Source organism: Enhydra lutris, unplaced genomic scaffold, assembly GCF_002288905.1.
Source record: "Enhydra lutris kenyoni isolate GAN:26980312 unplaced genomic scaffold, ASM228890v2 scaffoldscaffold77, whole genome shotgun sequence".
NCBI classification, from domain to species: Eukaryota; Metazoa; Chordata; class Mammalia; order Carnivora; family Mustelidae; genus Enhydra; species Enhydra lutris.
Genome location: NW_019154161.1, coordinates 1,439,897 through 1,510,606, shown reverse-complemented (window position 1 = coordinate 1,510,606; position 70,710 = coordinate 1,439,897). Strand labels below are relative to the sequence as shown.

The 70,710-nt window shown below is 46.1% G+C and overlaps 4 protein-coding genes across 4 annotated transcripts; all 4 read left to right on the top strand.

The window, feature by feature from the left end:
• Positions 1-4,709: 4,709 nt before the first annotated feature.
• On the top strand, positions 4,710-11,738 carry LOC111160636 (myeloid cell surface antigen CD33-like). Its single transcript, XM_022523863.1, is given in 8 exon segments — positions 4,710-4,779; positions 4,845-5,234; positions 5,438-5,479; positions 5,482-5,715; positions 5,945-5,992; positions 6,940-7,036; positions 7,270-7,351; positions 10,985-11,738. Coding segments are annotated over 8 exon segments (1,101 nt in total). The 5' UTR covers positions 4,710-4,736; the 3' UTR covers positions 11,150-11,738.
• An 8,184-nt stretch (positions 11,739-19,922) lies between these two features.
• On the top strand, positions 19,923-27,572 carry LOC111160634 (sialic acid-binding Ig-like lectin 13). Its single transcript, XM_022523861.1, has 9 exons — positions 19,923-19,974; positions 20,040-20,420; positions 20,608-20,886; positions 21,074-21,121; positions 24,334-24,591; positions 24,673-24,957; positions 25,273-25,372; positions 25,712-25,793; positions 27,357-27,572. The coding sequence occupies exons 1-9, from the start codon at positions 19,923-19,925 to the stop codon at positions 27,570-27,572; spliced, it is 1,701 nt and encodes a 566-aa protein (XP_022379569.1).
• A 20,108-nt stretch (positions 27,573-47,680) lies between these two features.
• Positions 47,681-57,906, top strand: LOC111160576 (SIGLEC family like 1). The gene is made up of 5 exons (XM_022523771.1): positions 47,681-47,705; positions 48,940-49,221; positions 49,344-49,449; positions 50,565-50,721; positions 57,841-57,906. The coding sequence occupies exons 1-5, from the start codon at positions 47,681-47,683 to the stop codon at positions 57,904-57,906; spliced, it is 636 nt and encodes a 211-aa protein (XP_022379479.1).
• Positions 57,907-61,093: 3,187 nt separating this feature from the next.
• On the top strand, positions 61,094-68,511 carry LOC111160556 (SIGLEC family-like protein 1). The gene is made up of 5 exons (XM_022523745.1): positions 61,094-61,133; positions 61,482-61,763; positions 61,918-62,020; positions 67,355-67,493; positions 68,428-68,511. The coding sequence occupies exons 1-5, from the start codon at positions 61,094-61,096 to the stop codon at positions 68,509-68,511; spliced, it is 648 nt and encodes a 215-aa protein (XP_022379453.1).
• Positions 68,512-70,710: the final 2,199 nt, after the last annotated feature.

Below are 70,710 nucleotides of genomic sequence, written 5' to 3'. Positions count from 1 at the left end.
AACCCCAGAATCCCAAATCAGGGTTGCTGCACAGAAATCAAGAGTGGTTGAGCTCCATGTTTTCCAGAGGCTCAAGGAGAGAATCCTTCTTCTGCTTCTTGGGGGGTGATGGTGGCTGCCAGTATGCCTTAACCTGGGGAGTCACTGCTCCACTCTGGGTCTCTGTGGTCATGTTCCCTCATGCTGCTCTGTGTGCAGAAAGTCACCCTCTGTTTCCCCTTTAGAAGGACACTCTGATAGAGTTAGGACCCAACCCAGATAATCTACAATGATCTCCACAGTCCAGATCCCTAACTTCATCCCATCTGCCAAGACCTTATTTCCTGTAAGGTAACATCTAGTTTCCACGGATTAAGACCTGGGTATGTTTGGGGTCATTATTTAGCCCACTGCATGGCCCAAAGGATTTTCCCCACCCCCAAATGTCCCCATACAGCCCCCTGACCTTCTTTACTCTGTTCTTCCATGTCCTGAGGCCCTGGTGGGCCACCTCAGGCATAACAGAGGACTTGGGGAAGAGGGACCTGCTGTTCTGTAAAAGCCACCATTGCCGGAGCTAAAAGAAAAGCGACAGAGAGAAAGTACCTACAAATACATATTTGATGAGAAAGTAGTATCTAAATATTTCAAAGATTCTCAAGACAAAGCAATAAGTCAGCAAACAAAACACGATTGAATAAAAAATCGTGTCTCAACAATGAAAAAACAAACCACTGTAACTACAAATTGCAAGGATTTGAATAGATATTTCTCCAAAAGTATCCAACAGACCACTAAGCACATGACAAGATGCTCAACATCTAATATCAGCAAAATGCAGACACAGGCACACAATGAGAAACCTCTTCACACTCATTCTGATGACTGTTATGAGAAAACAAAAGAAACAAAAGGCAGGAAATCACAAGTGTTGGCCTGGATGCAGAGAAGGTGGAACTCCTGCTTTTGCTCTTGAGGCTGTAAATGGTGCATTTGCTGTGCCATCAGTACGGCGGTTCCTCAAAAAATTAAACATGGGATTAGCATAGGATCCAGTAATTTCCCATCTGGGTACATCCCCAAAGGATCCAAGGCAGGCACCTGAATAGCTATTTCTACATCTGTGTTCATGGCAACATCATTCATAAGTGCTAAAAGGTGGAAGCAACCCAAGGGTCTACCAAGAGAGGAACAGATAGGCAAAGGCTGGTATGTCCATACAGTGCTGTATTATGCAGTCTTGGAAAGAAGGAAAGTTTGGCACATTCCTCAGCATGGATTGAGCACGTTATTCTAAGTGCAATAAGCCAGTCACAAAAGGACAAATCCTGGAGGATTCCACTTACATCACGTATCTAGAGTAGGCAAATTCATAGACACTGAAGAGAGAATGATGGTTGCCAGGGTCAGGGGATGGTGGGGACATGGGCAATCGAGGGCTATTAATTTAATAGGCACAAATAGTCAGATTGGGATGATGAAAAAAGTTGTGGAGATGGTTACTGGTGATGGTGGAACAACAATGGGAATGGGCTTAAGGCCACTGACCTGGACTGTTAAAACGGTTAGAGAGTAAAGCTTTTGTTCTGCATGTTTTACTCTAGTCAAAACAGAGCAGCCAAAGATTGAACCAGCCAGCCACCTCACCAAAGAAGGACAATGGATGGCAAACGAACACATGAAAACGTGCCCGTTCCCACTTGTCCTTAGGAAATCCCAGAGTAAAACCAGGATGAGATACCAGTGCACACCTCTTAGAATGGCTAAGAAAAAAAAAATCCAAACACAAATACAAGAAAAATCCTGGTAATGTCAAACACTGAAGACACTGTGGAGCAACCAGAACTCACCACACTCTGCTGGTGGGATCACCAAATGCTACAGCCACTGTGGAGAAGAGTTTGGCGGTTTTGTCCCAGTTTAACCTACATGTCTTATGGGACCGAGTAACTTGATGCCTAGACATTTGCCCCAAAGAAATAAAAGCACGTTCCCACAGAAACCTGCAAGTGAATATGGACAGTTCCATTACTCATAGTCATCCAAACCTAGAAACAACCCCAATGGTCTCCTCAGGGTAGTGTATGCAACATGAGGGCACACAGAAACAGTGACATACCAGCAGCAAGTACAGGAACAAATTATGGGCATACACACCCAGCAACCTGCGGAACCCTCTAATGCAGCATGCCAAGTGAATGAAGCCAGACTTTGAAGGCTACTTTTGGTATGATTCTGTTTCTGTGACATTCAGTAAACAACAGAACTACAGGGATGGAGAAGAGACCAGCATTTCTGCAAAGATTAAGGTTGGAGGGAGGATCTTTCCACCAAGGGACAGGAGGAAAGAACATTTTGGGGAATAGCACTCTGCAGTCTCTTCACCGTGGTTATGGTCACATAATCCCATACACCCATCAAACTTCACAGAATGGAAGGAGATAACAAGTGAATATCACTATGTCTAAATTAGAATAAATTAATAACTTAAGAGCACACTGAGAAAACACTACCTTCTGCTAAAATTGCTAAAATTTAAAAGGCTGTCAACATCAAGTGTTAAGAAGAGTGTTGAGCCACTGGAATTCTGGAACATGGTGGAAAGGATTGGTAAAGGTTCAATCCGTTTGGGAGAGTAGTTTAGCAATTTCTCTTAGTGTGAAACGTGCAGTTACTCTTTGACCCAACAATTACACTTTTGGGAAGGGGTCTTCTTTCTTCTTTAGCATTTCGTATGTCTGTTTTTTAATCTAAGTATGGTTGACATGATCTTATGTGAGTTTCACAATTATACTACTTGTATATACTCAAGAGAATGAAAATATGTCCATAAGAAGTTTCACTTTCATATAGTCAAAACTTGAAAATCTCAACTGTCTATCAATAGGTGAATAAATAAGAGGTTATAGTACACTCATATCATGGCATAATACTTAGTAATCATGTGTTATGAACCCAAGCACAACTTGGGTCCATTTCAAAAGCAGTATGCTGAGTGAGAGAATACAGAACACACAAATGAGTACATTTCTAGGAAATTCTCAAATAGGTCAAATTAATTCACCGTGACAGAGACTAGATCAGTGTTTACCTGGGGCTGAGGTTCCAGAAACCCATGTGGGGTGGTATTTTTGTTCTCTGTCTCCATTGTGGAGGTATACATTTGTCATAAGTCCTAGAGAGGCACACTTTAGGAGGGTACATTTTATCTTACAGAAAGTACAGAGTTCATTGAAGAAACATCATAAGAACTCACAGAACCTTCCAGTCCATGAAAATGGTACACCTCCCTTAACTGTAAATTCGTCATTTTGGGTTTTCTGTTATGTGCCACAATGGTGCATTTCGAATAACCTAGAATAAAGTGTGATTTCACTTGTTGGAGACTCAATTCCTCATTTATCAGATGAGAGGCAAAAGAGCTCCATGTTAGTAATGTTTAAGGAACATACTTTAGATACCACTGCGTTTGCAACATTTTACAACTGTATGATGCAATTATATATCATATTATATTGTGTAGATAGACATCAATGATTTGCCAGATGCGTACTCCACAGAGATGGAAAATCACGTGGGCAGAACCTGCGATTTTAATTGTATCTGTATATTTGTTCCACTTATGTTTTCTGCAGTAATGTTATATGTGTTTTGAGCCACATTTCACCTTGAGAAGCTGATTTTTTACATCACAGGAAGTGATGAGGAACTAGAAAAACTGCTTCAGTCCATGCACCACTGTAGAGACAGCATTCATGGAAAATATTTTTCCCATGGCTCATGAACACTTTTCTCCCTTCACATTTACATGAAGATCCCACATAGTTCTCATTTTGGAGATGCCATTGAAACTTCATGAATCAGCATAGTAGGAGGGAAAGAAAAAAGGACCCATCCCTGTATATTTAGAAAATATCCAGTAAGTCAGCAGACACATTTATTTGTTTGTTTGTTTGTTTATATTATGTGATGTTAGTCACCATACAGGACATCGTTAGTTTTTGAGGTAGTGTTCCATGGTTCAAGCAGACACATTTAAAAAGACCAGGTGTCTGCAGCTGTGAACCTCACAGGGACAAAGAGAAAATCCAGAGTGTCTACGGAGGAAGTGGCTCCCTGGGGGGGGGACCACGTCATGGGATGGACCAGGCTGGGTCCAGCTGTCTCGTCTCCAGTTCCCCCAACACAGATGTTCACTAAGCTCATGGAGAATGAATGAATGAATGTATGAATGGCCGCTGCCTTCTCTTCATCCAGGATCCCGTCTCTTCTGCCCCAGAGGCTCACACAGACCTACAGAATCCTCCACCTTGCAGGACAGAACACCTGAGGGTCTAGATGAGGCTGTGACCCTCCAGGTCTAGCCTGGAGTTGACTAGCTCCCCAGTGTAGACGGTGCTGCTCAGACAAGCCCCTCAGGTGGAAGAGACCTCAGGAGACTCACTGTGTCCCAGGCCTCACATGTCCTCGGAGGTCCTGGTCCAGGCTCTGGTGCCAGAGGGAAGTGCCGAGATGAGGGGCAGGACACGGGTCTGCTCCTGCTCTCTCCTTCCCGAGTGGATCTCCTTGGTGTCCAGCCAAGGGTGTGGCCGGCTCTGCGTAGAGAGCGGGGAGAGCTCTGGAGCTGCGCTTCCTCTTCTGTGAACCACGAGGCCCTGTGCTCCTCCCCAGCTTCCCGTGGGCCCCCCTCAGCCTCCCTCCCACTGTCTTCCTCTTCTCCTTCACCCACCAGAGGCGACACACCCTCCATCTCACAGATGCTGCTGCCGCTGCTGCTGCTTCTACCCCTGCTGTGGACAGGTGAGTGGACCGAGGGGAGGGGGCCAGGTGGGCCGGGGCTGCTGCTGACCCTCCATTCTCCACAGGGTCCCTGGCTCAGGGCTCAGAACTCTGGCTGCAAGTGCAGGAGACGGTGAAGGTGCAGGAGGGCCTGTGCGTCTCTGTGCCCTGCCGCTTCTCCTTCCACCCCTCCCCACCCTACTGGACCTCATTTACCCCTGTTCATGGCTACTGGTTCCGTGAAGGGCCCAGTGCACACCAACATGCTCCAGTGGCCACAAACAACCCACATTATAAAGTGCAGGAGGAGACCCAGGGCCGATTCCACCTCCTCGGGGATCCCCGGGCCTACAACTGCTCCCTGGACATCAGAAGTGCACAGAGAAGGGACTCGGGGACATACGTCTTCAGGGTGGAGAGAGGGTCTTCTATGAGCTACATTTACACACAGAACCAGCTCTCTGTGCAAGTGACAGGTAAGGAGGAGACCCCAGGAGAGGCCACAGCGGAAGGACGGGGGTCCTGGGTCAGAGCTGGGATGGGACCTCCCTTCCTGGGAGGGGTTAGAGGTAACACATGTCAAGGTTCAGAAGCAGGAGCTGGACCAAAGCCCGAGGCTTCTCTCAGAGTCTCACTCAGACCCTCCTCCTGATTCCCGTGTCTCCCCATCTCCTCACAGCTCTGAACCACACACCTGACATCCTCATCCCGGGGAACCTGGAGTCGGACACCCCAGGAACCTGACCTGCTCTGTGCCCTGGGCCTGTGAGAGGAGCACGCCGCCCATCTTCTCCTGGACATCAGCTGCCCTCACCTCCCTGGGCCCCAGGACTCACCTCTCCTCGGTGCTCACCCTCACCCCACGGTCTCAGGACCACGGCACCAACCTCACTTGTCAAGTGTACTTCCCTGCAGCTGGTGTGATGGTGGAAAAGACAGTCCAGCTCAATGTCACCTGTGAGTGTGGGGCAAGGATGCCCAATTCCCTGAAGGGGTGAGGGGCAGGAAGGTCAGTTTGGGGAGCCTCTAGTTTTACTGGAAGGTCTGTCTGAGTGTGGGACCTAGAAGGACTCAAGCCCTGTCCCTCCTGTGTTTCTGTGGTTTCTGGGGGTGAGGAGAAGATACCTACATGTATCTCACACGCCCCCACCTCACTGAAGAGGGAAATGCCCTCTTCCCATCCCAGGTGCCGCACAGAACCCAACAACTGGTGTCTGCCTGGGACACAGCCCAGGTAGGAAGGACCCTCCCGTCCATGAGGCATTGAGTGTCCAGGGTCTCTGTCAGGTTAAGTCAGAGTGGGACTTGAGACTCATCAGGTGGGAGTGTATGGAGGGCTGTGGTTAGAAATGAGAAGCCCCCTCAGCCCTCTCTCTCATACCCTCTCACTCCAGTCTTGCTAGGTGACCTGCAGTTTTCTCCCCACACCCTGAATATGCTTTTTATCTTCCTCTGGACTCTGAAGGACTAAAGCATTTTCAGTAACTTTATTTTTAGAAAGGAAATTTTAGGTTCTTGGCAAAATTGAGTTGAAGGTAGAGAGATTTCCCCTAAAGACCTGCTTTTACATGCATAGCGTCTTCACTGTCAACCCCCGCCAGAGGGTACTTTTGTTACAATAAAACCTACATGGGCATGCATTTATCACTAACAGTCCATAGTTGACATCAGGGTTCACTCCTGGTGTTGTACTTTCTATGGATTGGATAATTTTTAATGACATCTAGTCACTATAATATCCATCTAGTGCCATGCAGAGTAGTTTTACTGCCTGACTGTCATTCCTCAGCCCTCTGAGCCCAGTCTTACCCCACCAGTATGGTAATGGCATCTGCCCCCCTCCCCGAACAGTGAGCCCCATTAGGACTCTTTCGGTGCCCACCAGATGGCTGATAGGTGATGCCCAGAGATACATCCCTCACTCTGGGTGTCGGGCTCCCAGGAGGCATAGCCAGGAAGGACGAGGAGACCCGAAGGTCTGAGAACTCCTCTGCCTCCCCCTGCTTCTGGAAGCACGAAGACCACCTTTGACCCTGAGTGATAGGGCCAGTGGAGCCACCCTCCCTGGAAGGAAGGAGGGACTTTCTGCATCCCACAGAGCTCTGTGCATATGTCTCTCTCTCTCTCTGGAGTGCCCATGCTCATCAAGATTGGAGTCATCCCAAGTGTCTCTGTCTACAGGGAAACTGGGGATCTGGTCAGGAGTGATTCTAGGTGCCGTTTCGGGAGCTGGTATCACCATGCTGCTTGCTCTCTGCCTCTGCCTTATCTTCTTTGGGTGAGCTGGGTGGGTATGGGGGAGGGGGGAGAGTGGGACTTGCAGGGGTTGTGAGGTCCTGGAACAAAGGCAACGGGTGCCAGGTACGAGTGTGTTCCCAGCTCTGGTCCCAGCCGTCTAGGAACACGGGGATCTTGTTACAAAGCCTTGATATGAAGGCTCCTGGGCTCGCCCCACCCTCCACCTGCCTCAGAAGAGTGACCCCATATCAGAGACCCTGGTGTCTCCATCAGAGTGAAGAGCTGCAGGAAGACAGCGTCCCGGAGAGCAGTGGGCATGGACGGCAGCCCCCCGGTTGTACAGCCAGCTCCCCTGGTGAGTGACGTGGGCATCCTGGCGTGCAGACTCTCTTCCCCATCTCCTGGGGTGGCCCACAGCCATGCTCCATTTAGCATGCCCAGAAATGAGCTCATCACCTTCCTGCTTGTTTGAAAATGTAGGTTTTATCCTTCAGGCATCTGAGGCCAACAGATCAGGAGCTGACTACCCCTGAAAAGGCACTCTGTTACTCACAGTTCCCAGGAGGAGAGGCACACCCCTCCACACAGGACCACATGGGGCAGGGCTAGGGTGGGTCAGGAGGCAGAGGGGGCAAAGGGAGTCATGGGAGGGCCTTTATTGTGGTTTCCACAGGAGAGGTATGGTGAGACGGGTAAGCAGATTCAGGATTGGCTAGTTTGAGTCATTTCAGCAGATTCTGGGGTGTTGGGTGTCCCTAGTTGTTTGGTGCCTGGCCTAGGGGTGATTAGGCTGAGGAACAGGGGCCCAGAATGTCAACTTTGGATGGATTGGTTTACCGTGAAAGGCAGGCTTGCCGGCAGTCCTTCCCCATCTCTAGAGATTGACTAGTTCTGGTAGGGACAGTTCCTCTAAGGTCAGCAAGGCCCCAGATGCTAAAGCCTCAGAAACACGTTGTGAATGCACTCCTAAATATATTTTTCCTGCTGGCTGTCCACCTCCCTGATGGCACTTGTGTCCTTGACACCCCGCCAGAGACCCAACCCTATGCTGCCCCAGCCTTGCTCTCCCTGCACCAAGAATGCAGCAGAGCACATCTGTGCTCTTCTCATTAGAGTAATGCAACCATTCCCTTTGGGCTGAGCTACCCTCTTAGTACTTACCCTGCTGCAGCCCTCCCATCTCTCCTCCGTGAAGATCCTTGTCCCACAGGCCCAGGTCTGAAAAGCACGGCTCCTCCACCCTGCTGAAAGTCGGGTGCCCAAACAACAGGGTCTGGCATTTGGGGCAGGAAACCCAGAGTCACCAGAGTGACCACCAATGCTTTAACCCCCGACACTGGCCTTCATCACTGGTCTGCTCACTCACTTCAAGCGGAGTGAGCTCTTTGCATCTCAGAATCATTGCTGGGCTGTGAGCTCCTTCTCGTGTGTCTCTGTCATCCTGCCCTAGTCCTGCTGCTCATCTCCGAGCTCTGACTGACATTTATTCATTTAAAACTCTGGCTAAGGGGGCGCCTGTGTGGCTCAGTCAGTTAAACATCAGACTCTTGATCTTGGCTCGGGTCTTGATCTCAGGATCATGAGTTCAAGCCCCATGCTGGGCTCCACGCTGGGTGTGGAGGGAAAGCAGACCGCGTCAGTTTGCTAGGGCTCCCATAACAAGATACCATAGATGGAATGGATTAAACTACAGAAACATTTTCAGAAACAGTTGTGAAGGCTGGAAGTCTGAGATGAAGGTACCTGCAGGGTGTCTTCTTCTGAAAACTCTCCCCTTGGCTTACAGGTGGTCTGCTTCCTCTCTGTATCCTCACCTGGCCTCTTCTCTGTGTACACACATCTCCACTGTCTGTTCTTCTTATAAGGACATAAGTCATTTTGGGTCCTACCCTAATGTCCTTGTTAAAACTTAATTACCTCTTTAAAGATCTCATCTCCAAATATAGTCACATGAGGTGTTAGAGCTTCAACTTACAAATTCAACATATGGACACAGTTCAGTCCATAAGATGGACTTAGTCCTGCATAACAATGATGAATCAGGATTTGCTAACGGAGTGAAAGAGTGTATGTGGAATATAAGCAAAGATAGTTCACTGCCTCTACTTAATGGGTGTGATAGATGCCAGTGATAACTCTACAGATGTCATAGATGTTATGGATGTCCATACACGTTCATAGATCCCAAAGAGGACTCCAGTGTGATTACCCTGAGTAGTATAAGTAAGTGGGAGAGACAGAGATACAAGGTGGAGATGACAAGAAAACCACTGAGAAAAAAGAAATGACCAGGAGAGTGTAGGGTTGGGTCCTGACAGCCAAAGGGAGATGAAGCTTCAGGGAGAAGAGAATGCTTATTTGTTTCAAATGCTAGTAAGTCCAGCAAGATAGGTTCTCAAAAATGAAACTTAAATTTAGCAAATGGTGTCACAGCTGATCTTGTCAAAAGCAGATTTGGTTTCCTGGGAGAGGAAGTTTACTTGACTGGTTTGAGTTCAAGAGAAAATGGGAAGATGGGAAGTGGAAATACTCTTGAAAAATATTACCATAAATCTAGAGAGAAACTAGTCTGTAGCAGAAAATGGTCATACTTTAAAATCCCCTGGAACTTTCTGTGTGATAGGAGCATCTTTTGTACTAACAAGGTGACTCTGGGTGAGCTCCTGTTTGGACTGGTCACCAGAAAAACCACCCCATGGTTAGAGGCTTGGAATTTTCATCCCTGCCCCTCCCCCATTCTCCAGAGAGGGGAGAGAGGCTGGAAATGGAATTAGAGTTTACATGATGAAGTTTACATGTTTACATGATGAAGTCTCCATACAAATCCATACAAATCCAAGCCTCCATACAAATGGGGTTCAAGGAACTCCCAAGTTGGTGAACACATGGAGATGACAAGAATGTATTTGGAGAGGGTGTGGAAGCCTCCACTCTCTACCCACACCTCACCCTGGGCATCTTTTCATTTGGTTGTTCATCCGTGTTGTATCTTTTATCACATTCTTTTATAATAAGCTGGTAAACAGTAAGTAAACTGCTTTCATGGGTTCTGTGAGCCACTCTAGAAAATTAATGGAACCTGAGGTGGGGCGCGTGACAATTGCTAATTTATAACCAGTTGGTCAGAGCTGTCAGGTGACAGACACAGGTGACAACCTGGACTTCTAAGCAGGTGAAGTGGGGGTGGGGGATCCTTGTAAGTCTCAGCCTTTAATCTCTGGATTTGGTGTTATCTCTGGGTAGAGAGCATCAGAATTGAGTTGAACTGTAGGCCACCCAGCTGGTGTTGGAGAATTGTTTGGCATGGTGAAAACCCCACACATCCGGTGTCAGAGGTGTTGTGAATGTTGTAGCAGTGTGAAAATGAAGAAGACACACCCAGAAGAAAAGTGAGCTTTTCGTAAACACATTCCCATGTATCCTGTGCCAGAGAGACTGGGGTTGAGTTCATGATCAACAGATGTGTAACCTCTCTGAGAACTGGTTTCTCTTTCTGTAAAATAATAGTCTTCCACACAGGTCTGAGTGACTGTTTAGTAAAATTTGAAAACAACCAATAGTGTTAGATTTGTCACATAAGAAATGTTCGATAATAACAAATAGCATGGAGGACAAGGGGAGTTAGAAAGGAGAAGGGAGTTGGGGGAAATTGGAAGGGGAGGTGAACCATGAGAGACTATGGACTCTGAAAAACAATCTGAGGGGTTTGAAGTGGCGGGGGGTGGGAGGTTGGGGGAACCAGGTGGTGGGTATTAGAGAGGGCTCGGATTGCATGGAGCACTGGGTATGGTGCAAAAACAATGAATACTGTTATGCTGAAAACAAAAAAAAAAAGAATTAAAAAAAAGAAATGTTCGATAAAAGATTGGAAGAAAAAACAATGTCCAGTCAGAATCAAATTCACTTCATGGACCCTCTCTGCCTTCTCCTCACCTGACCTCAGACCCCCCCACACCTTCCTCTGACCCCTTCTTTGTTCTCTAAACAGGATTACCAGGAGGAGTCCAAGTCAGACCTCCCTGCTGACCCCACAAGCACTGCAGGAGTGCCCCCCACCTCAGAAATGGAGCAGGACCTGCATTATGCCTCCGTCAGCTTTCACAGAATGGAGAAGGGCACCTATGCAGAATACTCAGAGATTAGGACCCAATGAGGAACCATCTGGCGCATCAGTCTTGGAGAGAGCATCCATACCCTCCAGGAAGGGGGACCAAAGGCTGATTCTTGGAGAGTTAACAACCCCATAGGCGATGGGTTTACAAACTCCTGAATGTGAGTTTCCTGCTATATTGAAACTAAGGCTTTACAACCAGAGAGGCCTGGGGTGGAATCCATGCTTTCATTTATCAACAGTATGACATCAGGCAAACCATTTTACCCCTCCATGACTCGATTTCCTGCTTTGCAAAATGGATGTAAGAAGTCCCACCTCACAGTGTTGCCACGAGGAGTATATAAAAGTGCATATAGAAAAAACCCAGTAGAGGCCCTGATGCACTGTGAGAATTTGGTGCCCACTAGTTCCTTCCCCCTGGAACAGAAAGGGGTTGGTGACATTTCACCTAGAGACTGAGTGTGTTCTGTCTGGGACACCATATCAGCAATGTGTCAGTCTCACTTTCAAAACCCTCCCATGTTGTAATCATTTTGTAATATATACATATAGCAAATCATTACATTGTATAATTTAACTCACATAATGTTATGTGTCAACTATATCTCAATAAAGCTGGAAAAAATAAACTGTAGATCCAGATGTATTATTTAATGATAAATATTATTGAATATTTATCAGAAAAATAAAACCTTCCCCATGGGTCCCTTTCCTGACTTGGCCTCCAGCATCACCCCTCTCCCTTCCTGAATCTTCCCTTTCCATCCCGCCTGCCTCCTACTAGTCTTGTTAGAAGCAAAATCACATATTAACATTTAGAGAATTTCCTAAAACTCAGGGCTGACCACAGTCAAAATACCTCTCCATCTCCTCAGCCCCAATGACTAATTTAAAGCTTAGTTTAATTTAATTTAAGCTTTAGAAGCTTAATTTAAAGCTTCTAATTTGACGTTCCAGGTCAAGGGTCAGAATTTTTTTTTTTAGAGGGCCAGATAGCAAATATTTTAGGGTTTGTAAGCTGTAAGGACCCTAGGAACTATTCAACTCTGTGTTTGTAGTGCAAATGTAGCCATAGCCTTTCCACAAATGAACTAATGTGGTTGTGTTCCAACAAAATTTTATTTGCGAAAGCAGACAACCCACGGTGTATAGTTTTCTAACCTCTATTCCAGGCTGTTTTCAAATTTACCCAGTCTACTTCTGCATCTCCATATCCCGACCCATCAATCCCTCACGCCGTTCTCTAAGCGCTCCCATGTTTGTGAATTCCTCACCATCTTTGTGCATCCACATCCTTTTTCCAGGAAGACCCGTCACCAGATCCTCATCTGTCTGGCACCCTCGTATCCTTCAAAATAAACTTGAAAATAGATGTCAGGTTTGAGAAGGTTGGTGGAGGCAAGCAGGAAGTTGTAATCCTCCTCCTCGAAAGCCCAATATTTTATTTAAAAATCAACTTAAATAAAAACAGCCCTACCTCCACCAGTAGCATCAAAACCATGACAGGGATAAAGCATAAGGCCATAAGATCATAATACGACTCCTAAAAACAAATGGGAGGTTCTGGTGTGGTGTAAAAAAAAAATGTTTGGGACCTAACTCTCCCTTCCCTACATCCAAGAGGGACAGCTGTCAGACTTCTGTTTATGATAATGTCAGGCTGGGTGACATGAGCCAACCATCTGTTGAAAACATAAAAAGTTGATTGTTAGAGGGACCATGAGAGACTATGGGCTCTGAGAAACAAACTGAGGATTTTGGAGGGGAGGGGATGGGGGGTTAGGTCAGCCTGATGGTGGGTATTAAGGAGGGCACGTATTGCATGGAGCATTGGGTATGGTGCATAAACAATGAATCTTGGAACACTGAAAAAATAAAATTAAATTAAAAAAATAAAAAATAAAAAAATAATAAACTTAAAAAAATAAGTAAATAAATAAAAATTTTTTAAAGGAAAAAAAATTAATGGTTAGACTTTCAATCGAAACAAGTTGTCATCAACACATTGTTCCCTGCTCCTCCCTCTACTTGCAACTAGAAACCCTGTAAATGGTGCAAGAAACAAAGGAGAATTCTGGAATACAGTAAGAAGAAAGTGAGTTGGTTTAGGCCCCTAGAGCTAGGGGACTAACACAGAAGGAGAGCATCTCAGTCCTCCCATCCAACAGAGGAAAGACACTCAGACCCATCATTTCCCAAATTCCGAGAGACAGAAGGCAGCTAGGTAGGGACATTTTTCTCCCGGTTGGAAGGGAGCCCTTTTAACAATCAGGCAGGCCCAGTGCCCCCAGCAAGGGGGATCAATTGCAGCCAGAAATGCGTGTCCAAGAAACACCTTCTCCATCAGACTTGAGATATCTTCTCCTGCCCAGAGGCACTGGAGCAGGAGAACAGAAAGGGAGAACGGGATCCAGGCATACTGTCTAATATTCCTGACCCTGACCTTAAATTTTCTCTTTTGTCAAATGTGAAGACTAGCCTCCTCACTTTCAGAAGTGTGTGTGTGTGTGTGTGTGTGTGTGTGTGTGTGTGTGTGTGTGTGATGAAGCAAGCTATTTAAAGGAGGAGTACAGAGGCGCCTGGGCGGCTCAGTGGTTTAAAGCCTCTACCTCCCATTCAGGTCATGGTCCCAAGGTCCTGGGATTGAGCCCCGCATCAGGCTCTCTGTTCAGAAGGGAGCCTTCTTCCCCCCTCTCTCTCTGCCTGCCTCTCTGCCTACTTGTGATCTCTGTCTGTCAAAAAAAATAAATAAAATCTTAAAAAAAATAAAGGAGCAGTACAAGAGGCCAGTAAGCAGAGGACCTTAGCAAGAAGGCTCACATAGAAGGGACAGGCAGTCATCATCCACAGGAGGAACAATGCCTGAGAATGAACAGGAGAGGTGGCAGGTGAAGAGAGAGGAGGCCATCACTGCCCACTCCTGATTGTTTCTCTGGCTCCATCCATCCCCACCCTTTTCCCCTCCTGGCCCCAAATCCAGTCATAAGCATCTGGGTCCTCCCTGCTGCTGAGCTGGGAGGTACCTGAGCTCAAAGCATGACCCTGTTTCAGCACCACGGACAGTACCAACCCCCCTCGGGACCACCACCCCACCTGAGACTCTACAGGAGTCAGTGTCTCCTGGAGAGTCAGTGGATGGAGAGCCCCCAGAATGCCAACAATTTATCAGCCCCCAGTGCAGAGTGGGAGGAGCCTACAGAAGGGTCTGGTGATATCCTAAGTCAATGATGCTGGTCAGGGGTGTCTGGGACCTCATAGGATGTGCTTCCCTCCTCAGACTTGGGCTCTTTGTTCCCAGAAGGTGTTAACCAAGGATTGGGTGTTGTCCTGAGGTGAGGTTTAGGCATGGGTGGCCCCAGTAATTAGATGGAATAACAAGGCCAGTCTTGGGACATTGTTGGCAAGAAAGTAGTGATCACTCAAAGAGGGAGTCCTTATGGCATTTAGAGCTTTTGTAAGACCTTTGGAGAAATAACGTTTCCATTCAGCTTTGTAACTGTCTTCCTACCAAGCCTGAATAACTTCAAGATTTTTTTTTCTTTCTGCATTTGAATTGATTTTCACTCTTTCAGTCTGGGATGGGTTTTTCCTCTTTCCATGTTTTCTCACATTTCTGTCTAGAGCCTTCCTGTCCCCTGATAGGTGGTCTCAACCACTCCAAGGGTCCCACCTCTGCCCAGGTGATTCTTTCAGTTACTAGCCCATGCTGTCTTGAGCCCCAGAGCTGCTAAGTGGAAGGAAGGCTGGGTCCTGTTAATAGGACTGGAAACAGGAAATTCATGCCCATCCAACATCCCTCCATTTCTGTTCCTCCATTTCTGGTCCTTCTCTGCTCAGGATCACCTGCATGGGGGCTGACTTCCACCAACCCCCTCCCCTATGGTCCCTCCAGTATCTACTACACCAAGTGATCAGATTCCTCCCAGGCAACCCTTTATCTGAGTCCCCCCAGCACAAAAACAGGGTTCACCATTGATCACCCCCAGAGCCAATATTCTGCAGGACACTGACTTCATTTGGCTTTTCCCTGATGAGGTTGGAAACCTCTAGAAAAGGAAGGATGAGAAAAACTTGAGCTGCTTTGGGGTGCCTGGGTGGCTTAGTTAGTTAAGCAACTGCCCTTGGCTCAGGTCATGCTCCTGGAGTCCCCAAATCAAGTCCCACATTGGGCTCCCTGCTCAGCAGGGAGTCTGCTTTTCCCTCAGACCTCTCCCGTCTCATGCTCTCTCTCTTTCAAATAAATAAATAATTTTTTTAGCTGCTTTGTCTCTTAGGATAAGGAAAAGTCCTGGATATGGGAGTCCAAAGGGAGGAGCCAGGCATAAGAGCACTGTGCCCATTGTCTCCTAAACTTCTCTCCCCATCCCTAACCCACCTTCACACAGTAGGAAAGCACTTTGCTGATTTTCCCCAGCCCCTACACAAAAAAAATAGATAAACAAATTTTTGTTTACCTGTCACTTCTGGTCTTCCAAACTATTTCCTATAGTTGTAAGTGAGTAGATGCAAGGAGAGAAAAGTCACCTATATGTAACTTTTTTTTTTTTACCAGAATTAAAACAGTACTTTATGCAAGATTCTGCTATTTGTGTGTTCGCCTTTATGTAAATACTGCCACTTGACACGTATTTATCACCTACTCTGAAATTTGTCGTTATTGTGTACAAAGCGAGTCTGCACTGCTTGTAAGAAATGCACATTCTTGCTTCCAAGGACTCACTTTCTATCTTGGAAACATAAATACACAGTCAAGGAAATTCATCTTCTCACCCTCTCTCTGCCCATCCCCAATCTGTTTTCCATAGAGAAGCCGGAGGGAATTCTAAAAACCCAAGAGTCATTTTCAGCTTCTAACCCTCCAGTAGTTCCCAGTTGTTCAAGCAGAAATAGCAAAATCCTTTAACATGAACTCAAGCTGCTACATGAACCATCTTATTTGGCTAAGGGGGCAGGGACCGGGTTCTAATGCCTAGAACACACCACAAGACAAAAAGCCAACACATGCACAGAGGTGCAAATGAATTTGTTTGTTTATTCTATTAAAGGAAGATTTTTTCTGAAGGCAATATCATGACCTTTATAGATATAAAATAAATATGTGTTAAAGATTTTTTATTGTGGCAAAAACACATACCATCAGATCTATCCTCTTAACAAGTTTTTAAGTGTACACCAGTGTTAACTGTAAGTACTGTGTTGTACAGAGGATCTCTAGAACTTTTTCAACTTGCAGGACTGAAACTTCATACCCATTGAATAGAAACTCCCCATTTTATTTATTTAACTCATTACAAACAAGGGAATGAGACAGAAATTAAAGATGCCCAAATTTGTGTGGAATAAGGGAATATTGAAATGAATTTGTGGATGCATGTAAAAGTGGCTTGGAAGGGGGATTTAAGTCCCCTCCCCAAGGAGACAGAATGTATGTGTATGTCTTTGGACAAGAATTATTTGCATTGCTATTAGTTATCTATAAATTATAGCATTTAAAATGGTTCAAAGGTAATAAAATGTTAAACTCAGATAATCCCAGATGGGTATGTTCTAAAGAATATATACTTTTTCACTGTGGACAACCAGAAATCTTATTTTGATTATCCTAAATATCCTTATAATTCTTTTTTTTAAATAAAGATTTCATTTTTAAGTTATATGTACACCCAACATGACACTCAAACCCCCACTCCAAGATCAAGAGTCACATGCTCTAGCGACCAAGCCAGCCAGGCATCCCAATATCCTTACAACTCTCCTTTTTTTAAAAGATTTTATTTATTTATTTGACAGAGAGAGTGAGAGAGCACAAACAGAGGGAGCAACAGGCAGAGGGAGAGGGAGAAGCAGACTCTCTGCTGAGCAGGGAGCCCAATGTGGGTCTCAATCCCAGCACCCTGGGATCATGACCTGAGCCTAAGGCAGATGCTTAACCGACTGAGCCACCCAGGCACCCCTATCCTTACAATTCTTAAAGTACATATTCATTGATCACCTAGTGTATGCCAAGCATTTTTCTAGCCAGGGTGGATTCAGCAGGAGAGACAGACAAAGAATAATTAAGCAGATTATATTTTAGGCTGATTTGTGATAAAGAGTTTGAAGAAAAATGAAAGAAAAAGATACAGAGAGAATATGAAATGGATTATAGTTTTCAATATGTTGTCCACGGATGTTGTCATTGGGAAACTGACATTTGAGTGTGCACACATATGCACACGCACGTGCCACAGGCACTTTAAGCAGACATGCATGAGTAATTCAGATATGCACACACAGAGGACACAGACCTACAGACACACGTATACTTCAGACACACAGACACACACACAGAGACAGACACACCTCCAAACACACACAGAGAAATCACACACATATATATATACAGACATACCTCAGGCATGCACATAACGGACCACAAACCCTGAACACACACATATATGTACACAGACCAAAGAAATACACACACACCACAGACACGCATAGAGACTGCAGACACAAACACACATGCACCTACACGGATACACAGGCCAAAGACACACAAACACAACAGATACACTCATATATCACTTCCACCACAGCCACACAAGGTGAGGTGTTAGCCATTGGCTCCTCACACTGGGAGCTTTGCCCTGGGAAGACTGGGGCCCTGGTTCTCTGGCCAAACAGATGAATAGACCAAGGTTAGTCTTACTTCAGCTCCCAGGACCCACCACTCAACAGATGGGAGACAGGTGCTCAGGGTGCAGGAGGACAGGCTCAGTCAGCAGAGGGGCCAGCTGGAGCAGAGGCCCACGGAGACCGTCCTGACCTGGGGAGAGAAGGGGAAGTATGTTCAGCTAAGTAAGAGCAAGGCAGAGATCAGAGCACAGAAGAGCAGCAGGTGTTTCCCTCCAATTACCAAGCCTGTCCCTTCCTTTCTCCTCCATCCTTGGAGTGGCCCCATCCTACAGACTGTCCACTGGCCACTGTGTGGACTGTGTCCAGCGTGGGCCAGACCAGCCTGCACAGAGCACTAGACATGTGTGAACACATCTGCCTTCTTGAAAATCCCATGTGTTGGTTTATTGGGGTTAACATAAAGTACACTGACCCCGCAGCTTAGTTAACAGAAGTTCATTTCTCAGAACTCTGGAAGCTAGACATTGTGGGCAGAACAGGCTCCTTCGCAATCCTCTCTCCTTGGTTTGTAGATGGCTGGTTCCCCCTTGTGCTCATGTGGTCTCTTGTTTGTGCAGGTCTCTGTCCTAATCCCCTCCTCCTCCTCTTCCTCCTCCTCCTCCTCCTCCTCCTCCTCCTCCTCCTCCTCCTCCTCCTCCTCCTCTTCTTCTTCTTCTTCTTCTTCTTCTTCTTCTTCTTCTTCTTCTTCTTCTTCTAGGATTTTATTTATTTATTCTGAGAGTGAGAGAGAGAGCACATGCAGGGGGAGCGGCAGGCAGAGGGAGAAGCAGACTCCCCACTGAGCAGGGAGCCTGATGTGGGGCTCAATTCCAGGACATTTAACTGACTGAACTACATAGGGGCCCCTCCTAATCCCCTGTTCTTATAAAGGCACCGTCTTGCTGGAGTGGAGCTCACCCCAATGGCCTCATTTTACTTTAATGATCTCCTTAAAGACCCTATGTCCAAAGATAGTCATATTTGGAGGTACTGACGTTTGAAAATGAACATATGAAATTTAGGGTGACACAACTCAGCCCATAACACCTTGTGAATATAGGCCTCCAGCTATGCACAGAATTAGACCCCTTCCCAAGGCAGCACAGTGAGCATCTGGTACGCATGATCTCTTCGTGGGAGGCCACAGACGAAGGAGCCCTAGGACACAGCTGGCCAGCAGGACCTTCTTACCAAAAGCAGGAATATGAAGGACCACTGAGGAATGGGCAGGGCCAGACATTTGACGTGTAAGATGGCCACACCCAAGTCTGTGGAAAATGCCCACCACTGTCCTCATATTCTCCCACAGATAAGAGCTGGGTACTGCGATCCCTCCATGTGACTGCTGGGGAAACTGAGCCTTGGAGGGGAGGAGGGCCAGGCACGCCTGGGCATTCTCCCTCAATGTCACGCAGTGCTATCATCTTGCTGCAAATGCCCAGCTCTCAGGTGTGGTCCAATGTGGGCGACACCTGGGGTGCCTGGAGCAGAAGGCTGTGAGCCGACCAGCAAGCCCTGGAACACCTGGGAGTCCTGGTCCCTGTCCACTCTGGCCATTCATACCTGGGAACTCACCTCCTAGCTGCCCAGAGCAATGGTGTTCCTACAAGCCCCTGTCTGTGCTTCTGCCAGCTCACACTGTACCAACAGGAGCTGCCACAGCCTGGAGTTTCTCTGTCCCCTTGAGTGTTAGGGGAGTTTTTAAGAACAGAGATGGGGTCTGTCCTTCTCCACTTTGACTCCACGGCCCTGAAAGGAGATGTTCATGATGCAGGTGTCGTGCTCACTCATTAATTACACATCAATCACTTCCCTTGTCCACAGTGGGGAGGTAGCCCCACCTTTCATGCCTCAAGGTTCCCCTGCTCACCCCTCCTGCATCCCACATCTGGCAGGACTGAACATCCAGGGTTTCTAGAAGCTGTAATTGGCCAGGTAGTCCCTGCCTTCCTGGTGGGAATGGAGGCTGCAGATAGGGACTGGGGGGTGGTGGGTGGCTGGGACCCCATCTGGAAAGTAGAAGTTGTTAGTCTCCAAAGTCCATGCTGTCATCGACTGGGTCCCAGCACCAACTTCCTCTTCTGTGGCCAGTCACTTTTCAAACATTAGCCTTGGCCCTCCTATTCGGGCTTCCTCTCTGTCCTGTGGCAACTCCATGACTCTCACCCCAAAGATGCTGCCGCTGCTGCTGTCCCTGCTGTGGGCAGGTGAGTGGGCCAAGGGGAGGGGGCCCAGGGGACTGGAGTTGCCACTCACCTTCAATTCTCCACAGGGTCCCTGGCTCAGTATGCAACATACCAGATGCAGGTGCAGGAGTTCCTGACGGTGCAGGAGGGCCTGTGCCTCTCCGTACCCTGCCGCTTCTCCTACCCCCGCCAATACACTAATAATGACCCAGCTTATGGCTACTGGTTCCGGGAAGGGGCCAATTCACACCACGATGCTCTAGTGGCCACAAACAACCCAGGTCGTAAAGTGCAGGAGGAGACCCAGGACCGATTCCGCCTCCTCGGGGACCCCCGGGCCTATGACTGCTCCCTGGACATCAGAGATGCACAGAGAAGGGACTCGGGGACATTCTTCTTTAGGGTGGAGAGAGGGTCTTCTGTGAGATATAATTACTTGCAGAATCAGCTCTCCGTGTTTGTGACAGGTAAGGAATGGGCTTCAGGAGAGGACACATGTCCCATGCATGGATCCTGAGGGCTCCTGGGGCAGGGCTGGGAAGGGACCCCCTGATCTCCATCCTGGCTGGGGAGGAGACAGCTGGCTTGGGGTGGAGGCTGCTTCTAGGGGCACACTCAGGGTCCCACTGCAGGATCTCTCTCTCTCCTGCTCAGCTCTGACACAGACACCTGACATCCACATCCAGGGGCCCCTAGAATCTGGCCACCCCAAGAACATTACCTGTAGTGTGCCATGGGCCTGTGAGAAGGGGACACCCCCCACCTTCTCCTGGATCGGAGTTGCCCTCCCCTCCTGGGGCTCCAAGGCTCCCCACCCCCCCGAGCTCACTCTCACCCCGAGGCCCCAGGACCACGGCACCAACCTCACCTGTCGAGTGACCTTCCCCGGAGCTGGTGTGAGCACGGAGAGGACTGTCCAGCTCAACGTGTCCTGTGAGTGCCAGACCAGGATGCCAGGGTCCCTGAGGGCTGTGGGTATTGGGGAGGCAGGGTCTCGAATCCTGGGGAGGAAGGAAAGAAAACACCAGACTCCACCCCTTTCCCATTTCTGAAGTTTCTGGGGGAAAAGGGCCAACACCGACTTTCCTGCCTCTGAAGACAATTGTGTCTATCTGTTCAGACGCACCCCAGAACCTGACCATCAGTGTGTTCCGAAGAGAAGGTACAGGTAGGGTACAATCTCTCATCTTGGGCTGTGGTGCAAATGGCATCTGTCTCCATCCTTCAGAGCAGAGCTGGGGTTTCAGAACTCAGGTGGGAGAAAGGCTCAGGTGTGGGGGCAGCAGAGGTGGGGAGCAGCCCACTGGCTCCTCAGGGTACAAACTGGTTTCTCCCCACCGCTGACCCTGCTCTCAAGGGTACTGCATGACCTCTGTGCCTGATGGGGGTGGCCGTCCCCAGTGTCCCAGCTACGTTCTCCCCCCAAATATCGCCTCATTCCCCTTAGGATCTGGACCCCACCTACTCCTGCAATTCCCTTCCACATCATAGTATTATAGTTTAAAACAGTAAACACAAAATGTGTCTTGGTCTGCTTGGGCTGCCATAACAAAATACCACAGACAGAGGGGCTTAAGCCTCAGACACTTATTCCTCACATTTCTGGAGGCAGGTTCAAGGTCAAGGTGCCAGCCGGTTTGGTTCCCAATGAGAGCTCACTTCTCGTAAACAGCTGCTTTCTGGCACTGTTTTCTCTCACACAACTAAAAAAAAGTGAGTTCTTTGGTGTCTCCTCTTACAAGAGCACTAATCCAGGGGCACCTGGGTGGCTCAGTTTGTTAAGTGTCTGCCTTTGGCTCAGGTCGTGATCCCACGGTCCTGAGATCAAGTCCGGCTTTGGGCTCCTTACTCAGTGACAGGCCTGCTTCTCCCTCTCCCTCTGCTGCTTCCTCTGCTTGTGCTCTCTCTCTCTCTGACAAATAAATAGATAAAATCTTTTTAAAAAAGAAAAAGAGCCCTGATACCTTCCAAGGCCCCTACTCTCATGACCTCACTTAACCCTAATCACCCTCAAAGACTCATCCAAATACCTCCAAATACCACCATGTTGGAGGGTAGGGCTTAGACACATGAGCTTAAAGAGAACACGATCCAGTCCCCAGCAAAATGGAGTAAGAATAAAATAGTCTTTGGCACCTGTGTACCTCCCCTTTGGTTATTTTTCCAAATACAATCTACATGTCTACATTTAAAAACACACACATACGTACACACCATGCTATATAACTCCTCTGCATCTCTATTATTTTTTAAGTTTTCATTCAAATTCCATTTAGTCAACATATAATGCAACATTAGTTTCAAGTGTATAATATAGTGATTCATCACTTCCATACCTCACCTGGTGCTCATCACAAGTGCCCTTCTCAATCTCCTTATTTCCCCCTTGCCCCTCTTCCTCCTCTCCAGGAAATGATCAGTTTGCTCTGTATAGTTAAGAGTCTGTTTCTTGATTTCTCTCTCTCTCTCTCTTTTTGCCTTTGCTCATTTGTTTTGTTTCTTAAATTCCACATATGTGTGAAATCACCTGGTGTTTGTCTTTCTTCCAGCTGACTTATTTCATTTAGCTATTATTTTTTTAAGAGTTATTTATTTATTTTAGAGAGAGAGCACGCACACATGCATTTGAGCTGGGGGAGAGGCAGAGGAAGAGGGAGAGAGAGAGAATCTTCAGGCAGACTCCCCACTGAGCCGAGAGCCCGACCATGCAGGGCTGGGCTTGGTCCCAGGACCCTGAAATCAAGACCTGAGCCTAAATCAAGATTTGGTCACTTAATTGGCTAAGCCATCCAGGTGCCCCTCACTTAGCTATTATTTTTTAATAAACTTTTCATGGTCGAGTAATTGTAGGTTTACATTGTACAGAGATTCTATAAAGCCCTTGTCTATCTTCCCTTGTCTTTAAAGTATTAACACCACCATGGTGCACTTGTCCCAACTAAGTAAGTGAGGTTGGTACATTACTTTCTCTATGAGTTTGTAGGAAAGCTTCTTCATTCTTACTGAGGACTCCACGGTCTTCCAATTAGAAGTATATTATACTGTGAACTACTTAAGGAGTCCCCATTGGTGGAGAGCCATGGTGTTTCCAGACTTTTGTTAAGGCAAATAATACAGCAACAAATAACTTGTATAAACATCTTCCATATGTGTGCATGCATCTGTAAGATAATTCCCTAGAAAAGTCCCAAATCAAGAGGTATGTTTGCAATTTCTACAGTTACTGCCGAATCATACTGCACAGAAGCCGTTGTTTTTATAATCTCAACCTGCTGAACATTTTAATCCTTGCTGATATCTTAAGTGAATTCACTGTCATTTTAACTTGAATAATCATTTTGTAAACAGGTTGTGTAGCTTTCATTATGCTTAAGAGTCATTTGTATTTCTTTGTGGATTTTTTCTTAATGATCCGAAGAAGCTCTTTTTACATGAAGGAGATCAGCTGTGTGTTACTTGAAAGGATTTATTTCCAGCCTAATAATGGCCCTTTGACTTAGCATATGGTGACTTTGTTAGACAAAAACATGGTTTTTTGAGGGAGGGGTTGCATTCAGTGACATACTGGAGTTGGTTCTCACTGGCTGCCAAGAGCCAATTGTGTCCATTCTGAATTTTCCCAATTCTGAGTTCAGTGACATTTAGTTGGGTGCTTGAAATCCACCAAGGGGGAAGTATTTACACCAAGGAAATTGGCAAATCAAGACTTTTTTTTCTCCCCTCCTCCTCCCCAATGAACTGGTTGTTAAACTGTTACTGTCTTTCCCCAATCTATTATTATTTTTGAATCCTCAGCAATGTCATATGTCAACACTCACTCAAGCCTTACAGACTGCCTGCTCTTCCCTGAGCATGCAGAGCCATTTCACACCTTAGCTGTGGCTACACTTTCTGTGCCAGCCTCCAGCAATGTCCTTCCATGCTAGCTTCTGGCCCCTCTCATGCTTCACTTTAGCCTCTCCTCCTCCAGGAAGCCCTCCATGCCCTGACAGTCTCACTGAATTCCCATCTTCAGGGTTCCCCCGAGCACAATGTACCCCCATCACAAAACACATCACACTGCTGTATGACACCTGATTCTGGGTATCTCACTCACAAGACTGTGAACTCTCAGAATAACTAAATTAGACAGGTCTTAGTGAACTTAGAGAAAGACAGAATGTACATGGGCCTCTGTACATGGGTGCTTGCTCTCAGTCCTGTCCCCTTCAGCTGACCCCATGATCATGGGGTTCAATCACGTGGTGGAAGAGAAGAAACAGATTTACATGATGTGAGGAAAAGAGACAGACAGAGAGAGAGAGAGAGAGAGAGAGAGAGAGAGAGAGAGGCAATACCCCCAGTGAGGACCAGGGCTTAGCTTTCTCTCTGTCTTGCCAGGACCTGAGGCTCTGGGCAATGGCTCGTCTCTCCCAGTCCAGGAGGGCCAGCCCCTGCGCCTGGTCTGCATCGATGACAGCAACCCTCCTGCCAGGGTGAGCTGGACCCGGGATAGCCTGACCCTGCAGCCTTCACAACCCTCAAATCCTGGGATCCTGGAGTTTCCCCGGGTGGAACTGGTGAACCACGGAAGATACGTCTGCCAAGCTCAGCACCTGTTGGGCTCCCTGGAAGCATCCGTGAGCCTCCTTGTGAAGAGTGAGTTGGGACATATCTGGGAAGGATGCCTGGGCCCTGGAGAGGGGGGCCTCCTCTGATCTCTCTGCTGTCTTCCCACAGCCCCCCTGAAGCTGTTTGGTCCCTCCTGCTCCTGGGAGGGCGAGGATATGCACTGCCACTGCTCTGCTCAATCCCAGCTGCCCCCTTCTGTGCACTGGTGGCTGGGGGAGGAGCTGCTGGAGGGGAACCACAGCAATGCCTCCTGGACCCTCACCTCCAGCTCTGTGGGGTCCTGGGCCAACAGCTCCCTGAGCCTCAGCGGGCCACTGGGCTCCAGCCTCAGACTCAGATGTGAGGCCTGGAATGCCCACGGGAAACAGAGCGCTGCTGTCCTGCTACTGCCAGGTCAGGGAGTTATGAAGGGCAATGCCCGGGGAAGGGGGTGCATGAATCAGGATCCTAGAAGACATTGAAGAGACAAGTGGCTCTGACTTGGGCAAAGGAGCACTAGAGGTCAGAGTCATCCGTAGGTTGAAGAGGGGAGGGATTGAGGGAAGGGCCAGGGGAACAGGAGGCTGGGGTCACATAGAGGGGTGGGGGACAAAGGAGCCAGTCCTGGGTAGCTGTGGGCACACCCCTGGGTCATGGATTCCAGAAGGCTGGGTGCTCAGGTGCCTGCTTAGCAGGACTGGAGTTTACCCCAAGGTCTCTTATCTGCAGGGAGACCAGGGGCCAGGACGGGTGTGATTCAGAGGGCCATCTGGGGAGCTGGTGTCACAACCCTGCTTGCTCTCTGTCTCTGCCTCATCATCTTCTTCACGTGAGTGCGGGCTCTGCTTTGAGTGAAGGCCTCCTGAGGTTGGGTGACCCAAAGAATCTCCCAAACTCGAAGCCCAGAGCTAAAGAAACCTGGGGAAGTGATGCAGCCAGAGGGGACACAAGTTGTTCAAGTGGCATCAGGAATCTAGCCTCCTGACATAGAGGCCGGGAGTGGTCTGTTCCCCACACGGGGTTCCCACTCTCAGGGAGAAGAGAACATGCATTCTCCTCCTAGTCTCTGTAGCCAGACGGCAGCCTTCATGCCCTGCCTCAGTCACTCATCCTTCCAGGCTTCCAGCTGTGAGCAGCCAGGCTGAAAGGCTCTGATCTCTCCCCTCAGAGTGAAGACCTACAAGCAGAAGTCAACCAGGAAAGCAGCGTGCAGGGATGGCGTCCATCCAGCCTCAAATACGGTCTCCCAGGTGAGTGGCTGGGGCATCTCTTTCTATCTGGTGTCCCACCTGGACACCTCTCTTGGGATGGACCATGGGGTGGCTCACTCAGCATGCTAAAAGATGAGTCCATCATGGACCCTCCAAATTTGGTCCTCCCTCGGGATTTCTGGCTGGGCTCAACTCAGAGACCCGAGAGCCCCCTTTTCTTCTCCCCTCCCCTCCATCAGCAAGACCCAGTAATGGGCCAAGTTCCACCCATTTCCCTTTCAGCAAAGTTTCTTTTTCCATTTAGCCCCTTCCCTGCTGAGCCCTCGCTGTCTCCCTCCTGGGACACTTTCTGTGCCTTACCTCCATGACGCCACCTCTCCACCTCACCTCCCAAGCTTTGGGCAAGAAATTCCCCAAATACCTGTGACCCCACTGTCTGAATCAGCATGGTTCAACAGAAAAATAATATGAACCATGTACATGACTAAAATTTACTAATGGCCACATTTAAAAAGTAGAAAGAAGTATGAGATCAGTTTTAATGTAATATATTATTTAACCCAATATATTCAAAATATCATTTCACCATCATATCATCAGAATCAATGTATAGATTATTAATGAGATAGTCTGAATTATTCTTCCTCTCCTCCTTCCCCTCCTTCTCCTTCTTCTTCTCTTCCTCTCCTTCTTCTTCTTTTTCTCCTTCTTCTTCTTCTTCTTCCCCTTCTTCCTCTTCCTCTTACCCTTTCCCTTCCCTTTCCCCTTCTTCGTCCTCCTCTCCCCCCCCCTTCTTCTTCTTCTCATACTAAGTCTTTGAAATCCAGGGTATGTTTCACACTCATGGCACACCTCTGCTCAGAATCTCCATGTTTCATGTACTCAGTAACCACATGTGGCTAGGAGCTACCATATTGGACATGTAGTCCAGTTTCCTTGGTCTGGTGTTCCGTGATCTGTCCTCTGCTGAGCTCTCCAGCCCACTTCCTTCCCCTGCCCACAAAAGTAGCTCCTTAATCCCAGGCAGGGCTCGTTTTCTGTAACTTTGTGCCGTTGCACGCATGATTTCCTTTGACCCTCCTCATTTGCACTGGCCAGATCCCTAATTCACCTTTTACGCTCCAGTTTGAATATCCCCCTGCCCTAGGCAGGCAGACTGTCACCATGCCTCCCTGTAATAATCACAGGCATGTTCCCAGCATCGTGTGAGCCCCTGGGTCGATGCTGCTTCTGTGCACCAGATCATAAGTTACAATTTTATCATGTGTGTGTGTGTGTGTGTGTGTGTGTGTGTGTGTGTGTGTGACAATTTGGTACTGTCTCTTTTCCCTGATAGGCTGTTTGAGGTCAGAGATTGTGTGTGCTGAAGAGTTTCTTGACCTTGCTTACTCTGTTTTAATGTCTATAAAATGGGGATAACAGTTATACCATCCACAGGGGAGTGGGGGGAGTTGTAAGGATTCAATGCCATCATGACAAAAATTTGTTAAAGATACAATGAATGAATGAGTGAATGAATGAATGGATGGATGAATGCTCAGGAAATGGGCATGAAGTGGATAAATGAGTAAGTGCACCTCAGCCCCCTCTTCCCTTCTCCAGACCCAAAGGGCAGCTCCAATGCCTTTCCTTCAGGATCACTTGAGCAAACACTGCTCAGACAGCCCCTCAGACCACCTGCCCCCAGCTGCGGCCACCTCCCCCTCAGAGAAGGAGCAGGAGCTCTACTACGCCAGCCTCAGCTTCCACGGGCTGAAGTCACACAACTTTCAGAACCAGGAGACCACTGAGTATGCAGAGATCAAGATCCAGAAATGATGACCCCAATCTGATCCCTGCCTCCAGGAGGGCCAGCTCTGACCGGAGCCTGGACAGGACATTTATGAAGAAACACATAGCAGACACTGATTCCTTAGGAGCTGACAGCCCTCAGAGCCAAAGTTTATAAATTGGAATGTGACACTTCTTAGAGTGGCAGAAAATCACAAATTCCTGATTTCAAACATCAGGTGAGGCACTTCACCTCCCTATGCCTCCCTGTGTTCCCTCCTCTGTGAAATGGGGAATAATAATCATCAGGTACATTGTTCAGTGGGGAAAAATGCACCATTGGCATTGTTAAGCATATCCTTATGTGTTAAGTTTACCTCAGGATGGAGGGAGAGATCAGCTTTTGAACATGTATTATTTTGTCTTTTGTTTTCTTTTTCTTTGTATTATTTTTAAAAGTAAATATATTTCTGAATGTAACTCTGGCAGGAGTAGATATTTCCCAATACAAGTGTCTAATGAAGGATTCATTCACAGTATAAAAAGAATATATAAGAATCTTCCAAAAATCAGTAAGAAAAAGGCACACAACCTAATAAAAAAGCAAGATATTCAAAGGGCCCATAGGCATATAGAAAGGTGTTTAATGTCAGTAGCTTTCAAGAAAATGCAAGTAAAGACCCCAGGGCTAGGTCACTGCACAGCCACCACTATGATTAAAATAGTAAAAATGGTATCAAGAACATCAAGTGTTGAAGACACTATACCAAGTGAAATAAGCCATCACCAAAAGACAAACACGGCGTGAGTCCAGTTATATGAAGTATCTAAAGTAACCAAATTCTTAGAAACAGAAGGTAGAGGGGACCCATGGGAGGGAAAACAAGAAACGGCTTTCAATAGGTAGGGTTTCAGTTCTGCAAGATGAACACTTCCTAGAGCTTAATAATGTACATGTAGTTAACGCTACTGTACCACACACTTAAAAATATTTAAGATGATAAAATTTATGTTTTTTTAAGCTACAATAAAAAGGAGTACTTTAAAAAAAAAAACCCGTTATTTAAAACGGGGTTGGGGATGTGGATGGACAGTTAATGGTTAATGGGTATAGAATTTTACCCATTCTAGGGACGGATGATAGTGACAATTGCACAATGTAAATGCAGTTCATGCCACTAAACGTGCACTTGAAACAGTAGATTTTAAGTTGTGTCTACATTGCCACAATGACATTTTTTCCTTAAAGAATATCAAGTATGCTTCAGCAGCCCCTATCCTAAAATTGGAAAGAACCTGAGAAGATTAGCGTGGCCCTTGTGTAAACATGTCAGTGTTGGTGATGAGGAGCAACTGGAACTCTCCTACATTGTCATGGGGGAGGGGAGTGAGAACTGGTACAAGACCCTTGGGAAAATGCTGGTCATTCTCGACTGACACTGAGCATGGAACCAGCAATTTCACTCCAAGGTGTGTGTCCAGCACAAGTTCATAGAAGCATTCACCGGATGTGTACGAGAACGTTCATGGCAGCTGTGGCTGCCATGAAAAATGGAACCCGCCCAAATGCCCATCAACAGTAAGACAGGTAGATAGACTGCAGCATATTCACGCAATGGAAGAAGCAAATAACAGCTCTGTACAACGTGTGAGAAGCTTAGAGACATAATGTGAAATAATCCAGACGCAAGAGTCCTCACTATGTGACATCTTTGATGTGAGGTTTTGAAACAGACAAAACCAAGATGATTATCATATGATCTCTCTGATACGAGGAGTTTGAGAGGTTGGGTGAGGAGTTTGTGGGGTAGGGAAGGAAAAGATGAAACAAGATGGGATCAGGAGGGAGAGAAACCGTAAGAGACTCTTAATCTCACAAAACAAACTGAGGGTGGCTGTGGGTAGGGGGTAGGGAGAGGGTGGTGCGGTTATGGACATTGGGGAGGGTATGTGCTATGCTGAGTGCTGTGAAGTGTGTAAGCCTGACGATTCACAGACCTGTACCCCTGGGGCAAATAATACATTATATGTTAATAAAAATAATTTTTAAAAAAGAAACAGACAAAACTAATCTTTGCCATTGGAAGTGCAGATACTTGTTGCCATTGGGGAGTAGTGACAGGAAGGATCCAGTGGGGCCCTCCTGGGGTCTTCCAGTAAAGATCTGTATCTTTTTTTAAAATTTATTTATTTATTTTCAGCATAACAGTATTCATTGTTTTTGCACCACAACCAGTGCTCCATGCAATCCGTGCCCTCTCTAATACCCACCACCTGGTTCCCCCAACCTCTCATCTCCCGCCGCTTCAAACCCCTCAGATTGTTTTTCAGAGTCCATAGTCTCTCATAGTTCATCTCCCCTTCCAATTTCCCCAACTCCCTTCTCCTCTCTAACTCCCCTTGTCCTCCATGCTATTTGTTAAGCTCCACAAATAAGTGAAACCATATGATAATTGACTCTCTCTGCTTGACTTATTTCACTCAGCATAATCTCTTCCAGTCCCATCCTGATGGAGACATAATACTCCATAGTGTATATGGACTACATCTTCCTTATCCATTCGTCCGTTGAAGGACATCTTGGTTCTTTCCACAGTTTGGCAACCGTGGCCATTGCTGCTCTAAACATTGGGGCACAGATGGCCCTTCTTTTCACTACATCTGTATCTTTGGGGTAAATACCCAGTAGTGCAATGGCAAGGTCATCTTGATCTGGGTCCTAACTGCTCAGATGTGGTCACTCTCTGAAACATTTTTGAGTAAAACATTTGTGGTTTGTGCCCTTTTCTGTTTGAATAGTACTCTTTAACAGAATTTACATTAAGATTTTTTTAAAAGATGGGGCACCTGGGGTTTCCACTCAGGTCATGAACTCAGGGTCTGGACCAAGCCCAGTACCGGGCTCAGGCGAGTCTGCTTCTCTTTCTTTCTCTCTCCCTCTGCCCACCTCAACTCACACATGTACTCTCTCTCGAATAAATAAATAAAATTTTTAAAATATTTTTTAAAATTATCCTTGTAATTATCTAACTCTGATTTCCACCAAGTCTAAGCTCCCCCAGGGCAGGGACTATGTCTGGCCCTGTGCTTTTGGAACTCAGCCTTGGACACAACACATGAAGTGGGCTCAGGAAACCTCTGAAATGCCTACCACTCAGGTGCAAGGGGACAACATGCCTGGGCTCTGCTGGGGCCTCCAGCTTGTATTTCTACCCCAGAGCTCTCTCCTGGACTCTAAACCTCTATGTCTTCTTGGACATGTCTCACTGAAGGACCACAGGCTCCTCACTTTCAATGCATCCCAGACTGGCTCCATGTCTTTCCTCATGTCTGGTTCTCCCCTAGGTTCTCCATCCAGGATGTGAGAATGTTCCACAAGACATGCTGTCTGATACCCACCATCTTAGCAAGGAGGGCATCATGCTCCTTTAACTGCTATGTCCCACCAGGGCACAATTTCTGGTCTGGCCCTCACTGGGATCTTGTGAAACAGGTCTCTTCCTCTTCTCCAATCTCCTAGACTCCAATTTACACTCCTCTCTGGCTGTTCCTCTAAGAGGTCACTGTCTGAATCACTTCCTGAATCTCGTGAGTCTGCATCTTTTCCTCCCCCACTGGAAGCCATGAAGTCCCCTTGGCCGTGGTATAAAGTGCCCCAAGGAGCAACTACCTGGTCCAATAGTACTCAAGGCCCAACTTGCAGCATTAAGCCTTCTTCCACCCCTTCCTGCTATCATGGGGAAGACTCTGGAGCTCCCTCCTCTGGAAGGAGATCACATTAATCTCTCCACCATAGCTTTAATCTTTAATCACAGGGTCTAGAGACCGTCTAAGTGGTTTTTGTGACGTTGGTAGTGGACACTGGTTAAACGTTTAAGCCCCTTCATAGTAGCCAAAATGTGGAAACAACCCAATGCCCATCAACGGAAGAATGCAAAAACAAAATGTGGTCTATCCCTAAAACAGAGTATTATTCAGCCATAAAAAAAAGGCTGAAGCCCTGATACATATGACGTGCATGAACCTCAAAAATATGCTAAGTGGGGTACTCCAGACACAAAGGCTACTTATTTCATTATTCCATTTATATAAAATATGTAAAATAAGTAAATTCATAGAGATGGAAAGCTGATTACAGGCTGCCATGGACTGCAGAAAGGGTGAACGTTTAGTGGGTGTGGGGTTTCTCTTTGGAGTGACGAAAACGTTCTGGAATCAGATAGAAGTGGTGGTTGCACAACATGGTGGATGTACTAAATGCCACTAAATCATTCACTTTAAAATCATCTAGTTTTAGGGGAGCCTGGGTGGCTCAGTGGGTTAAAGCCTCTGCCTTTGGCTCAGGTCATGATCTCAGGGTCCTGGGATCAAGCCCCGCATCGGACTCTCTGCTCACCAGGGAGCCTGCTCCCTCCCTTCTCTCTCTCTGCCTGCCTCTCTGCTTACTTGTGATCTGTCTGTCAAATAAATAAATAAAATCTTTTAAAAAAATCATCTAGTTTTAAATAAATAAATAAATAAAATCATCTAGTTTATGAAAAAAAATCGTCTATGTTACATGAATTTCCCCTTAATTAAGAAAAATAATTTAAGTTCTTCAAAGTCATTCAAATGCCCACTTCACCACTTGACCTGTTGCTGCTTCCACTTGCTCCTCCCTCCAATGAAGATAACAACATTTCCTAGCTCATTCAGTGGTTTTGAGAATGCACTGAATTAATGCACACAGGGAGGCTCTGTCCGCAGTGTGTGGTGAGCAACTCTTGGAGACTGGTCAAAGTGCACTCAGCCAAGGGCCAAACGCTGCCCAGGTAATCCTTCGACTGGTCAAATGACCTCTAGGCTTCAACCTATAGACACATGATATCAAGTTGTCCACCACACCCTGATCAAGCGGACGACTAACCCTGTGGTCGCAGGGAAAGGCCATTAATGTGCAAGCGAGGAAGGAGAAGTGTAAGGCCTATTTCAAGTCTTCACATCCAGGGTTTTCTTTCACTTCCCGCTCTCTCATCGTCCATTCCCGTGAGTCACCAAGTTCCCGATCTGCCCTCCTCCCCGCATGCCTGGATCTGGTCTTCTTGACCTTTCTCCCCAGGACCATTAAAACAGCTACCTCCTCAGCCTCTGGGCTCCCCGTTAGGCCATCTATCCCTCCCCTGCTGTGACTGCCCCCTCCCTCCAGATGAGGGGTCAACTCCAATGAGAGCTACACAGGAATTTTCACAATCTCACTGTCACCTACCTCACCCCTTTCTCTCAACCACCATCCCTCATACACCTCAGCCACATCCTTGTCACTCCCAGAACATCCATGCCCTGTTGTGCTCTCCATGCTTCCTTCACATGGTTCCATCTCACTGCAATATATGGAGAAAGGGGTTTCTCCATCTTTATGACACATACTTATCCTTTCAGATTCCCCTCAAATCCACCTCCTCAGACAAGCTGCATTCCTTCCCTGATCCCCACCCCCTGCCCTGCAGTTTCCCATGTGTTGGATTAAGGCATGGTTTAACAACCTCAGTGCTATTGATATTTGGGCATTAGGGGCTGAATGATTCTTCATGGTGGGGAGCTGTCCTGTGCGTTGTAGGATGTTAAGCAACTGCCTTGGCCTCTACCCCCAGAATGTCAGGAGCTTCCTCTACTCATCTTTGACTACTAAAAATGTCTCCAGACATTGCCAAGTGTAAATGGAGTGGGGGGAGGTTGGTGCACAAAGGTCACTGCTTGAGAAGCACTGGGTTAGGGCCACCCTTCTCTGCACTCATACAGATACTTCAATAGAATGACCAACTTTCTCTAGTTCTTCTTTTCAAGGTCACCACAAACACCACTTCACTCCTGGCCAGTTACAAAACAATTGAGTACAGTTCCGTTACTTTGCATAACATTTGTGAGGGACACCTTGAGAAATCCCTACTTTTCTTCCCATTTCTTCATTCTCCAAACTTTTACTGCATGCCTATTCGGGGAACACCAAGGCGAAGAAGATAACAGTTTTGGCCTCAGAAGAGCTCAAGTTCATCCATGGGGTTCAGGGAAGGGACAGAAATACACAACCTATTAAAACATAGCATGATGAGGTCTCTATAAAGATGGGAATAGGATATTAAACAGATAAGTTGAGCCCATGGTCTGAGGACACAAGGGTGAAAGCTCTGACCTCTGCCTCAGAGGTGGGAAGAGGGTTAGAAAAGGATTTTGAGGGGAAACTCTTTTCAAGCTCCATCCTGAGGGGCAAGCAGGAGTTGGCCAAGCCTAGGAGAGGAAAAGCAGCCCAGGTAGTGATAACATCAGGTACAAAGCAGGGAAGTGGGAGCTGACCTGGCAGCTTTTGGGCAAGGACAGTCAGTTTGCAATAGGTGGAACCTGAGGCGAAGGAGACAAGGTTAATTTCCCCCCTGAAACTCTGGCTGGCATCTGGTCTCCAAGGGCCCCCTGTAGCCAGGCTGAGGAAGCTGGGCTTCATCCTCCAGTCTGCCACATAAAAAAATGAATGGATTTAGATAGAAACTTTGTTCAAAAGGATTATTGCAACAAGAAAAGGAGGATTATTGCAATAGGAGAAGGAGGATTCCTCTTGCCACAGAACAAGTTTGAATAAATCTGAAAAGATGGAAATGATTCAGGGCATCTTTTCTGGTCACAGTGGAATGAAACTAGAAATTGATGACAAGCAGGAAAACTGGAAAACTCACATATATGTGGAAATAAAAAACACACTCCTAAACAACCAGGGGGTCAAAGAGGAAATCGCAAGGAAAACTAGAAAATAACTCAGGCAAATGAAAACTAAAACACAGAATACCAAAATCCATGGGATGCAGTGAAAGCAGTGCTCAGGGAGAAGTAGAAAGCTATAAATACTTACCTTAAAAAGGAAGAAAGATTTCAAATAAATTGCCTAGCTTCATGTATTAAGGAACTAGACGAAGAAGAATAAATGAAACCCAATGTTAGCAGAAGGATTGAAATAAAAAGATTAAAATGGAGATGATTGAAAGAGAATGGAGCAACAAAGAGATAATCAACAAGACCAGAAGTTGGTTCTTTGAAAAATATCAGCAAAATTAACCTACTTTTACCTAGATCAACTAAGAAAGTAAAAGACTCAAATTACAAAATGAGGAATAAAAGTGAGGACATTATTACTGATTCTACCAAAATAAAAAAAGATTATAAAAGCATACTGTGAACAATTGTACACCAACAAACTGGGTAACCTGGACAAATGAACACATTCCTAGAAACACATAATCTAGCAAGACTCAATCATGAACAAATAGAAAATCTGATAGATCTATAATGAGTAAGATTGAATCAGTAATCAAAAACCTCCCAACAGGGGTGCCTGGGTGGCTCAGTGGGTTAAAGCCTCTGCCTTCAGCTCAGGTCATGATCTCAGGGTCCTGGGATCGAGCCCCGCATCGGGCTCTCTGCTCAGTGGCGAGCCTGCTTCCCCTTCTCTCTCTGCCTACTTGTGATTTCTCTCTCTGTCAAATAAATAAATAAAATCTTAAAAAAAAAAAAACCTCCCAACAAAGAAAAGCTCAGGATCAGATGGTTTCATGGATGAATTCTATCAAACATTTAAAGAAGAATTGGGGATGCCTGGCTGACTCAGTTGGTGGAGTCTGTGACTCTTGATCTTGGAGTTCTAAGTTCGAACCCCATATTGGCTGTAGAGATTACTTAAAAATAAAATCCTTAGAAAAAATAATAAAGGAGAATTAATACCACCCCTTCTCACACTCTTCCAAAAAGATCAAAGAGAAAGGAATTATTTCCTAACTCATTCAATGAGGCCAAGTTTATCCTGATGCCAAAGTCAGATAAAAATTGAACTTCAACAACTATCATATGATCTCCCCGATATAAGGAAGTCGAGAAACAACATGGGGAGTTTGGGGGGTAGGAAAAGAATAAATGAAACAAGATGGGATCGGGAGGGAGACAAACCATAAGAGACCTTAATCTCACAAAACAAACTGAGGGTTATTGGGGGGGAGGGGGAGGGAGAGGATGGTTGGGTTATGGACATTGGGGAGGGTATGTGCTATGGTGAGTGCTGTGAAATGTGTAAACCTGGTGATTCACAGACCTGTACCCCTGGGGCTAATAATACATTATATGTTAATTTGAAAAATTGAACTTCATCAGAATTGAACATTTTTGTGCTTCTAATGACACTTTTGACATTGTGAAAAGACGGCCCACAGAATGAGAGAAAACATTTGCAAATCAGATATCTGAATCTGGAATTTAAGAAATAAAACAAATGAACAAACAAAGACAAAAAATACACTCTTAAATATGGAGAACAAACTGGTGGTTGCAAGAGGAGAGGTGGTGGGGAGATGAGTGAAGTAAAGAATGGGAATTAAACTATACAGTTAAGGTGATGAGTAATGGAGTATTGTTGCTCCATTCTCTTTCAATCATCTCCATTTTAATCTTTTTATTTCAATCCTTCTGCTAACATTGGGTTTCGTTTCTTCTTCTTCGTCTAGTTCCTTAATACATGAAGTTAGGCAATTTATTTGAATTGCACATATACAATTCTATATGTACTCTATAAGAGTGTGTAAGAGTGTGTAAGTACTCTTATAGAGTACCTATAGAATTGTTGAACAACTATATTGTACTCCTAAAAGTAATACCTCATTGTATGTTGGTTGAACTTCAGTTAAAAAACATAAAAATAACATCACCCCTCAGGGATGTGTAATTAAAACTACAATAAAGTATCACTACAAAAACACCAGAATGGCTAAAATTAAAGATTAGCTATTACCAGGTGTTGACAAGGATGTGGAGCACTTCTAACTCACAGGTTGCTGGCGTTAAGTGTAAATTGGTTCTTCCACTTAGAAAATTCTTTGGCAGTATCTCACCAACTAAACACATGCCTAACCTGAAATTTTTTTATTGCTGTTGTCCATTTAAGAAATATTTATTGGGGCGCCTAGGTGGCTCAGTGGGTTAAGCCTCTGCTTTCGGCTCAGGTCATGATCTCAGGGTCCTGGGATCGAGCCCCGCATTGGGCTCTCTGCTCAGCAGGGAGCCTCCTTCCCTCCTCTCTCTCTGCCTGCCTGTCTGCCTACTTGTGATCTCTCTCTGTCAAATAAATAAATAAAAATAAAATCTTTAAAAATAAATAAATAAATAAATAAAATCTTAAAAAAAAAAAAAGAAAGAAAAGAAATATTTATTGATAGGCACTGAGGGAGATACAAAAATGACTCCAACACAGATTCTTCCCCAAAGGAGCTTACAGTCTGGTAGGGGAGATAGAACATGTACAGGGGAGACATGGTCAGAGCTATATTTCAGTAAGATGAATCTGATTGCTAACATGAAACTTGGAATTCCTGTCCCCTCGGCTTGTCCAAGATTAAATGAAAACATATCGATGAATATTAAGTATCTTCAATATTCCAAGCATGCAAGAAACCACAGTGAAAAAAGACAAAACAAAACTTTGCTCACAGTGAGCTTACCTTCTAGTGAAGGAGTCAGACCGTAAGCAAAACCGTAACTTAGTAGCAATAAGTGTTTTTGAAAATGTTCAGCGTGGTGGGGAGGGTATATTCAGTCGTTAAGAACGTGTTTAATGAGCAGAACTCATTAAACGGAGTTCTGAGGAACTCAGGAACTTCCCGAGTGAGGAAGGTAGTAGAGTGGTTTTCATTAGCAACATCAAGAAAAGCTTCTCTAAAAAGAAAGCCGGCATCCACATTCCCACAGCACCGCCTGATTGGTTCAAGTCCTGCTTGCGGGCTACAGCTGCTTCATTGATTCGCTGCAGCGTAAGGGCGCGTGCAGCCTCTGATTGGCTGCGGAATAGGTGTGTGGTCGCTGATTGCCTTCAGGGTAGGCCTGTCCAGTCGCTGATTGGCTGTAGAATAGTCCCATCAACTGCTGATTGGCTGTAGGCTAGACACACCCATCCGAGCCTGGAGGGCAGAATCAAGGGAGACTCCAGCGGCTCCACAGCCTTCCCCGCGCCACAGACGAAAGTCTGCTGGCGTCGCGAGCCTGTCTTGGCGTGTTGGCTTTTCTGGCAACCGTTGAGTGCGAGGTTTGCGTTGGGCCTGCCCGGACTGGGCTTCCAGAAAAGCGGGGCTTCTCAGTCAGGCGGTGGGTGCCTGGTTCGGGAGTCAGGTTCGTGGGGGGTGGAGGGGCGACACCTTCAGGCTCCAGGGCGGCGCCTCGAGTCGGGGGGGGGGGGGGGGGGGGTCAGTCAGGCTCGGCGGCCCCCTGAGAGCAGCCGCCTGCTCTTCAGTCCGTCGGTCTGTTCGTGGGGCCTGACTGCCTTCCGCCTGCCACCTGGTGGGTCACCTGGTCAGCCTCAAGGGCCGCCCGGGGGTCACCAAGCTGTTGGTTGGTAATGATCACATTAGTGTCCTTAGGAGTCCACAGGTCATCCGGTTGCGGACTAGTGAATGAGTTAATCCGATAATCCGCCCGCTCCGTAGCCGGCCCTGTTAGTTCACGGCTCCCTCTGAACCAGTCCCTTAACAAGTTAATCCCCCGGTAAGGCCCTCAGTCGTTGGTCCCGTGGTTATCCCAAGTGAAAGCCAGTTAATCGGCTTCACTGTTAGTCTTCGGCATTTTCTAGAAAATCAGCTTTCCAGTCAGCCTAAGTAGGTGGGTCGTCCAAAAGTGAGAGCTTCCCTCAGCAAGTCGGGAAAGCCCTCTGGGCCGCTGGGACTCCGCCAAGGAAACGCGCAGTCGCAAGAAAGTGTGCTGAGGCCGGTCCAGCCCGGAGCCCTTGGAACAAGAGCCGAAGGTAACCTGGAGAGGAGAAATGATGGGCCCAGGGAAGGGTAAGGGGGAGAAAAGCAGCAGGGGTGCCTGAGGAGTCATCCTGCGTGTAAAGCCTGGCAGAAAAGAGCACCAAGGAATTAGCACTTTAGAGTGGGATGGAACACTCCATCTCAAACCGTAAAACCCACGGGTGTTACAGATGAGGAAACCGACGGAAAAGCAGCAGAAAATATTTGACCAAGGTTATTCAGTGATTTACTAGCAGAGCCTGGGCCAGAACCCAGAGTTCCCACGTGCAAAATGGGGTTTTAAATCGGAGAAAGGTGGGGGGTGGGCAGTGCAAAAAGGAAGCAGGTGTGGCTTTCCTCCATCTAGCTTTCAGCTCAGATGTCACTTCCTCAAAGAGGTCTTTTCTGACCACCCTATCTAAACTGTCTCCCCACTGTCCCCCATGCCATAACCCTCTATCCTATTATCCTGCATTATTTTTCTTGCATAGTACTTAATAGCTATCAAATTAGCTTGATTGCAAACTTGTTTACTGTCTGCCTTCCATACTAGAGTGAGGACAGGCGCTGTCCCACTCTTGGTTACCGCCTTATCCCCATGCCTGGCATAAAGGAAGTGCTCAAAATGTTGGTCGCTGGAGGGAATGAGGGAGCGTGCCATCACTAGGGAATGGGCTTCTTGAAATTCATTAGTGGGAGCAGACTGTGTTTGGAAGTAGAGAGCCTCCGTAGAGTGGCAGGTAGTGAGGTCAGAGAAGCAAAAGGAGAGGGCTACTACGTGCAGAACTTTGACTTTTTCTCTGAGATGAGAGCCACTGGAGAGTTTTGAGCAGAGAAGGGCCAGGAGCTTGCCGGCATGTTGGTAGGTTCCCTCCAGCTGCCACTGTGGGGAATAGAATGGACAGGGACTAAAGGTAGAGCAGCAAGGCTAGTGAGCAGGTTACTGTAGCAACCAGCTACAGGGTGAGAGAGGATGGTGGCTTGAGCCAGGGTGGTCACAGTGGACTGATTTGAAATGATGAGATTTTGAATATATATTTAAAACAGTGCCAGGACGCCTGGGTGGCTGTCGATGAAACGTCTGCCTTTGGCTCAGGTCATGATCCTGGGGTCCTAGGATCAGGTCCCGCATCAGGCTCCTTGTTCAGTGGGGATCCTGCTTCTCCGCCTGCCTGCCGCTCCCCCTGCTCATGCTCTCTCTCTCTCTCTCTCTCTCTGACAAATAAATAAAAAATATCTTAAAAAAATAAAATAAAAAATAAAAGCAGTTCCAACAGGATTTTCTGACATGGCTATGGAATATGAAAGAAAAGAGAGTAGTCAAAAAGTCTCTCAGATTTTGATTCTTGATTTCTTCCTAGGTACAATTTCATTTGATTTAGAGATGTGTTTCCTAAGTTTGAGGTGATTGATTTTTTTTCCTTCTGAGATGAGAGTGAGGATGCTTAAACTTTTAATTTTACTTGCTACCCTTACTCTGTTGCCTGTTGGCCAAAGAATGTAGGTAGTTTACACATTTTCTGCTCTCGTGAAAGCTGGTGTGTGGCGGTGCCTGGGTGGCTCAGTTGGTTGGGCATCTGCCTTCAGCTCAGGTCATGATCTCAGGGTCCTGGGACTCCCTGCTCAGTGGGGAGTCTCCTTCTCTCTCCTTCTGCCCCCCTGCTCTGCTTGTGCTCTCTCTCTCTCTCTCTCTCTAATGAATAAATAAAATCTTAGAAAGAAAAAAAGAAAGAGAGAGAGAGAGTGAGAAAGCAAGCCAGTTGGTATGGAGAAAGAGGAACTTGAGTTTTAAATCTCTCTCCAACTACTCTTGCTCAGTGCATTGAGAAAATCACTTATTTCCCCAACCTTCAGTTTCCTCCCCCATAAAGGGGAAATCTTAAGACTTAATTCCTCAGAGTTTCTGGAAATAAATGAAGACTACCCAAATGAGAACAAACAAATTACTTACTCAGAGCTTCCTGTAACAAGAGAGTCAGCCCGCCCGCCCTTGCATTCGGCCAGTGACTCAAAGGCAGGCAGCATCATGGGAAAAAAAAGTTTCAGTTAGGGTCAGATTAGAGATTGTGATCATGGCGAAGCTGAAGTTTAGCCAGTTAGAAGTGGGGGCACCTTATGTGATTGGATTGGGAGCAGATTTGACTTTTTTTGATTGGTTCTCAGCTGGAAACAGGGGCAAAAAATAAGGAACTTGGTACTCATTGACAAAGTTCTGAGTGTTCTGGGCCAGTTACTGCAGAGACTGTGATTTGTGGACGTCCTGGACTTGTGACTGCAAAGTGAGGCTCAGGGTCATATGCGCCACATAGTTGAGGCTCAAGTGTCACATACGGTATGGCCATTGTCTGTATATTCAGTCTCTCAGGTTGTTGGGAGGAATAAATGGGATGATGTACGTGGGAAGTTGCAGGATATTAGTAGCTAAATAAATATTAGTTTAAAATATTTTGAAATTTCATTATGGCCTAATTATGCAATCCTGTCTTTGTTTTCATTTACTAAGTCATCTTTATGAAAAGAATTGTTTGTAATACATGAACGCAAACTTCTGTGGCAAACAATGCCAAAGTGTATGGAATAGAACTGACAATCCTACTTCATTTTTTCTCTAATCACTGCTCTACCCATAGGCAAGTGCTGGTACCAGCATATTATGTATCTTTTCAGATCTTTGTTTTATTTATGTTTATGTATTTATGTATTACATATGAAAATATTACTTCTATATGAGCATATATATTTACATGTAATACACATATATAAAGCTTTTGTATAAATGACAATGATCAAATTTTCATTTACATGAAATATTTCAGACAAATAGAAAGGTGTAAAATAGTATTAGAGCATGTATCTGCTACCCAACTTAAAATTTAAAGCACTGCCTCTTGTGTCTCATTTCCCCAAATATATTTCCCACTCAAACTTGGAAATAACTGCTACATTGGATTTGGCATTTATCATTTGGTGTATTAACGTATTTAACCTAGCCTGAAGAAAGGTCTGGCCTTTGCCCTTGGCTTCTGGAAGATAGTCTCAAAGTCCCTAGAATGTCATGCCTGACAGGAGTGTTTTTGTTTGCCTGGAGGCATCACACTGAATAGTCCGAAAATGTGATTAGTGGCAGGGGCTAACCACACCAGATCATGTAATATGATTTAGAATGGGGTCTTTGGATCATGTGGTATCAGCTCACCTTCATAAGGAGCTGGAGATGGAGGGTCACCTGGGTGGCTCAGTCAGTTATGTGGCTGTCTTCAGCTCAGGTCATGATTTAGGGTCCTGGGATCGTGCCCCATGTCAGGATCCTGGCTCAGCAGGGAATCTGCTTTTCCCTCTCCCTCTGCCCCTCCCGCTACTCATGCTTTCTCTCTCTCTCTCTCAAATAAATAAAATATTTTAAAAGAAAAAGAAGAAGGAGTTGGAGATGGAGACTTAAGATCAGCCATGGGGCGGTCAATCATGACCATATGATGAAGGACCAGTAAAACCTCTGGGCACCAGGCTTGGGTGAGCTTCTTTGGTTGTCATATTCCATGCCTATTGTCACACCTCATTACCAGGAAATGTTAGTTATACTGTCCATGACTCCACAAGGAAAGGGAAGCTGGAAACTCTCTGGTTGGAACTTTCCTGGACTCAACCTATGTGATTCTTCCTTGGGCAGATTTTAATCTGAACCCTTTAGTTGCAACAAATAATAACCATGAGTGTAACAGCTTTCAGGAATTCTCTGAGTATTTCTGGTGAATTATCAAACCAAAGAGTAGTCTTGAGGACCTTAAAACTTGCAGTTGGTGTTAGAAGTGAGGGTGGTTTTAGAGACATTTGAAATCTGCAGTTGATGTCACCAGTGAGGTTATCTTTTTAGACTAGTCACTAACTTCGCAGCTGACATCAGAAATCTGATTTGTGAGAACTTGGCTCAGTGAAACGCTAAGTATTGGGCAGCGCAAGCCCAAGGATGTGAAGTTAGGAGAGGATTCAACTTTCATGTCCCCAAAGTCACTTGTGGGCACAAAAATGCAACTGTTCTGCAAATAGTTACAGGAGGTTAATGTTACCAATTTAAAAAAAAATTGTATGGATCCAACTCTGTCTGGAAGAGTTGACTTACTGGATGCATAAAGAAATTCAAAATCTCAAGAAACAAGCTAACTATACAATCTTTTGGTTATTTTTATCTGTAATAGCGAAAATGAAAGTAAAGAAAAGGGCTGGGGTGGATCCTAACACTGGGCCAAGCTTAGGCTCTGTCCAGTCTGAGCTATGGCTGCCAGCCCCACGGCTGCTATTAAAGAGAAAAGCCATGTTGAAACAACAGGTAGCAAAGAAAATTAGAGTGATTCACAGGAGAATGAAGAAAGATGAAGGAGAGGGGTCCCTGGGTGGCTCAGTCAGTTAAGCATCCGGGTCTTGATTTTGGCTCAGGTATGATCTCAGGGTTGTGGGATCAAGCCCCGTGTTGGGCTCCATGCTCAGCTTGTCCCTTCCCCTCTATTCCTCCCCCCAGTCATGCAATCTCTCTCTTAAATAAATAAATAAAACCTTAAAAAGAAAAAAAGGAAAGATGAAGGGAAGTGTCAAAGGAACTCATCCCAGTGGAGAGGGAAATCTTTAAACACTTACTAAGAAATAGAGTGGACATTGATGGGGTCAAAACAAAGATCTTAGTGCAGTGCTCTTGGGAGTTTGGGTGGGTGGGGTCGGGGGGGAACCCCAGATGGTCTCTCAACTTTGAAGGATCTTAGTCAAGTCATTCTATAGTTACCCTAGGTCAGAGGAATTTCAAAAGCCAGAAGGCAAATGTGACAATGGGACCCTAACTTCAAATTGCCTGAGGTGATGATTCCATTATCTAATCAAGATAAAGATTGGTAAAAAAGCGGGGGTCCCTTGGCTCCATGCCCAGCTGGAGATTCAAAGCCATAGGAACATTAGTGGTAAAAGGGTCTGGAGAAGAATTTCTGGGACTCTTTAAACCAGGAGGCCCATGCATTGTGAGTCCTAGTGAGAATTATAGTTAGATTGGGAAGATATGAGAATACAAGGATTGAGGGGATTAAAATGAGGGTTTAGATGAAAAATGGAATACTTGAACAGATTTTAGGTAAAGCCATTGTGTCTCCTCCTTTTTCTAAATATAAGTAGATACTGTGTCTAAAACAGGACATGTATTATGAAACAGGAGGCATGTAAATCCTCCCTTCAACCACTTTGATAGGACATGCTAAATGGGAACCAATAAACTTGTCCAAGCTCACACAGGTTATTAATTTGAAAAATATAAGATATCTGATGAAAAAGGCATGTCAGAAGCCTAGTGTTTGATTGGTTTATTTGGATTTTGGATGACACATATTCAACATTTGGGGATATGGCTAACCCCAAACCATAAAATTACTCGAATGAAGTCTTGGAGTCCTTATGCAGACAAAAGCCAGTGAGCACCACCCAGTGGCCACTCCTGTTTTTTTTTTTTAAATCAGAAAATTTCCATTTGAGAGACAATGAGCTGCTATTGGACTTTGATTGAACCTGCCCATAAGACTAAAGGAAGTAAAATAATCCTGAAACCTAAAACACTCATAATTATCTTCGGTAATGTTGGATAAACATGCTAATTAGGAAGGCCATGCCCAGAGGAGTTCAGTAATAAAATGGAAATGGTTTATAGAGGAACATGCTACCAAGGGGATATGAGGAGGTACTCAACGCATTGACGAGCAGGTGGTCTCCCCCCACCCTTTTTTTTACCACCTGAGGAGCTGCCAGATCCTATTGCCACTAGGGTGATAGCAGTGAATAGCTCTCGAATGAGAGCTGTTTGGTTTATGGAAGGCTGTTGCAAGATGAATGGTTTCCTTTGAGTGGGAAATATTAGCAATGGTATGCTAGTAAATATTTGATAACCAGATCTCCAAAGGGAAAAAGAAGCCCTGAATTGTAGCATTGCCAACTTCCACTGTGTAGACACTCTGACCATAGACAATTTCAGGCTACCAACTCATGATATGAAGTTAGGAAGAGATCCAATAACACACCATTATGTAGTATTTCCATCATACAAATACAATAGATGTAAATAACCTCAAGAACACAGATAACAGTGAGATGTGCTAGAAAAATTAGGCAGTAGTTTCAAGTAATTACTGCCTTTGTTTTTAATATAATTTGTGAGTTTATATAATTTAAATTATAATAATGGCTGTGTTTGACAACTGGCTTGCAGTATTCTTAAAAACTTAATAATCAGCTTTTGAAAAAAGTTGGTTTATGCAGGTTATTAATATGGATATTATTTAGAAACCAAGATATAGGTGCTAGGGATGTTTACCACTATGGATGTGTCATCGCTTCTAGGCTATTTCAATGAACAGAATATGGAACTAGAATTTGTTTTTTTTCTTTTTTTTCTTTTTTTTTTAAAGAAACAATACTTTTAAAAAAAAGATTATTTATTTATTTATTTATTTATTTATTTATTTATTTATTTATTTGACAGAGATCACAAGTAGGCAGAGAGGCAAGTGGAGGGCAGGGGTGGGAAGCAGGCTCCCTGCTGAGCAGAGAGCCCAATGAAGGACTCAATCCCAGGACCCTGAGATCAGGACCTGAGCTGAAGGCAGAGGCTTTAACCCACTGAGCCACCAAGGCGCCCCTAGAATGTGTTTTTTAAAACCAAAAGTTTGTACCAATATTGCTAATTAAATTTAAACTTTACTTTCTTCTCTTAAATTATTGTATTTTATATTATTTTTCTTTTTCATTACTATGAAAATCTTTAAAACATAAGTGGTTTCAAAATTACAATACCAATACTGATAGCTTTCTTTGTCTCCCTTAAAACCCTACAGCCAGAGGTCTATGTTCAAAGGTTACTTGAAATATATATTCTTCCAGAATTGTTCTGTTATCATTGTTTTCATTTGTTTACTAGATCTTGTTTGTGTTCAGTTTTAGGGTTTTGCTTTCTTTTTCCCTTCTAGGTTTAAATGACCTTTCTGAACAATAAAATATCAGTATGGTTGGGAAGGTTTTTTCTTTGACCAGATCCGTGTCACCTGACTACCAGGATATACATGTAAGGGAACCTGGGAACTTTAATATTTATTATCTTCAGTCTCTATAGTGGAGGCAACAGGGACAATGGTGCTGGAATACCTGTTGAGTCAGAAGCCAGCAGTGTCTGCCCCAAAGTCTTATAGACTGGGGACACATCCCCTCATCCTGCCTTTTCCAGGAATTAATGCAGAAATGAGGGACTCATGGCCCAGAGAGGGAATGGATTCGTCTGTGGTCCTCCAGTGAATCAGTGACATAGCTTACATAATTGGTGTTCAAATCCTGGGCTCTTGCTCTTAAATCAATGCTTTGCCAAAAAAGTGGGGGGAGGTGAGGATTGTTTCATAAAAAGTGAGACTGACATTTGAACATTTTATCAGTGACTATCAAAGGTCATTTTCTAAGCTCTTCTGAGGTCACAAAGGTCTGTTTGATGTAGGGCCTTGCCTTAAAGAGCTGAGTCTCAGGTAGATTCTCTTCTAAGACACTTCGTTAGTTTCCCAACAAAAGTGACCTGACCAAATGAGAGTTTGTCTTTCTCATGTAAGGAGATGGACAGAGATAGGCTGTGAGGAGCTAGTGCAGCAGTTCCACAAGGCCGTCAGGGACCACGCTCCCCAAATTGTTCTGCAAGAATGTCCTTCATGAGTGGCATTCATCCTTGTGCTTACCTCATGGCTGCCAAATGGCTGCTCGACCTCTAGTATCATACCCATATTTCAGGGAAGAAGGAGAAGGAAGTGACAAGGAAGAAGGAAATGAGAATATCAAGAAAGGAAAACTTTCCCAGGAATCCCCAGCTCACTTCCACTAAAACAATGTCACATGCCCCATCTTAACTACAAAGGAGTCTAGACAAAGTGGTGCTTTAGCTTTCAACATTGCACCCCTAAACAAAGTTGGATTTGTTAGGAACAGAGAGCAGAGCAGGTAGATGTTGTCTGGCTGCTCAAAAACAAGTAACTCTAGTAGGTGGAGAAAACGGATTCTTTCCTCAAAAAACAACAAACGAAACAACTTAGTAATTCTCAAAGGGGAGAGATTTACCCACTTCTAACTGGGTGCGGAGATCAGGAAAGGCTGCATGCAGGAGATGGCACTGAACTCAGCTCTGAAATTGAAGTAGGATGTGAATGTGGATGGAGCGGAGTTGCAAGAGGAAAAGCTGTGGAAGGGAGAAATCCCTGAATGATTGGAAAAGAATGATGAGGGTGAACATTGGAGAAGGCAGCATTTTCCCTTTGGCATGGAAAATGTTGGGAAAGGCCCAGGGAGACAGAAAGCAAGGGTGAGGCAAATTGTGGAGAAACTCATTTACAAAACAAAGAAGTTTGGAATTTTTCTTTTTTTTTTAAATTTATTTATTTTTTTAATTTTTTTTATTTTAATCACTTTTTTAATTTATTTTCAACATAACAGTATTCATTGTTTTTGTACCACACCCAGTGCTCCATGCAGTCCGTGCCCTCTCTAATACCCACCACCTGGTTCCCCCAACCTCCCACCCCCTCACCTCTTCAAACCCTTCAGATTGTTTTTCAGAGTCCATAGTCTCTCATGGTTCACCTCCCCTTCCAATTTCCCCCAACTCCCTTCTCCTAACTCCCCATGTCCTCCATGCTATTTGTTATGCTCCACAAATAAATGAAACCATATGATAATTGGACCTTTTCTTATCAGCAGTAGGAATTCCTATTCATTTTCGTTTTCCCAAAGGATCTGTTAAGGCTTTTCCACCCTCTCCATCCCTCACAACCCACACAGTAACTCCAGCATGTCATTCTTTCCCAACCAGCATTCCAGGCTCCTCCCTGGCCACCTGGCCGGAGTTGCTCCAGTCTAGGCCATTTCTCCTGGGTCCCCAGTGGGTTATTCCAAACACCCAGATTGGCCCTGCCCTTCTGAGGTACACAGCCCTTTCATGAATCCCTATTAGCTTTGAGACAGAACCCAAAGACTCTGTAAATGAGCTCCTCCCAAGTGGGCTAGGACTAGGAGGGAAAGACCAGAGGAGAGAGAAGGACACGTGGCATTGGGGCCTCACAGAGGTCGTAGGGGAGCTGCCTGTCCCTTGATGCTCTTGAACGTCTCATCCCATGTGATTGCTGCTTCTGAGGGCAAACAGGCTTCTGGGATGACCAGAGATTAAAGCCTGTGGCTTGCTAAGAATACTTTCTGCTCTCCCATCCCCACATCCTCTTTCAGTTACTCATCTTCTCATCTTCTGAACCACACGGCTCTGATGTGAGAGCCAGCTGCGGCGAAGGCCCTAGCCCCTCTTCTTCCTGAGGACCACTGCTGCTGCAAATGGCAGAACCCCTGCCACAGCTGGGTGAGTGGGACAAGTGAGTTCTGGAGGTGCCTGAGGCTCCAGGACTGGGGCGGGCTGGGCTGCGGGGGTATGAGAAGAGAGGACAGAAGGGTGTAGGGTACCAAATAACCAATACGGACCAGATATCTGTGCACTGGGTCCTGGCAGGGCTGGGAGCGGCTGGGGTGAATAGCAGATTGGGCCAGAGAGCAGAGTTGGGAGTGAGGGTGGACACTCAGCCAGGGTGGTTGAAGAGATGAGAGCATTAGGAACTAGAAGGCCCAGGGTTAGTCAGGTTGCCCATATCTGCTGGCCACTGTCCACAGGCATGCTTTCCCAGATGTAAAAATAATCCAGAGGACAGCAGTGGGGGAGTCCCTGCAAATTCTTCATCCCCCCAAGTGACCCAGATAAAAAGTTCAAATCAAGGGCTACTGTTTAAGAGAAAATTAGCCCTTTCTTCTAGTAACCTCAAACAACTCCAGTGGAAAAGCATGTGGAAACACTAAGAACTGATTCCTAATTGGAGACCTTGTAGAGTGTGACCGTTTCTTATTAACTGACAAAATCACCAAGTGGACAATATATCCTACCTGTTCTACATAGAGTGAGGCAGGCTCAAATATTCTTACCCAGAAAATGCCAAAGCAATCTCTGCTTAGGATGAATGCTCAATCAAAGGCAACCTGGGGCTGGGAAGGAAAAAGTCTAGAAAGGTGTTCTGTTTATTGAGTGGATAACACTTTACCATATATTCAGCTAGTAAGACTGTCAACCTTAGGGCATTCATTTTTATATCCATGATAGCAGGATACAGGTTCAGCAAATACCCCTATTTTCCAAACTGGGAAAGAACAAAGAGAGGGGAAGTGACTTGGCCACCAGCATCCAGACAGGAGAAATTGATCACAGGTGGAGCTAGGAAGGAGCAGAGCTTGAAGGATGGAAGGAAGAGGAAAGTAGGAGCTGAGGCAGGGAAGTCTAGCCTGGGCCTGGCGGTAGGGGACAGGTAAGGAGTCAGCAGAGCAGATCCTCAGAAATTTCCCTTGCCATTAGTCAAGTCCAGTGTTCACTTTCAGGCCAGGTGAGGAAGAGGATGAAGAGGAACTGGTCTGTGAAGCCTGACTCCTCTGGGCTTCCAGACGGTCTTTCCAAAGTTCCTTGGGAATCACAAATAAGGAGAAGGCTGGGTCCTGGAGAAGTGGAGAAAGGAAGCAAGGATGCCTTGCTAACTGCTGACCCTCCCTCCCCACAGCCCCCACCAGGCTACTCTATTCCTCTTGCTCCATGGAGAGGACTCTGCAGTGCAGCTGTTCCTTCCGTGGGATCCCCACACCCTCCGTGCAGTGGTGGATGGAAGGTTCTCTTGTGGATGAGAACAACACAGATGGCGACCTCCAGGTGACTTCCATCATAATTGCCCCCTGGGCCAACAGCACCATCAGCTTGGCGGAGAAGCCAAAAAAGAGCACGAAGCTTCTCTGTAAGGGGAAGAACCAAAATGGAATCCATGCTTTGAGCATCCTACTGATACCAAGTGAGGATAGAGGGGGCCCAGTGACTGTGTGAGGAAGAGTGAAATGGGGAGGAAGAAGAACTTTGACTCCCAATTCCAAGGCCTCAGGAGAGAAGCCTTTCTCACAAGCTCTCTTTTTCCAGGAAAGAGTCCTTCATCCAGCAAGACCTTCATTAATGGGCTGATCCAGGGCATTGTCTATGGAGCCATTGCAACTGCATTGATGTTCCTCTGCTTCTCCCCACTCATGTGAGTACCAGGGATAAAATTCTACCTGGCAGGCCCTGCAAGACTGCCATGGAAAGGGAAAGACAGGACCCTTGCCCCCAAGATGCTTAGAGTCTGGCAAGGGAAGAGGGCAACAAAATGGCCACCACAGTCCAGGGCCATCAGGACAATGCTGAGCCACATACAGGTCCCAGAGACAGAGGTTTCCAGCAAGTTTCATAAAGGAGAAAGTAAAGCAGGAAGTGGCAGCCCTGGAGAAGGCAGTGGAATCCCCAGGGTACTGTCTGAAGTGGGCCTAGGGGGGTTGAGTACTCGTTTATTTGGTGGAAAGTAGTATATGTGTATCCCAGAGACACATTTGAGGAATTGCCAGTGTCTTTGTGCAATGTCAGGTACATTGAGAGTGATTGGAAATGGCTAAAAATGAAGTTGAAAAGGCTTCTTGATGTTAGTTCATAAAGACTCTTGAAAGTTGGCTAAATGTATTGGCTAGAAGCCCAGAATGAGAAGGGCAGAGTTGCCAGAGGTCAGGCCAGGGAGTTTGGCAGGGGGGCCTCTGGCCAGTCCAAGTGTCTTGGACTCAATCCTCAGTTGAGAGCCATGGAACAGTGCTAAAGTGGGAAGGAAAGCTCCTAGGGGAAGGTGTCTGCACAGAAACCAAAGAGCAGAGGCACAGAGGCATGAAGCCAGGCCGGAAGTTGTTGCCATAGACTACACAGCAGAGAGCCAGGTTTGAGCCAGGCAAGTGATGAGGGGCAGTCAAAGAGATGGGACTTGGGACTGACTAACTATAAGGGGTGATAAGGGAGAGGCGCAAAGCAGCAGGGCAAACTGGGGAGCTATTTTTAAAGTATAATCAGCTGGACTTAAAGACCAATAACAATCCTTTACAGTTTGCAAAGCCCTTTCATAGCTGACCTCATCTGAGCCCCACAGCCTGATAAATAAGGTCTCCCCATCCTACAGGGGATAAAACCAATTCCCAGAGAAGCTGTATGGCTTGCCCTCGATAACACAACAAGCCAGTGGTGTCACTGAGGCTCTAAACCAGAACTTCTGGTCAAGACTGGAGCCCACTGCGGGGCAGAAAGCCAGAACTAACCGGGGGGGCGGGGGGGGCGGTGTCACTTCCTTAGAATGAAATATATCAGAATGAAGCTGACAAAGGAAGTTGCAGCAATCAAAGCAGAAAACAACCCTACAGTCAGACCAAGCCAAGAAGCCAAGATGCCTCTGAAGCCTAAAGAGCCAGGAAAATCCACAATCAGCCCATCTTCAGAGAACCAAATATTGGTGGGTATCCATTGTGTCTGGAATCTAGTCTATCAGAAGGATGGCGATAAGACTCACAAAGAGAGGCGCATACAGTGTTTAAAGGAACTATCATCCTCAATCCTACAGGGCATCTAGAATACCAGAATGTGCTACCAGATCATCTTATAGATGATGAAAGGAATAAGGATGAAAATTAAAAGAAATAGAGACTAATTAGAATCAGCAATGTACACACACACACACACACACACACACACACACACCTTCACACTGAATCCATATTGAGAAGGGGGTCAAAAGAGCCAACAGTGGTTGTGGCATCAGAGTAGAAACCAAAGGCTTTGGTCTCTTGAGTGTTTGGCAGGCTGTGGTCAACACAGTCTGTAGATGCCACAGACCCAAGTTAGCCAGAAGTGCTTGAAGACCAGCCCAAAACCAAGGTACTCCTAAAGCCAAGGTACTCTCAAAGCCAAGGTTCTCTTTCATTTACCTTGGACCCCATATCCTCAGCAGGGCTTGGAAGAGACAGGCCTCACTGTTATTTACCATTTATAAGTCTTTGGGATCAGAAATGCCCTGCTGCCCTCCTTACACTCTGCACTAGGAACTCATGTTCCTTTGTGGATAAACCATGCATCTTAAATTCCAACAAAATGTCCTGCAGTATCTCCTAACCTCCATGTTGGGCAATGCTGGAGTCTTGGAAATGGGTGAGACCTGGGCCCTGCCCTCAGAGAACAATCGGGCTAGTAGGAAGGCAGCCTTACGGTAACAGGGCTGAGATGGGGGTTATGGTTGCCAAGAGGAAGGAGGGACTAACCCTACCTGGGGAAGTCAGGCAGAACCTCCCAGAGGAGTCTGAGGAACACTGGGTGGGCTCCTGGTGCTGGGAATGCACATGGAGGACCAGCAGAAGACAGGGTTGCAGACTCCAGCCATGAGATTCTGAGAAAAGGTAAAGCCAGTGCTTGCTCCACATTACTGTAATTCTGTGCTCAAAGAGAGAGACAGGAAATTTCCTTTTTAAGATTTGGATACCTCACCTCTAGACCTGTTCCAACATCCTTCTTTCTTTGCCCTGCTCTGTAGCATCCCTTACCCTAAACTTCCAGAAAAAGCAAAATAAACTGGAACTGATGACACCTGTGAAGACTACATGCCTACCTGGAGTCCCCACTGTCCATGGAATTATCACAGTCTACAAAATTCTCAGCAGCCCCAGAAACCCTGGAGTCTATGACAATCCCAAAGATCCCTAAAGCCCCACCTTTCCCTCACACTGGTTCTCCATTGAATAGGGTTACTTTGGGACCTGGTCTTAGAACATTTGACAGCAAACTCTATGATTTGCTATTCAGGTTAACTAGAAGAAATATGCTCTGGCCTGGGATGGTGTCAAAAGAAGGGAAAATTAATGTGAGACCATGGTCCACCGAAAAGTAGCTTTTGAGCCCCTACTGTATGCTCAGGCTTTAGACCCATCATACATAGATTGAATACCAACTTCAGGGCTTAGTGGCTATATGTCTTTGGATAAGACCTTTCACCACTGCCCTGAGAGATACATGGGTGGTGAGTGAGTGAAAGGTGATGTCCCGAGGTAGAGGTGGAGAAAAGACACAAAGTGAGTCCAAGGGCCTAGAGGGAGTCTATGAACTGGAGCTTAGATGGAAGGCTGAGTTCCTGAGGTCCCTGAATGCTAAGATAAGGCATTGGAGCTTTATCTGGTAGGATCTTAATCCTGACTCCCTTAGAATGTAAGTTCCACAAGAACAGGGATCTTGTCTTGTTTTCTGCTTGTACCAACAGCACCCAGAATGGTTCTTAAAATATAACAGACTCTCAAAAATGTTTGTTGGATGATTGAGTGAATGAATGGAGGGGTGGATGGGTGGATTATAAGCTGTTGCAAGGTTTGAAGCAAAGTAGTGGCCGGATTTGCAATGATGTGGATGGAACTAGAGGGTACTATACTAAGTGAAATAAGTCAGTCAGAGAAAGACAAATACCATATGATTTCATTCATATGTGGAATTTAAGAAACAAAACAGATGAACATAGGGGAAGGGAAGGAAAAAATAAAATGGAAGTTGAGAGGGATGCAAATCATAAGAGACAACTCTAGCGAACAGCATTGCTGGAGGGGAGGTTGGTTGGAGAAATGGTAATTGGGTGATGGACATTAAGGAGGACACCAATGTAATGAGCACTGGGGTTATATGCAACTAATGAATCACTAAATTCTCCCATTGAAACTAAAAAAAAAAAAAAGTAGTGGCCAGATACGTAGTGAAAGATCATTCTAGGAGTAGTTATTGAAGATGTACTTAGAAGAAGACAGAAGGCAAAGAGACCACTTAGGAGGTCAGTGGAATATTTCTTGGCCAGGCTGAAAGGTAGGCACACAAGGAATGAGAACAAGAATCTGGCATGAGAATGGGCCATAGCTGTGTACTGTTCCCCTCAGAATGGATGACATTCCCTTCTGGTGCAAGATGCTGGCAATTTTTAGAGGCTGCAAAAAGGGTCATCTCTTCCTTGGGGCATTATTTGTGTGTAAATCCAATGGTTCTCCATCCAGCACTAATGTGATGGTTATCCTGTACGCAAGAGCAGATGTTTATATAAGCCCTCACATGTATGGACACCCTTTTGGCATGCGGTTCACACATTCCACAGAGACAGGAGCACACACTGTGCCAGATAATGAGGTGAACAAGCCAGACACTGGCCTTGCCTCCATGAAGCTCGTGGTCTACACAGGTTCACAATGAAGAAATAAATGCAAAATTGCAGCTTAAAATATTGACAAGTGCTAGGAAGAAAAAGGACCTAACACTATGAGAAAATATAAGGGACCAGGGGAGGAACCTAGTTTGGATTAGAGAATTAGAGAAGGCCTCTCTGAGAAAGTGACATTTGTGCTGAGGCCGAAAGGATTATTAGGGGGTCAGCAGATTCTAGGCTCTGGGATAGGAGAAGTTTAGTGAATCCAAGAGCCCAGAAAGGGGATCTATGCACCCGAGCCCAGATGGAAGGGTGAGATCCTGAGGTGCCAGGCCTTTCAGGGCTTCAAAGGCTCTGGTGAGAAGTTTAAGTTTTATCCTCACTCACGGAGAGAGGGTTATTTCCTTGTGTGCTTTGTAATTTCAGAAAGCGGGCTCCTAAGGAGTGGAGAAGCCATCTAGAAGAGAAACGGGAGAGAGGATGGGAACTGGGTTGGGAATAGGTCGGAGATGGGTTTAAAAAATATATATTTTATTTGACAGAGATCACAAGTAGGCAGAGAGGCAGGCAGAGAGAGAGGGGGAAGCAGGCTCCCCATCCAGCAGAGAGCCTGATGTGGGGCTCGATCCCAGGACCCTGAGACCGTGACCTGAGCCCAAGGCAGAGGCTTAACCACTGAGCCACCCAGGCGCCCCCTGCGATAAGTTTTGACAGAGAATGGAGAACTGGGTCTTCCTCAGGTGTCTCGGTTCGTTGGTGAAGGAGACCCTACTTGCAGGAAAGAAAAGGGGTACCAAGATGCCTTCTGATGGGCCCTGAGGGTCAAGCACTTGGCATTTTGTTCCTTGTAGATGGCTTTCAATCCATCCCATCACCTGCTTGCCCACAAGTACTGGCTTGAGGGAGGAGTGTTCCTTACAGATTGTCCCACGTCTCCAGGGCCGGCAGGGGTCTCGAACCTCTGGCTCAAGATAAACGAAACACCAATAACTCCAAGCTCCCTCAAGCGCAGGAGACCAACGGTTCTACTTCACGGTTTCTCCCTGTCCCAGCAGCCCCCACGCGCATCCTCAGGCCCTGATTGGTTCTGGAGAGATTCACACGTGCTTATTGGTATGCCTGAGGGGCGGGGCTTTGGGGGAGAAACATCCCCACGTGACCTCAGGCCCTTGGGACGTTGGTGAGGCTGGGGACTCAAGTGCCACCTAATGAACTTGTTATGAGTGAGCTGATCAGTTAGGTTTCCTGTACCTTAGTCCCTTCCCAGTGAGTCACTCAGTAGTTGTACACATGCTTATTGCACTTGTCAGTTGATCTGGGTTGTAGGAAGCCATTAAATCAGCCAATCAATTCCTCCCTCTGGAAAGTAAGTTCCTGTAAGTAGTAAGTCAGCCAATGGTGAGTTTGGCTAAGTCCCCGTGATGCCCTTAACCAAACTCAAGGAGGACATTGAGTTGTCACGGAAATAGCAGAGTGGAGACGTGCTGAGGACAGTCCAGGCTGGAGCTGTGGGCACCCAAGACGAGGGTAAGTCTGGAAAGGGAAATGATTATTTAGCGGGAAGAGGAAAGAGGTTTCTTGTGGAGACAACCCATGGCTGCACCAAGCCCTGGAGAAGGGAAAGAGACTTGGAAGAGATCATAATTTTGAAGTCAGCAGGACCATTACATGGGCAATAACACCTGCTCCTTTTACAGATGGGGAAAATGGGGGGAAACCAGAGAGGGAACAGCACTTGTCTAAAGTTTCCAGCAAGTTACTGGCAAAGCCTTATCTGGAATCACCCCAGAGTTCTCCTTAATCTTTGATTTGAGGTTGTAAATAAATCACTATATTCAATTAGATTCTGAGAATTAATTTCTAATTAAATTTTTTAATTTCAAAAATAAAAAAAGACCTAATCTAACTGAAAGGAGAACTAGGCTAATCAACTCTCCCCTCTCAGTAACTGAGCAAGCAGATGAAAAAAAATGGTATGGATATAGAATACCAGCAACTGGGGTGGCTCAGTTGTTTGACTCAGTTGGCTCAGTTGGTTAAGCATCTGCCTTCAGCTCAGGTTGTGATCCCAGGGTCCTGAGATTGAGCCCTAGGCTGGGCTCCTTGCTCAGCAGGGAGCCTGCTTCTCCTTCTCCCTCTGCCTGCCACCCCCTGTGCTTGTGCTCTCTCTCTCTCTGTCAAATAAATAGATAAAATCTTAAAAAAATACCATCAGCCAAATTGACTTAAGTGACATTTATAGACTATCCCATCCAACAATATAGAATACACATTGTACTCAATAGCTCCTGGAACACTTAGACCATATTCTGAGCTATAAAGTCTCAACAAACTTAAATGAATTGTAATAATATAAAGTATGTTTTCTGACCCCAGTGGAATTAAACTGGAAACTAATAGTTGGAAAATCATCAAGATATGTGCTTATACATTTTTTTTCAGACAAGAACCTTTTTAAGACCCTGGAGGACACAAAGATCTATTTGATGTAGGATCTTTCCTCAAGAATCTCACTCTTGGATAGTTCCCCTGTAGGATATTTGACCAGTTTCCCAAGTAGAGCAACAACCGAATAAAGAGGAAGCATATTTGTAGGCTGTACAAGGTGAGTGTAGCAGCTCCACAAAGCTGTCAGGGAACCAGGACCACTATATTGTTGTTTACGGTATCCTTAGTCTGTGGCTTGGATCTTTATGGTTATCTCATGGTTGTCAAATGGCTGCTCCACCTCCAGCATCACATCCATATTCCAGGGAAAGAGGAGGAGAAGGAGCAAGAAGGGACAGGTTTTGAAAAAGAAGAAAGCAGCAAAGAGAAACTAGTGCTGATATCAGAAAAATAGAAATCTCAAAAGTCTTTGGCAGGTAGCCTCATGGTTGGTATTCTAAGTAGACAAGTCTCTCAGAATATTTGCTTAATAATAAATCTAGCAGAGTCCAAAGTTTTTATTTGCATTGCACATGTGGGAGAAAAGAAGAGTACAGTCCTACAGATGGGTGTACAATTTAAGAAAACAGACATGTCAGTTACAATATTATTGTTATCAGAGCAAGAAATTATCAAATAAGACAATTGGTCAGAATTCTATTTTATTTGGATATCATTTTCATAAGACATGGAATAATTTCTAATGTCTTTAGAGTCTCATAAGATCACTTTATTTAAATTGTTCTTCCAAGGGCGGATTTGTATCAACAGAGAACAGAACAAGTCAGCAACAGTCATGAATATTCATACAAAACTGTATATTGCAAAGGAGAACATAAATTATATTCTTATAAACATTCTCAGTTTTGTACAATATCAAATCAGATTCCTTGAGTCCTTTTATAACACAAAACAATATCTTTTGATTTATAGCTTCAGGGGAAGTGAACATCTTTTTCAATTCTTTCTAAGACTTGTTTCCTTTCATTATGAAAACTTATTTTTTTAAAACCAGGGTCTGGAATTCCATTAGCTAGCAATATATGCAAAAAACAGACCTTCAGAGCTCAGTTGTAATGGTAAAGAAAGTAGGGTAAATGCTGAATAGGCTTTTATCCACACAAGACATTTTTCTTGTACTTGTACTTGTGTTGGCCACAACAATCATAGAGCCATTCCTGGATGTAGATAGAGGAGGCAGAGAAATAAAGTTTTTTGTTGTTGTTTGTTTGTTTGCTTTGTTTTGTTTTTAACTGGGGGTTGATCATCCGAACAAATTTGAAATTATAAGTATACACAGGAGGGTGGTTATCAGGTAGGCATTTCTCAGAGTTTGTCTGAGACATTGCCCTAAAAGAGATGAATGGATAGGGATGTTGAAGTGAGTCTAGGAATGGAGGCTTCTTTCTGGTTGTGGAGATCATGAAAGACTACCTGATGGAAGTTCATTTGACCTGGACTTAGAAAGAGGGCTAGGATTGAATGTGGGCAGAGGGGAGAGTTGCAGAAGAATGTAGTGAAAAGAAGAGTGCCCCAAGTAAACATACAGAGACAGGAATGTATAAACTATATGTGGAAGGGTACTTTTCTCTTTGACAGGCAAAGAATAGCAGAGGCTAGGGAAAGATGCAGTGGAGATAGGGCAACTTTTTGAGCAAAATCATGAACAGCCTCAAATGCAAGGCAAAGGAGTTTGGAATTTATCCTGTTGACCTAGAAATGTCTTCTATTGCTTAAATACTACTTAAATATATTCTGTCCTCTCCACCCACATGGCCACTATTTCTTCCTCTTGAACTATTTCTTTCTCCTTGATGCAGAGCCATAGTGATCTTTATGACACCCAAATATGTTCCCCATGGTTCAAAACCTTTGAAAGTGATTTTCATGACTTCCCCCATCGACTTGGGAGAGAGGTCAAGCTTCTCAGTCTGGCAGTTGAGGTCCTTCAAAGAGGGAAGGACCTGGGGGTGATGACTAGAGGAGAAAGAAGAAAGACATGGTACTGGGGCTCCAGAGAGAGTCTCGGAAACTCTGCTCTATCCTTGAAATTCCTTAGCATCTGTTCCCACGAAGCTCCTAATTCTCAAGGTAAACAGAATTTAAGAGTGGTTGAAGAGACAAAAGCCCCTAGTAGGCTATGAATTTACCTCAACCTCTACCCCATGCCTCTTATTGCTGATTCTCTCTTCATCCATTCCAAATCCTGCCCTCCACAACATATGGATGAGGCCTGAGTTAGCAACCGGATAGGTCCTGGCCCTTTCTTGTCCCTGAGATCCTGTTGGTGCTTATGTCATTGCCACTGTTATGGTTGGGTAAATAGAATGAGAATCAGGGTTGGAGGTGTCTGAGGAAGTGAAAAAAGAGTAGGGGTGAGGTGGGTATGGGTGGGGAGTGGAAGACAGGGCTGAGTAAGGTGAAGACATAGAGAATTAAGTACTTGATAAATAATAAATAATAGACATCTTCCATGTGCATATTCTTTGACTCACAGTGTGTCCCATTTCATCTACCCAAAAGCTCCCTGAGGAATTATTGTCCTCATTTCACAGATGAGGAAACAGGCTTTGGGAGATTCAGTAACTTGCCACAAGTCATTAGAAATTTTGCTATTGGAATGCCCAACTCCTCTCACTCTTAATTCCATTTTAATGCCATGCCCATGCCACTCCAGAACTTCAATGATAAATGTATACACATCTGCTTTCTCAACACCATCATCTGTATGGTGGGTATTATTAAGTCACGTCTTAGAGAAGAGAAATAGCATGGTGTTCCAGAACCAGGAGTGTTGAGATCCCTTGTGGTGATGTTTTGGAATACTGGACTTAACATGTGGAAAACCAGGTTCTAGTTGATGCTGTTACTCCTTTCTCTGTAACCTGAAGCAGGCCCTTAACCTTTCTGAGCCCCAGTTTCTCACCTGTCTAAGGGACTATAAAAAACCATTATCAGGATGGCTTAAACTGATTTCTATGAAGGTGTTGGAAAATCTATAGACAATTATACAGGTCAGTAATACAACCGTAATTTTAGGATGGCATTACTAGAAGTGGCCTCGGCCTCCCTCCATTTTATACATAAGGGACCTTTCACCTGGGAAATGAAGAAAGCAGGGAAAAGAATACTTGTTCAGTGAGAGCCAACAGCTAAGTTACAGTCTACAATTATTATAGAGAACTATGTACATCGTTAGTTAATATCTTTTAATTCCCACAACACTGTAGTATTGGTAATATTGTGCCCATTTTTCTGATTGAGAAACTGAGATTCAGAAATGGAGCTACATGGCCAACTTCGCAAGATAAAATTACTACCAACACTAAGAACAACAGAAAAACCCAGCGGGCTAAATTGTGGTGGTACACTTAGGAGTCCACAAGACCACCCTCAGGTTCAATGATTCACAAGAAAGACTCACAGAACTTAGCAGAACAGTTATATTCTCAGTTGCAATTTATTACAGCAAACAAATGGGGATTAAAATCAGCAGAGGGAAGAGGCATGAAGGGCAGGATTTGGAGAGACTAGGCATAAGCTTTCAGCTGTCTTCTCCCAGTAGAGTTGTGCATACAGTATTTATTTCTCCTAGCAATAATGTTTGGCAATATGCCCAGTGTTGCCAGGCAGGGAATCTCACTCAGCTTTAGTGTCCAGGGTTTTTACTGGGGGCCTGGTCCCATAGGCATGGCTGACCTTAGTCTCTAGCTCCTCCAGAGGTCAAACTGTTACCACATATGGCCCAAGGTCCGCTCCATAAATCACTTTGTTCATATAGACTATCCGGCATGACCCATGGCCCTAGGTAATAGACACTCTTATCAGGAGGACATTCCAAGGGCTTAGAGGTTACCTCCCTAGAGCTGGGAAAGGGTCAAACCTTTCTAGGTAAGCTTAATCCTTTAATGCACAAGTGGGATACTGGAGGACACTAGGTTAGTCAGTTTTTCAACTTAAATCCCTCCCCACTAGGTTACTTTCTCATGTTTTGGTGGAACTCAAGAAGATACAAGTAGAAGATGTGTAATCCTTTGAATATTTGAACTTCCCAAGGAATCCCCAAGCAATTCTGTGCCCATGGCCTACTGGCTCAATAAAAATATCAGGTCCTGTGTAGCTATAAATCAACCCAGTGCTACCATAGATAATAACACCAAGGGCAGATTCCACACTATTTGAAATCTTGACGAACAAGACTGTACCCTGCTGATCCACAATGTACTTAAAAGGGACACCATGACGTACTTATTCTGTGCAGATCTAGAACACAAGAGTCCTTCCTATAGGAGGATATAAAACTCTCCATATCAGATGACAATCTCATTCAAATGGGTGGTTTGTAAAGGAGGAACTCCAAGAAGATGTTCTGGTAATTGTGTGGTTTTTACTTCATAGAGCTTTATAAAATCCTAGGTATTTCATTTTTACAATAATACAATGATATGGTACAATTGATAACTTTATTTTTCCAAACAGAAATAAAAAGAGGGGGAAAGTGACTTGCCCCACACCATCCAGCAAGTAAGAGGTGGACAGGGAATCACAGCAGTAAGAGTAAGAGGTGGACAGCAATCACAGATCTGCTGGAAAGGGGCAGAGCCTGAGGGGAGGGTTGGATTGGGAGGGAAGATGCACTGTAGGAACTGACCCTAGGAGGTCTGGGCTGGGGGACGGGTAAGGAATCAGAGGCAATGTAGATCTCAGAAAATTCTCTCACCCTTAGGCTTGAGAGTCCAGGATTCAGGTTCAAGCTCTGCCTCCTTAAGGAAGTCTCCTCAGTTTGCTCACCTAGATAGTGCAGAGAAGGGAAATATCCATGTGAAAATATATCCAACAGTAACAGTATCAGGTTCCATGAGGTTATCAGAGTGGGGAGGGGGTACCAGGTGAACTTATGGGTGAGAAAATGCTTTGTAACCTGGAGACACTGTGGGTCATTGAAGTATCCATGAGGATCCCTCGTTTCAGTCCAATCTGTCTTTCCCTTCAGGGCAGACCCAGAAACCAGAGCTCCACATCCTAGAGATTCTCGTGGCTGGGGATCCTATGATCTTGACTTGTACCATTAAAGGCACCGAAAAGAAAACAAAGCCCCTTTCCTTTCCTGGAATTGGCCCACCATGTTCACCAGCACAGATGGCTCCAGCAACTCCTCCTCCTACTACTGTACCTCACCCTGAAGCCTCAGGATTATAACACCACCCTCAGATGTCATTTGAATTTCTCCCCTGCTATGTTCTCTGGAAGTGCTGAGGTTGCATTCCAAGTGATCTGTGAGTGCTGGTGGGCAAAGGAAGATCCAGAGTCTGGGAGAAGTGGTGGGCTCAGGAGAAATTCCCGAGTCCTGGGGCAGAGTTGGGTGGGAGGAGTCTGGCAAGCTGTCACATCTTTACCAGGCTTCAGCAGCTGAAAGACCAGAGGTAAGAGCTGAACAAGAATCAGACACAGGTGAGGAAGAGGATGAAGGGAAACTGGTCTGAGAAGCCCAGCTTCTCTGGGCTTCCAGAAAGTTTTTCCGAAGCTCCTTGGGAATCAGGAATAAGAATAGGAATAAGGAAAAGGAGAAAGTGGAGAAAGGAAGTCAGGATGCCTTGGTGACAGCTGACCCTCTCTCCCCATAGCACCCACAAGGCTGCTTAATTCCTCTTGTTCCTTGGAGAAGACTCTGCAGTGTAGCTGTTCCTTCCATGGGCTCCCCACACCCTCTGTGCAGTGGTTGCTGGAAGGTGTTCCTGTGAGTGTCAACAACACAAATAGCATCTTCAAGGTGACTTCCACGGTAATTGGTGCCTGGAACAACAGCACCATTAGCCTCACTGGGGAGCCAGATATACTCATGAATCTCCGCTGTGAGGGGAAGAACCAACATGGAATCCATGCTTCACGTGTCTTCCTCCTACCAGGTCGGTACACAGGGGTCTACTGACTGGGCTAGAACAACAACACCGGGGGATCAAAATGAGGATGGGCGCAGGGCCAGAGGAAAGAGTGGTAGCTCAGACTGCACAGCCTTAGGAGGAAAAAAAAAATACCACTCTCACTTCCCTCTGATTCCAGATAAGCATTCAGGTTCCAGTGTGTACGTGAAAGGGCTGACCCAGGGCATCGTGTATGGATCCATCATCTCCGCACTGTTCTTCTTCTTCCTTGTCCTCCTCATGTGAGTATCAGGTTAAAATTCATCATCAAGCCTTTTCCAACACCTACTACATTTATTTATGTTCTTTATTTCCTTCATTATAATCCTTCCAATCTGTTCTTCTTTGCCCCCTTAACATGGTCTCTTATATCATTTAATTTAGCCATTCTTCTTCTCCCAATATGTGAGTGTAAGGCTATCAATTTCCCTCTAAGCACGACTTTAGTTGCATCTCACAAACTTTGGTATAAAGTATTTTAGTATCACTTGGTTAAAATAGTTCTAATTTCCATTTTGATTTTTAACCCAGGAGAGTTTTTCTTAGACATACCGATGTATTCTAATGATCCTGTTTTCTTTATTTCTAGCTTAAATCCAATAAGTGGATTTAATACTATGAATTATTTCAATTCTTTATTTTCTTTGTGGTAGTTTTTATAAACATTCCACACAGGCTTAAAAAGAATGTGTATTCTACACTTGATGAAGACTGTTTTCAACAGATACATAGGCTTTTTCTTTTTTTCAGATACATAGGCTTTAAATCAAGTTCATCTTTTCTAGTTGTATTGTGATTTCTGCCCAGTGCCCTTCTCTGCACTTCTCCTCCCATCCCTGCTCCCCTGTCTCACCAGGCTGACATTTACTCATCATTAAGGGCTCAGCTCACAGCCTTTCCACCATGTGTTCCAGGAAACCTTCCCTGGCACTGGGCTGGGTGCCTTTTCAGGGCCCCCACAGCCATCTGGGCTTTTGGATAGTATTAGTGCTAATGGTTCTACTCTGATGTGACTAAGTGTGGGTATCTGTTTTGTTTGTTGTTAGGTACATCTGCTTTGCCTCTTTCATCTGTGCTCTCATGTCTGTTACCTCCATCATTTCCTTTCACTGTGGGCTTCTCATTTAATATTTCTCAGATTTTCTTTTTTCCTCTGTTTGTCCTTTTGCCCTATGTCCTGCATTTTCTAGGAATATAGACAAGTAAGCAAGTGCTAGGTTAAAGGTCCATACAAGGGAGATACTAAGGGGACCCCACCCTTCAGAATCTCCATCCTTGTAGGGGAGGGTGGCATCCATACTGCCTAGAAATCCTCCCACACAGGACACGTGGGTGGTTCAGTCAATTAAGTGTCTGACTCTTGATTTCAGCTCAGGTCATGATCTCAGGATCCAGGGATCAAGCCCCACATCAGCTTCTTGCTGAATGGGGAGTCTGCTTCCTTCCCTCTCCCTCTGTCCCTCCTCCCCACTCTCTCTCTAAAATAAATAAATCTAAAAAAAAAAAAGAAAAGAAAAGAAATCCTCCCACACCCCCCCCCCCGAGAGCCTTTCCCAATATGACGCCTTATCAGTATTACAGGTGTTTTCTTTCCTTCCCTTCTTCTCTTATCTCCTTCCCCTCACTCAGCAACAAGTTTTACCTACTTCACAGGAAAAAAGCAACTCCCCAACACCTACAGAGTTATTGCCACTGGCACTGGTGATTTACTTCTTGCCTTTTTCAGAGAAAGAGGCATCCGTCTTCCTGTCCAAGGTTAGCCTCACCTCCTTTGCCTGGGACTCCATCTCCTCCACACTCCATTAATCATCTCTTCTGTCTCCTAAATTTTCAGTCATTCTTTCTTCACCAGTTCTTTCTCTGAAGAGTATAAACGTGCCCAAATCTCTCCAACCTCAGCCCCACAAACACCCTCTATGTACCATCCAATTTTTTTTGAGAGAAGAGCTTACTCCCACTGCCTGATTCTCATCACCCTTACATTCGTCAGTCCCCTACAATCTGCTCACCAGCACCACGCCATTGAAATGGCACTGTCTAAAGCAGTCAGTTATCCTTATTCTCAGAAATATTCCCAAAATCCAATGGCAGATGTTCTGTATTTTTCTTGTTCACATTAGGTAGCATTTATGATTCTGGTGGGTGGGGTGAGGCCCTCCTACCCATGGGCTTTTTTTTTTTCACAGTGAAGGAGGATGGTGAAGCCATCTGCTGAAAGATATGGGTGGGAGCAGGGGTGAGGGGAAGGGATCAAGAAAAGTGGTGATGGTGATGAGGTGATTGGAATAGCCACTGAGAAGAATGAGTGGGATCCACATGAAGACAAGGGAAATAATTGGTGACCAGCAGCAAAGGTCCAATGGTGACTGGAGATTGTTCACTATTAGCGGCAACAATGTCATTGCTGTGTGATGGTTCCTCCCAGTAGTGGTCATTGGAAGAGAAAGAGTGAAGGGTGGAATTGATCTAGATTTGGGAATTTGCAGGCAGGATGCCATGGAAGGATGATGGGGTGGAACACCAGAGAGATATGAAAGCTGGGGGAAAGAGCACTTCGAGTGGGTAGCCATTGTTCCCGGTGAGGCAGGGAAAAAAGGAAGAGAAACCAAGGTGCTAGGGAATGTGGTATCTTGGATCTGAAGCCTCCATCTGTGAGGTCAAGGAACAGAAACCGAAGACTGAAAGAGAGCATAAGGAAGCTAAATAGGACAGAATGAGGCACAGCAGAGTATTGGGATTTAAACTGTCATAGGTGGAAAAGTTTGGGGGAATAATGCATGAAGGATAATGGTTAAAGGAGATAAGTCACATTAGTTAGGACTCTTCCAGTTGTGAGTAATAAGAGCTGAATTCAGCAAGCTCAAGGAAAAAGGAAACAGTTATGGCTATTTGTTGCTATATTATAGTCCCCTAAACTTGGTGACTTTAAACAATGGTCATTTTAGTATATCGCACAATTTCACGGATCAGGAATTTGAGGGCCCAACTGAATGATTCTTCAGCTTCCTATGGTATCCACTGAGGTCACTTGGTGGTATTTAGCTAGCTGCTGGGCTAGGGCAGAGGGTCCAAGATGCCTTCACTCACATGCCTGGCATTTTGCTGTGGACAGCCAGAGGATGGGGCTCACCTGGGCCCCTCTTGCTTTCCATGCAGTGTTAGAGCCTCATCTGTCATGGTCCCTTCCAAGGCAAAGTTGCCAGTTCTTTTAAGGTTAGGTCTGGAATTGATAGAATGTCACTTCCATCATATTCTCTCAGAACAAGTCACAGATTCAAGGGGAAGGGAAAATAGACTCCATTTCTCCATGGGAGGAGTGCCAGAAATTTGCAGCCATCTGTACATAATCTGCTACAGGAACATATTGACCATCTGTTAAGTCTAAGACTTCAACAACAGAGATTTATTTTCTCATAGTTCTGGAGGCTGGAAGCCCAAGATCCAAGTGTCAGCAGGATTGCTTTCTCTTAAGACTCCTTGGCTTGCGCATGGCCACCCTCTTACCACTTCACATGATCATTCCTGTGCGCACACACACCTGGTGTCTGTCCCTCTTCTCCTTTTTTTTTAAAGATTTTTATTTACTTTAATATTTTTTAAAGATTTTATTTATGTATTTGACAGATCACAAGTAGGCAGAGAGGCAGGCAGAGAGAGAGAGGGGAGGAAGCAGGCTCCCCGCTGAGCAGAGAGCCCGATGCAGGACTTGATCCCAGGACCCTGGGATCATGACCTGAGCCCAAGGCAGAGGCTTTAACCCACTGAGCTACCCAGGCACCCTGGGTTTTTATTTATTTTAGAGACAGGGCAAGAGAGAATGAGTTGGGGGAGGACATGAGGGAAAAGGACAAGCAGACTGTGCTGAGTACAGAGCCCAGTGCAGAGCTCCATCCCACAACCCTGAGATCATGACCTCAGCCAAAATCCAGAGTCTGCCACTTACTGACTAAGCCACCCAGGCACCTGTCCCTCTTCTTACAAGGACACAAGTCATACTGGATTAGGACCCACCTAAAAGCCTCAATTTAACTTAATCACCTCATTGAAGGTCCTATCCAAGTACAGTCACATGGATTAGGGTCCATCCATATAACCTCATTTTATCTTAATTACCTTTTTAAAGGTCCTTTCTTCAAAAACAGTTACATTCTGAGGTACTGGGTGTTGGAATGAATTGGGTGGGATGAGGAAGACACAATTCAGCCCATAATGGGGAGTATCTATACTTCAGACATGACTGGATCTAGGTATGCAAATGACATTATTAAGAGTCTGCTGTCCCCGTGCCTTTGCTCTGCTTCCTTCTGTGTGTACTTGACCCCTGGAGGCTCTCTCCACCTAGTGGCAAGATGGCCAGGAGCAGGCACATGATTGTATCCTATCTCAGCAACTCTAGCTGAGACAGGACTTGTCTTCCTCTTGAGGATATATCAGTCCAGAGAAGCCTCTGATTGTCCCTGCTTCAGTCACAGGACCATCCTTGACTAATGTCCAGGTGGGTGAGGTACTTTGGTGGGCCAGTCCTAAACTTGCCTACTGTGCCATTCCAGTCCCATAGAAACCATAATAAAAGCTCCCACATGTGCTTCCCCCTTCTACTTCCCTGACCAACCCTGGAGCTTCCCCGTGTGGCCCTGTGTGGCATGGTGTGCCCCTCTTGGGAACTTGGAGATTTTTTTTTAAAGATTTTATTTACTTATTTGTCAGGGAGAGAGAGAGCACACACAAGCAAGAGGAGAGACAGAAGGAGAGGAAGAAGCAGACTCCCTGCTAAGCAGGGAGCCCAACACAGGGCTTGATCCCAGGGCCCTGGGATCATGATCGGAGCCAAAGGCAGATGCTTAACCAACTGAGTCACCCAGATGCCCCAACTCTTGGGAACTTTGAATAACAAACTATCTATTCAATGGCAGCCATTCCCCAATCTGTTAGCTTCATCACAGCTGAATACAAACAAAATCCCATGTGCATTCCCACTCCCGGGGAAGAGCCAGACTGAGCAAAGCCGGGGGACCAACGAGCAGGGCAGTTGCAGTTGCCAGGGCAAGAAAGGAAGGGAACCAGTTATGTAACCAATGATACATCTACACAACAGAGCACCACGCAACTGTGAAAAAGACTAAGGAGCTGTTAATGTACCAATATGCACAGATACAGTGGAAATATTGAAAGAAAGAAAAAAGGTGTAAAAAATTAGTCTAGAAAAAAAAGTCATATACATATTGAGACATCACAGGTCTGGGAGAGAAGCTGAGGAAAGGCACCACCGTGAAGGGACTGGGTTGGGGAGGGCTGGGACTTTGTCATGGGGGTGCTGGGGAGCCATGGGATGGCTGGGAGCAGGGGAGGTGCAGGTCAGTTCTGGGGCAGGAGGCTGGAAAAGAAGCTAGGAAGAAGATCCAGGCCAACAGAGTAGGTATTTGTATGCCTGTTAGAGGAGGAGAGGGAGTTGCTGGTCACAGAACTAGCAAATGGAGGGAAAGGGTCTTCTGACCCCCAGCCTAGGGCTCCTTCTGGGAACAAGGAGGGGACGGGGAGACGGAGCACAGTATTAACCACGGGGCTCATTACTTTAGAATGAAGATGCTTCAATGGTGGGAGGACAGACACATTTCCAAGGCTAAAGAGGCCCCACTTATCCAGATACCAGAGTTGCTGGAAGAGCCAGAAACAGCTGTGAAGTCTGAAGCCAAAAGCACTGAGCATCAGTTGGAGGTAAGTCCCTGGGCTGGGACAGACACCAGAGAGACTGCTGCCCAGCTGAGGCCAGCTGACTTCCACATGCTGCCTGAACTCACCCACTGCCTGTTGACACCACCAGGGAACACTCTTTAGAAACAAAGATTGTCCGGGACCCCTAGACTTGCAAATCCAACCCCTCAGGGTCAGAGCCCAGAGGTTGTGCACTGCCAGCCATGTCTCGGACTCATTCTGACGTGGCCACTGGCAGGACTGGGCCTTACCCGAGCGTCTGCCTGGTGCCTCAAGCTGAGTCCCCTTCCAGCAGCAGAGTCCCCTTTGCTGTGGATGGTGAAGAGCCTGAGGGGCTCTGCGCCCAGCCCCTGCCCCAGGTGGGAAGGCAGACTTGGCCACAAGTGGCTGCTGCCCTTCCGGGAGTGAACAGAAAATACTAGGGCGTGGGCCTTATTATTATTAGTCTGCTCAAGGCTGCCATAACAAAGTGCCCCAGACTCAGGAACTTAGACAGCGGGCATTTTCACAGATCCAGAGGCCAGAAAACCAAGATCAAGGTGTCCGCAGGGCTGGTTCCTTGCGAGCGCTCCCATCGGCTTATAGACGGCCAACTTCTCCCTGTGTCCTCACGTGGCCTTCCCTGTGCACGTGTCTGTGTCCTGATCTCTTTATGTGAGGACACAGGTCATAACGAATTAGGGCCCACGCTAATGGCCTCAGTTTAATTTAATCATCTCTTTAAAGGCCCTGTCTCCAAATAAAGTCAGTGCGAGGTACTTCGGGTTAGGGCTTCAACATATGAATTGTAGGGGGAAGGGGCTTACAAGGGGGAGGGCACGGTTCAGCCGGTGACACAGGCATCAAGGAGTTAGTCATAGCCCTCCATTGGGGGGGACCCAGAGAGGAGAAGGGCTTGGCCAAGGCAGAAGAACGCCAGGATCTTGTTCTCCCACAGTCTAGGGCTCTTAAGCCAGGACTGACCACGGGCAAGGAAGCTCCCAGACGGATCAAGACAGACGCGTGGCTCTCAGACGCCTAGCTCCACCAGCCTGGTCAGACTTCCCAGACCTACAGAGCAGGAGCAGTATCTCCATCCAGAGACTCTAAGACCAGAAGCCAGCACCAGGAGCTCACGCGTTCACCCCACAAGGACTCCCATGAGCCAGACCTGTTTGTCAGTCCCCTCCCCAACCAAGGACCTGCCTGCTCTCTGCCCTTGAGCAACGTGGTCTGGGCAAGCCTGCCAACGCGCAGGACCACAGGTGACATACACGGGACCCTGGGGGGAGAGAGCACTAGTAGATGGGCTAACGCTATTGTCCACACGGGCACTGTGACCCAGAGTAACAGTGACCCTCCTGCAGCTTCAGGCACTGCCAAGCAAAGCTAGCCTCCGCACTCTGCAGAGTGAAACTGAGACCCGTGGAAGGTAAGCGCCTGAAACACTAAAGAAGCCCAGAGGTCTCTCTGCAGGGACACTGGAGATCACGGCCCCGTCCTCCACACCCCCACGTTGCAAATAGGGAAACAGTCTCACAGTGCCTCAGGCCACGCAATAAGACTGCACAGCCCAGGACACCCCTCCTCCAACCCAGGACCCTTGCTCCCTGGAGCAGTTGTCCCTGTCCCCTGGAGATTTTTTCCTGACCTTATAAGACTTACGGTGTGGAGGCTGCAAACTCAAAAGCCCACAGGGGCCGGGCAGGTAACAAAATGAGTGCCCCTGGTCCATATGGGAACCCAGTGGTCCTGAGAGCAAGTGTCCCACCTGAAGGGGGCAGCAGAGAACTCAGATCCGACTCTTACCTGTCCCCTCCCTCAGCAGGAATGAAATCTGCTGGGTCTTCTGGTTTCTCTTTTATCTATTTATCTATTTATTTGTTTTCAGAAGAATCCAGACATCTAGATTCCAGTGTGAAATTTCTGGATTCGAACTGTTAGTAACTGTTTTTAAAATGCAGCATGGGCCCCCGAAAAGCCATATGTGGACCTATCATTTGCAAGTCTCGTCAGAACCATAGACATGGAGGAGACACCTTTCCTCTAAACACACCTCCTGCCCAAAGGTATTGTCATTCAGAATACAAATGACTTGCAGTGGAAACAGAATCCCCAGACCCTGGGCAGAGGCTTGGGTCTGGAAGGATGAGGAAGAATTATTTAGACAGAGAAGGACATTCCAGGAATTCATTCATAGGTGTTGCCACAAACAGCTGTGGCGTCCCCATGTGGCAGGCCTTGGGTTGGGGACACCGGTGAGTGAGGTTCATGTCCTGCCCGCAAGGCCTTCCCGGGTCTGGTTGCGGCCTGCAGGGTCAAGGCTGCAGACAGGGGGCATCAGGGAGGGGCAGGGGCCAGTACTGGGAAGAGGGAGCATGACTGGGAGAACTGGGAGCTGGAGCATTGCCCCCTGATCTGGGCAGACATGCTGGGAGCTGAGAAGCCACAGGACGGAAAGCGGGGGACCTGGGGTGCTCCAGCGAGGGCAGCACAAGCAGGGGGCAACAGCAGGAAGGAATGAGCCAGTCAGGGCACCCCAGGCTGGCCAGAGGAAGCTCCCCTGCTCTTGGGTCTCAATCATCATCCAGCCGGCTCTCAGAAGCAAGAGGGACTGCTGCCTGAAGGACACACAGGGCAGGGACAGCACCCTCCAGCTCAGCTTCGGAGGCCCAGCAGCCTGCCAGTTACGGACTCAGGGATACCTAGCTCAGGAAAAAAACATGCTGTCCCCATGGGTGGGTGGCAGGGAGCCAGCAGCAGCTCCACAAATGAAGATGAGGTTGGAAAGTGGATCTTTGACCAAGGAGCAGCTGCCCTGCGGGGTCTCTGGTTCACCACCCACCCCTCCTCGTCACTCTCTGCCTCCGTTGCCACCCCTCTCTCACCCACTCCCTCTGTTCCTCATCTAATACACGTTTTCCCAGGGCCCCCAAGTGCCACACTCATGCTGAGCCCTGCAGGGACACCGGCATGGGTCCCTCCCAGTCACAGGTGCCTTGGGGGGAGGGGACTGTGAGTGGGGGACCACTGAGGTTCAGAGATGGATGCCCAAGCTGCTGAGAACCTTTATTCATCAGAGGAGGATGCTTCTGTCCCCATCTAGCCTGAGGTGACTACTCACTCTCCAGGACAAACCTCTGGTCTCTGATTGTGATATGACAGTCACTCATGTCACTGGGCAAATCTTGCTATTTCCTCACTCCACCTGAGGAGGAGATCATGGGGGAGGTGGACTTTA

Bases quoted from the DNA above. Each gene is read 5' to 3' on its own strand.
- LOC111160634 (XM_022523861.1), top strand. From the start codon at position 19,923: ATGACTCTCACCCCAAAGATGCTGCCGCTGCTGCTGTCCCTGCTGTGG. The intron at 24,592-24,672 runs GTGAGTTGGGAC...GTCTTCCCACAG, and splicing joins CGTGAGCCTCCTTGTGAAGA to CCCCCCTGAAGCTGTTTGGT. The intron at 24,958-25,272 runs GTCAGGGAGTTA...TCTTATCTGCAG, and splicing joins TGCTGTCCTGCTACTGCCAG to GGAGACCAGGGGCCAGGACG.
- LOC111160576 (XM_022523771.1), top strand. From the start codon at position 47,681: ATGGCAGAACCCCTGCCACAGCTGG. The intron at 49,222-49,343 runs GTGAGGATAGAG...CTCTTTTTCCAG, and splicing joins GAGCATCCTACTGATACCAA to GAAAGAGTCCTTCATCCAGC. The intron at 50,722-57,840 runs GTGGGTATCCAT...TGATGACTAGAG, and splicing joins CTTCAGAGAACCAAATATTG to GAGAAAGAAGAAAGACATGG.
- LOC111160556 (XM_022523745.1), top strand. From the start codon at position 61,094: ATGTTCTCTGGAAGTGCTGAGGTTGCATTCCAAGTGATCT. The intron at 61,134-61,481 runs GTGAGTGCTGGT...CTCTCCCCATAG, and splicing joins GGTTGCATTCCAAGTGATCT to CACCCACAAGGCTGCTTAAT. The intron at 67,494-68,427 runs GTAAGTCCCTGG...GTTCTCCCACAG, and splicing joins GCACTGAGCATCAGTTGGAG to TCTAGGGCTCTTAAGCCAGG.